This window comes from Phascolarctos cinereus, unplaced genomic scaffold (genome assembly GCF_003287225.1).
Source record: "Phascolarctos cinereus isolate Bilbo 61053 unplaced genomic scaffold, phaCin_HiC Scaffold_4;HRSCAF=312, whole genome shotgun sequence".
Classification (NCBI taxonomy): Eukaryota; Metazoa; Chordata; class Mammalia; order Diprotodontia; family Phascolarctidae; genus Phascolarctos; species Phascolarctos cinereus.
Window position 1 is genome coordinate 536,662,019 of NW_027555847.1, and position 72,089 is coordinate 536,734,107.

General features: G+C 37.6%; 1 pseudogene; it reads left to right on the forward strand.

Annotated features, from left to right (window-relative positions):
* The first annotated feature begins 19,652 nt into the window (after positions 1–19,652).
* LOC110216270 (DDB1- and CUL4-associated factor 4-like) lies at positions 19,653–47,920 on the forward strand (annotated as a pseudogene).
* The last annotated feature ends 24,169 nt before the right edge of the window (positions 47,921–72,089 follow it).

Below are 72,089 nucleotides of genomic sequence, written 5' to 3' on the forward strand. Positions count from 1 at the left end.
GAGTGGAGGACTGTGCAGTTAAATGAATCCAGACTTTGTTGACTGGCAGAACCTAAAAAATGAATGACTAATGAACTCAAGTCAGTTCTATGGAGAGTCTGGTGGGATGACCCTGGGCACTTCTTTGATCCTATTCTGGCCAGCATTGTTATCAAAGATGAAGTTGTTAGTGACACGTGTGTCAAATTTGCAAATGACACAAAGAACTTTGATACTTTCTGCAGCACATCTCAAACTGTTTTTGTTCCAGGACAATTTTATGCTATTAAAATTGTTGAAGATACCCTCAAAAAACAATTTTGTTTATGAGTGGAATATTAATATCCCTGCATTAAAATATCAGTATTATTGTGCAAAGAGTTTTGAGCTCATGGATTCTCTAAAAGGATGCTGGGGACCCTAGATGACACTTAGAGAATGGACTGTTTTAATAGATCCTTGAGCTAATCAATGTGAGTATTCTTTCCAGTGAGGCTTATCACAATCCACCCACATTTTCCCATCCTGTCAAACTCATGCCCATACAATTTCATAAATCTTCTATAGGAGAACCAATATTTGGGGGTCCTGGTAGCATTGAAATACAATCATATTTCAGTGGGTCAAACGGAGGACTGAAGTTCACAAAATTACATTTAATTGGATTAAAGCCTTGTCCTTGAGTTTAAAAAAATCAATTGCACAGGTACTAAAAGGGAGAGACATTGGAATATGTATTAAAAAGACCTCCAGGTTCTAGTAAATAAGCAGTGTAATATATCAACTGAAAGGGATAATTAGGCATCTTTAATGTAAGTATCAAATACAGAGTAAAGGAGGGCAGTTTTGTTGTTCTCTGTCCTTGTCAGACCACATTTAGAGTGTTGTGCCTATTCTGGGGACATCTTAATAAGCACAAGCTGAGGTTAGCATCCAGAAGAGACTAATCAAAATTGTAGGGGCAACATAAATCATGCCATATGAGTTAAATTGAAATGAATTTACCAATTCCATTAAAGGGAGCATTCATTCATTGGCTTTTATGTAAAAGGTACTGGGTAATATGCTGGAGATTTTTTTAAAAAATGAGAATGAAACAATCCCTACTTTCAAGGAGTTTATATTTTACTATGGACCTTATATTTATCCAAAAAGAATGTATGAAAACTTGGTGGTGAGAAAATCTGAGGAAGATACAACAGCTTGAAGTATTGCACTGTGGGAAAAGTAGGTTTATTCCTCTTGGCCAGAAATAACAAGACTTAGGAGCAACCAGGGGAATTTTTAGAGAAACATACTTCAGTTTTACATAAAAAAAATTTTTTGAATAATGGAAGATATCACAAAATAAAATGAGCTGTTTTAAAAATAAATGTCAATTAATCTGCAACAATGTAATAATCATCTACTATGAATGAGGAATTTTGCTATGTGCTAGGAATACAAACACTAAAATGAAACAGTCCCTACACTCAAGGAATTTGTGTTCTACAAGAAAGCTTACAAATACAAATGTGAGACAGTCTATGACTTCAAGGAGCTTACATTCTACTGAGAGTAGTATTTGCTCCTTAATGGACATCTCTAAACAGGGATTAGCTGACCACTTACTGAGAATATTGTAGATGGGATTATGATGTTTGTAGCATAAAGTGTGATTTTTTAAAAAAATTCTATTACTCTGATTCTAATCCAGAATAATCTCTTTTGAAGAATAGATTGTATAGAGGAAGAACACTAGATTTGGACCTAGACTCAAATATCTACTACACCACTCACTATCTTTGTGACTTTGGACAAGTCATTTCACTAAACTCTCTGGGCTTCCAGTTTCCTCATCTGTAAGATGAAGGAGTACAACTAAAAGGCTTCTAAATTCCCTTCCTGTGCTAAATATGTGGCTTTATAGGAGTATGATCCAAACTGGAAATTGAAAATTGCCTAATAAAAGAAAACCTTATTGATCACATGAGTTACTGGAAATTTTTAGCCAAATGCTTTATCTGTGAGGGTTAGCTCTCTAGATAAGATCAAAGGTCTGTTGATGCTATGGTTTGATGCAAATAAGGGACCAGATAGCTCATCATAATGTTTGTGATCTGCTTACTGCCTCTTATGGAGAATAGAAAACTCAAAAGATGAGTTATTTGACTCAAATTTCAAAAATGTCAGTGATAATAAGAACAAAATATCTCTACAAACCTAATCAAAAGGGTTTAAAGTTTTTGAGAGAGAAGTATGTCTATCTCCAAAATCAAATATAATAGAGAAAAGATACAGGAAAAGTTTCTGAGAGACCCCGAAATTCATAGGCACTAAAATTCATAATAAAACCCATGTCTTCAAACACAAATGTCCAAAGTTTAGGCAATAAGCTAGAGGAACTAGATATCTTAATGAAAGGAGATAAATTAGACCTTAAAGGTATCATTACGGATTGGTGAGATGAAATCCATGACTGGAACATGGAACAGGATGTATATACCCTTTGCAAAAGAAACAGGATAAGTAAAACAGAGTGGGATTGTAACATCACATATTGAGAATTTATAGTCATGTGAATAAATCCAGGAGCCAAAGCAATTAAGCATGATGGAAAGCATTTGGGTAAAGGTCAAATGAGAGAGAACAATAAAAGTCACCTGGACTAAAAGAAGAAATAGACAAGGAGTTTGGCAAATATTACAAGCATGATATAATAGGGATGAAAGACTTCAATTATCCAGACACCTGCTGTTACTTTCTCTCCCCCCCCACAAGCCACAGAGTAGCTAATAACTTTCTGATGCATCTTAGTTATAATTTCAGATGGAGAAAAAAACAAATGGAAATTGTAGTTGCAAACATATTCTCACCAATAGGGAGGAGCTAGTTGCTTGGATAGAAATGATAGGAGCCCTGTGAGGGGTGGACAGCTGAACCAGTCGATTCTACACTAATAGTTTGTGATAGAAAAGAACAGCAAATCCAAGCATAGTCTGACAAGCACTGCTAATTTAGAGAAAACAGATTTCATAGGGTTCAGAGGAAAGATTGGTAGGGTCCCATAGACTAAAATCCTTCACATAAAGTCAGCCCAGTAGGGACAAGGGATGCTAAGAATTGGATTCTAACGATACAAAGAAAAACAATTCCAAGAATGGGGATAAAGGGAATCTGACTGAAGAGAACAATGTGAGTACACAGGGAACTCACCAACCAACTTAGTTGTCTTGTTTTGTTTGGAGTTTTTTGATTGCTGTTTCTTTTTTTTTTTCATTATCCACAAAAGAACGAAGCAAGGCTAGGTAAGAAAGAATGAATATGAGAGTTTGGCACAGTCTTATAAAAATAGTATCAGGAATGCTAAAGCTCAGAATGAACTGGAAGAAAGCTAAAGACAATAGATAGATTGAGAACTAGTTGGATGGTCAGACTCACTAATCACTTGTTAATAATCAATGTCAATGATCCAGAAGTAAGAGGTCTCCACTGTTGTACCCCAGAGGTCTATAATAGATCCTGTGTTGTTTAGCACTTTTGTCAGAAACATGACAAAAAACTTGAATTGTACACTCATTAAATCTACAGATGACACAAACTTGGGTGAGATAGCTTATGTAGTAAATGGAAAACATGGCAACCAAAAAGATTTTAGGAGGCTAGAGCACTGGGTTGAATCTAATTAGGTGAAATTCACTAGGGTTGAGTGCACATTGACAGGTATAGTATAGAAGAAACATAGTAGTTATTTTGAAAAAAAAATTGGGAACTTTTAGTAGACTACAAATTCAATATGAATAACCAATGCAATGCAGCAGTAGAAAAAGTTGCCCTGGGTTGTATAGAAAGGCTTAGCTTCTAAGAATAGGTAAGTAATAGAACTACTATACTTGGCCCTCATTAGACCTTATCTGTGGTACTGAGGTAAGTTCTGGCAATGATGATTTAATGACATTGACATGATGGAGACTGTCTTGGGAGGGCAAGCAGTATGGTAAAGCACGTTGTACAAGAATCAGTTGAAGGAATCAAATATGTTTAACCTAGAAAAGAGAATATTAATGGAGCCCACATAGCATGGAGTTCTGTATGGGTCCATGTAGCATGGGATTCTGTATAGGCCCAAAGGGTAGAATCAGGAGCAATGAATGAAGAGATCAACAGGACATATTTAGGTTTGATATAAGGAAAAACTTTTTAACAGTTGAATGGCACAAAAATGAAATAGGTTGCCTGCAGAAGTGGTAGGTCTCCTCTCCCTACACTTCTTCAAGCTGAGATTAGATAGCCACTTGTCAGGGATGTGAAGAGGAGATTTCTTTCTTTTATATATGAGTAGAACCAAGGGGCTGCTGGGGTTTCTACCAGCTCTTAAATTCTGTTGTTCTATGAATAAAAATAGAATACTCCTCACTTTTCAATCTTCTGCTCAAAGACAGCTTTGATTAGAAGTACATCTCTATCTATATTCGAAAAATTGAGTCATTTTTCTGTATGCATATATGTATTTATGTGTGTATATATATATATATATATATATATAATTGTGTATATGTTGTTGTTGTTGTTGTTGTCATTTAGTTGTTCAGTCCTGTAGAACTCTTCATAACACCATGGACCATAGCACACCAGGCCCTTCTATCTTCCACTATCTCTTGAAGTCTGTTCAAGTTCATGTTTATTGTTTCCATCACACTATCTATCCATCTTCTCCTCTACCATCCACTTTTCCTTTTGCCTTTAATCTTTCCCAACATCAGGGTCTTTTCCAAAGAGTCCTGGCTTCTCGTTATGTGGCCAAACCCTTTAAACTTCAGCTTCAGTATTTGACTTTCCAGTGAATAGCCTGAATTAATTTCTTTAAGTATTGACTGATTTGATCGTCTTGGTGTCCAAGGGATTCTCAAAGCTCTTCTCCAGCACTACAATTCGAAAATATTGATTGCGTAGCTCAGTTTTCCTTATAGTACAACTCCCACAGCCATACATTGCTACTAGAAAAACCATGGCTTTGACTATACAGACCTTTTTTGGCAAGGTGATATCTCTGCTTTTTAGTACACTGTTCAGATTTGCCATAGCTTTCCTTCCAAGAAGCAAACTTCCTTTCGATTTCATGGCTGCATTGCCATCTGCAGTGATCTTTGAATACAAGAGTATGAAATCTGACACTTTTTCCATTTCTTCTCCCTCTATTTTCCATGAAGTGATGGAATCAGTTATCAAGATCTTAGGCTTTTGTTTTTGTTTTTTTTAATGTTAAACTTCAAGATAGCTTTTACACTTTCTTCTTTCACCTTCATTAAGAAGCTTCTTAATTCTTCTTCAATTTCTGCCATCAAAGTATGCATATCTGAGATTGTTAATACTTCTCCTGGCAACCTTTATTCCATCTTTTGATTCATCCAGCCTGACATTTTGTATGATGTACTCTGCATAGGAGTTAAACTAATAAATTGAAAATATATAGCCTTGTCATGCTCCTTTTCCAATCTTAAATCAATCCATAGTTCCACATTCTGTTCTAAATTGCTTCTTGGCCTACTTATAGTTTTTTCAGGAGACAAGTAAAATGATCTGGTACTCCCATCTCTTTGAGGACTTATCACATTTTGTTATGATCCACACAATCAAAGGCTTTAGTGTAGTCAATGAAGCAGAAGTAGATTTTTTTTTTCTGGAACTCCCTTGCTTTCTCCACAATCCAGCAAATGTTAGCAATTTGGTTTCTAGTTCCTCTGCCTCTTCAAAAACCAGCCTGCTCTTCTGGTAATTCTTGGTTCACGTACTACTGAAGCCTAACTTGCAGAATCTTATAACCTTGCTTGCATATGAAATGAATGCAATTGTTTGATAATTTGAACATTCCTTGGCATTGTCCTTCTTTAGAATTGGAACTTAAACTGATCTTTTCCAATTCAGTGGCCACTGTTGAATTTTCCAAAATTGCTAGCATACTGAGTACAGCACTTTAACAGCATCATCTTTTAGGATTTTATATAGCTCAGCTAGAATTTCATTTGCTCCACTAGCTTTCTTTTCAGCGATGCTTCCTAAGGTCCACCTGACTTCATTCTGCAGGATGTCTGGCTATGGATCACTAACCACGCCATCGTGTTATCAGCGATGTTAAAATCTTTCTTGTATAGTTCTTTTTTATCTTCTTACCACCTCTTCTTAATCTCCTCTGCTTCTGTAAAGTCCTAACATATGTAACCAAGTAAGACATATTCATTAACAGAGAAATCTTTCCAAGATTAAAAACCTAGGCCTCACTGTTGTGAACAGAGTTACTAAAATGATTGCTTCTTAAATGTCAGTCAGTCAGCAAATACTCACTAAGTTCCTACCACGTACCAAACATGTGTTAAGCACAAGGTATACAAAAGAAAGGCAAAAGATAGCCCCTGCTCTCAAGAAGCTCCCAGTCTAATACAGAAAATGACAATGGAGGCAAACAACTACTTACAAACAAAATGTATACTTTAAATTGAATAAATTGATAGCATAAATTGAAGGCAATCAACATAGGTATGGTACTAATAGGGGAACTGGGAAATGCTTCCTGTAGAATTAGATTTTAGTTAGGTTGTGAAGGAAGCAAGCCAGGGAGGACAAAGAAATAGAGATGAGGAGGGAGAATTGAAAACATGGGGAATAAGCAGTGAAAATGCTCAGAAAAATTAGGTGGATGAGTGTTTTCTTTGAAGAACAGACAAGAGGCTAGGAGTCTCAGAGCACATGTGAGTGAAGAAGACATAAGAAAACTAGAAAGGTGATGAGGTCATAGAGGACTTTGACTGCCAAATGTAATGATATTCAAATGAAAGCATATAAAACCAAAAATCTCACCTTCTTCTAGGCTGTTAGATTCTAAAAATGCAAAGTTCTCTATTTAAAAAGTTGCCAAGTAAGACAGAACAAAGTTTTAACCAAGCTGCAGTCAGAGGGAAGTGGTTAGTGTTTACTCTAGGCAGTGAACGATTATTGATCAAAAAGGAAAGGGAATGGGAAAAGAGCCAGAACAAACCCCTCAAGATTCTCAGCTTAGTCAATAGAAAATAATGGGAGCTTTTGGTCAACTGTATCAGTCAGCTAGTTAATGAAGGAAGATGGATGAAAGGAGTTGATACATTGCCAACTCAGTAGGATACCCTCACTGGATTTGCTTCATGGATGCAGCCAGCCAAGTCAGGAAGGATTGAAACTTCACAGAAAAGAGGGGCTCCAAGTCCCTGCAAAGAGCTTGTTCAGACCTGATGTTTCCTTTACACTTCATGTAGGTATTAAGTTAAATTTATTGAATAGAATATGAACAAAAAGAATCTTATATATTTGCTTTTTATTTTTTTAATTTCATTCAGCATACAAATCATTTTAATGTAGCCACATGTGACATCATGCAGACAAATTCTTTGATACTTGTACCTTATTGTACTTGATTAAATATTGGTATAGTAGAGCAATACACCAGCAATGGCCTAACCTACCAACTGCCTGAGCCCTATATGATGATTTCCAGGAATTCCAGACCCTCAGGATGCACTTAACCTTTTACATACATACATACTACATATATACATACATATATATGCACAATATATATATATATATATATATATATATATATATATGTACATATATACATATATATTCAATCCATACACATTAACTGATTCCCAAACTCTCTCCACTGGGACAGTTCTTTCGTCTGGTCTCCTGTCCTATAGGAGAAGAAGAGAAATGCTATTCCATTCCATACTACTATGGCTATGGAGTAAAGGAAGAAAATGTTATTCCACTAAGAATCTATCTCCTCCTTTCCAGGGAAGAGTAGAAATACCATGTTACAACATCTTCTACTTTGTGTACTGCCTTCAGGGAAGGGGAATAACACCATTCCTTCAGCTCCCTTCACTTGTCTCCTCAGCTGAATTGCCTATAACCCTGAGAATATGCTACTATAAGGCCAAATCCCTCAGGATATTGATAACCTTCCTCCACCTACTCTTACCTGCCATGTCCCAGTAATTCTGGACTCCTGACTGTATCATTCAAACCCTATTCTCCTTCCCTCACTACCTTATTCCCATTCCTTTCAGCCCAAACCCCCAATACTCAATGTCCCACTCTAAAGTTATCTACTCCTACTGTGCTCTCTGCCATGTCTGTTCCAGAGGTAACAAATTTGATTTCATCTTCAATCTTTTCCTTTCCCACTCTTTCCATCTTCTGGCTCTCACTGATTCCTGGCTTCCTCCTGACGACACAGCACATGCACTCTCTCTCCAGAATTGTTTGTTAATCCCAATTTACTGTTTAAGGTGGGAGATTAGGGATGTCCCTTGCCCTTCATTGCCTTTTTCGAGCTCTCTCTCTACCACCATCATTCAGTAACTTCTCTTCCTTTGAGGTTCACTCATTCCATACCTACTACCCAATAAAAATTTGGCTAGTGGTCGTCCGCTGACCTCTAGGACACTCCACTATTCAATGAGTTCAATGCCTGGTTCACAATCTCTAAAGGACTTCATGCTCTCTTGATCATCCTAGGCTCACAGTTCCTCAGCTTACTCATTTCACATGAATTACTCCTCTACTGTACCTCAGTTACACTCAGAGATGGTGCTACCCTTCACTTTGATATCACCCACAAATACAACACCTCAGCTAATATAAATTCTGAAATCCCCCTATCTAATCACAAGGTATTGTAATTCCATCTTTCCCTCTGCCTTGCAGCCCCAAACCTTGCTGCTCCTCCTTACCATCCAGGGACATCCAATTTCTCCAGCACTCAGTTCTTTCCTAGGCTACACACTAACTACACTAACTTCCCTTTCCCATTTTGACTCATTAATGAATAAGGTCAAATCTACCCTATCCTCTTTCTTGAGTCCCTTGCCCCTTTGTTGTATCACTGATCTCACCCTGCCAAGCCTCAGCCTTGGATTACTCACACCATCAATGGCCTTTGCTCCTACTGCTGAATAAAACTGGAGAAAGTTATACAACAGTGCTGACTGAGTCCATTTCAAATTTATGTTATTTAATCCCTAATGGGTCCTCACTATGTAAAGGAAATCCTTTTATACCTTCATAATTAATTTACTATCCCACTCACCACAGGTCTTCCAAACCTTCTCTTCAAATCCTTCATGCTTCCCCCTTCACCACTCTCTCGACTGAAAACCTCATATTTTACTGGAGAAAAATTAATCCATTCTTTAAGAGCTCTTTCTTTTCCCCTCCTCCTCATTTCACTTCACTAAGATGCCTCCTATCACTATCTCTTCCTTCAGATCTTGTCTCACATGAAGTCGTGACCTTTCTCCTTGACAAAGCAAATCTCTCTACTTGCACAAGTGATCCTATTCTACCATCTTTGCCATCTCACTTATCTCTCCTTGTCTCCTGGCTACTTCCCTACTGTGTCCAAATGTGTTCATATCTCAACCACCTTCTAAAATTCCTTCACTTGATCCATCCATCCATCCATCCATCCATCCATCCATCCATCCCTTATAGCCATCCCATATCTCTTCTTCCTTTCATGGCTAAAACAGTCATCTTTAGTCTGTGGCTCTACTTCCTCTCTTCTTACTCTCTTTTTACTCTCTACCCTCTAGCTTCCAACTTTATAATTCAACCGAAACTGCTCTCTCCAAAATGACAATGCTTTCTTACTTGCCAAATCTAATGGTCTTTTTTTTTTCAATCCTTATCCTTCTTGACCTCACTGGATCCTTTGACACTGTCAATCACCCTCTTCTCCTTGATATCATCTTCTCTCTAGGTTTCCATGATACTATTCTATCCTATGTATTCTCCTACCTATCTGACAACTTTCTCAGTCTCCATCCCCCAGCATTTTGCTCTGGGATCCCCTCTTTTATTCCTTTATATATTTCATTTAATGATCCATCAGCTTCCATGGATTCAATTTTCATCTCTATGCTAATGATTCTCAGATCTACCTCTCCATCCCTACCCTCTCTCCTAACTTCCAGACTCTTATCTCCAACTGCCTGTTAGGTAACTTAAACTAGATATCCTGTAGATATATTTAACTATTTCCAAAACTGAACTTTTTATCCTTCCCTCCAAATCATCCATTCTTCATAACTTCCTTATTAATGTCAAGAATACCACCATTCTCCTCATCAAACAGGCTAGCAACCCAGTTGTCATCATCCACTCCTTGCTCTCTCACTCCCCATATCTAATCTGTTGCCAAGTTCTGTCAATTTTACCTTCTATCTCTGCTCCTCTGATAGGACCACCATCCTGGTTCAAGCTCTCATAACCTCATGCCTGGACTATTGCAATAACCTTCCAGTTAGTCTACCAGTCTCAAGCCACTCTCTACTCCAGTCTTTCCTCCACTCAGATATCAAGTTAATCTGCATAAAGTAAAGATCTGACTATGTCACTTGCCCACCACCTCCACTTAAAATGTTCCAATGACTCCTTATCACTTCTAGGATCAAATAGAAAATTATCTGTTTGACACTCAAAACCCTTTTAAACCTGGCCACTCCTACCTTTCCAGGATTCTCATACTTTATACCCCCTCACATACTTTGCAATCCAGTGACACTAGCCTCCTTGCTATTTCTCCAAATAGGTACTCTATTTCTAGTCTCTGGGCATTTTCACTGGCTAGCCTCCATTCCTGGAATACTCTCCCTCCTCATCTCTCCTACCTGACTGCCCTGGCTTCCTTTAAGTACTAGCTAAAATTGTACTTTCTGAAAGGAACTTTTCCCAAACCCCCCTCAATTCCAATGTCTGATTATCTCTAATTAGCTTTCTTGTACACAGTTGTTTTTCATGTTGTCTCACCCAATTAGATTGTGAAATGCTTCAGAGCAGGAACTACTTTTGCCTTTCTTTTTCTCAGCACTTGGCACAATACCTGGCACATAGTAGGCATGTAATCAATGTTCATTGACTGACTGCCTCCTGTTTCTTCTTAAATAAATTTCTGAAGGATATCACAGGCAAACGCATAGGGTCATATAATAATTGAAGGTCATTGACCTTGAGCAACTGTGTCTGAAATAATATTTGTGTAGTGCTTAGCAAAATACTTAGCACATAATAAGAGCTATTAATAACTAAACAAATAAGTAAATGCTTATTAATAAGTTTAATTTGTAATTAATACATGTTTATAATACAGATAAAACAAACTTAATTAATCAATAAAAATAAATATTTGCTCCCTGTCACTCCCATCCTTGATATGACACCCTGTGGAGAACATGAAGTCCTTGAGGTCAGGGACCCCACCCTATTCTCATTGCAGCTAGGCCTTTCCTACTATTGCTTCTGCTCTGATGCAGTCTGCCATATTCAATCTTTTGCTAGTGTTTGCATCGTGCCAGGGCTTTAAATTCTTGATGCTGATGGCCTACCTTCAAGCATGAGCCTCCTCTGTTGCCTGCAGAGAGATGCCTCTGATATTTTATAAGCTTGTCAAAACTTCCTCCTGCCATTCATTAATGACACTTTCCCAGACCCTTTATCTACCTAGCCTGACAGATTGTTTGGTTTCCAGGTCTCAGATCCCCAGAGTTGAATCAATTCTGCCCCGCCCCAGGACTGGCTGGAGCACTGATAACAAACTTTGCCCACTCCACTTTGCTAAAGATCAGTCCTGCCTGTAATTGTCAATAGAGAGATAGGCCAGCTTTTAAAAGTATAAAGGAATAGCATATTGAATCATGACTTGCTGTTATCTAAATATTTATAATAACAACTATCATTTTACATAGCACTTTATGGCTTAGAAAGCATTCAAACCAAAGCCAGATCTCTTTTCACCACTGTATGTATGTATGTATGTATGCATGTATGTATTTTTGCAAAAAACACATTGAAGCTCTGCCTGAAAGGATGCTGCATTTTCAACATCAAATGCCAGAAATGTGGCCTGAATAGCAAGACAATTCCTAAAAAAACTGTTAATTTCTCCAAAATAATTGATAGGACTTCAACTTGTGTACATGCTATAGCACAAGTCTCTGGCCTTCCTTTTTTGGTACTTGCTGGCACAGCAGATGGGGATAGTAAGTGGCAAAGATTATGGCTGACCACACATGGGGGAATCAGCCCAGCCAATGATGACCTTGACCTGCATAAGAGTTGAGGCAAGATATCAAGTTTGCTGTACCATGACCTGATGAGTCATTGCCCTTCCAAGCATCCTGTATAGTGTTAGAGGGAAAGATGTAAAACATACTCTCTCCAGTCTCCTAATAAAGTTGGATTAGCACAGTTTGTGCAATCATATTCTTTATTATTTAAATTTGCCTAAAGTTCCCAGGGCTTAAATGAGCCACCAATTTATTTATAGTACAGCAATAAGAACTTTGGAAATGCTGCTTCCGGCTCAGTGTTTCAAACAAAAACTCACAAAGCTCATGAGCTTCAGGGCTAGGCACAGTCTTGCAAGCACTGGCGTGGGAGTCACAAGGCCTAATTCTAGGCCTGGTTCCACCTGGCTTGTCGTATTGCCTTCAGCAAGCTAGTTAATAAGCTTGGACCTCAGTTTCCTCATCTCTAAAATAAAACAGTTGGAATAATTATTGGATCTCTAAGGTCCCTTTCACCTCTGACATTCCATGATTGCAAGGGTATTGCTACTATGATTCAAAAAAGGCTTTTTTTACCTTTTCAAGTGTGCTATTTCATATGGGATATATTTACTGTTCAATCCTGCTACCAAAAATGAAAAAGTCAGTTCAAGCTTCAATTTCTATGTGAAGCCTTTTCTAATACTCTCAGCTGTTGGTGCTTCCCCCAACACAATTATGTTCTAAATCTTTTGTATGTCCTGTGGTATGTATATATTGTCTCCTCCAACGGAATGTAAGCTCCCTGACTTACGTTCAGTGCTGAGTTCTCTGTCTGGTACATGAGAGGTAGCTAGGCAGTACAGAAAGTAAGAACCCTAGAGCTGAAGTCTGGAAGAGCTGAGTTCAAATCCAGTCCCAGACACTGTGACTGGGCAAATCACTTAATATTCATCTGAGTTTCCTCATCTATAAAATGGGGATAACAATAACACCTGCCTCCCACAGTTGTTTTGAGGATAAAATTTGTGAAGCACTTTGAAAACCTTAAAGGCCAATATAAATACTAATTATATTCTTATTATTGTCATTAGCATTAGCATTATTACTAATTCTCATAGACGAACTCATTAATTTCAAGGACTATTTCTATATTTTTCCTTTGTGACCCTAATACCCAGCACACTGTCTGACATATAGCCTCTTTAATAAACAGTTGTTGATTAATTAACTGATTGGTTCTTTATGAGGAACTACCTGGACTCTTCACTCCTTAATCCCTTGTAGCAATAGGTTGCTTGGGTCTTCACTCAGTGCCAATCGACAAATCTTGAGCCACTTTTTTTTTTCAATTGCTCTGTCCTCTGACCTACATTCAGCCAAAGTCATCACTCAAAATTTCAGGGCATAAGGGCTCATTGATGTGAGTATAGGATTGAAAGTTCATTCTGTTCTGAAGGAGGCTTTTCAACTGATCTTTTTATGTGGCTTTGGGCAGGTCACTTAACCTCTACATATTATTTCCTTCATCCTTGAAAATGGGCATAAACTAAAAGCAAAGAGCCCAGCTTTATCTGAGTATGATGACAAGGTTAAAAAACTCCATTCTTTCTTTTTTTTTTTAAAGTTTAGCTCTGAAGAATTGATTCAACAATCATTTGTGAAATGTTTATTTTGAGTCAGTTGTTGTGCTAGCCATGGGGGATGTAATGATGACTGAAGTTAAATAGTGCATGCTCCCAAGGAGCTTATATTCTATGCTATCTGATAAAACCATAGGTAAGTCAGCAGTGTCTGGGGGTTGGCCTATTTCATATATGATACAATTCCATTTGCCGGATATTACCCTGACTTACTGCTTAGTGCGTAGCACATAGTAGATACTTAATAAATTCTTGTTGACTTGGTAACAAAAATTGGATTTGAGACCCTTAATTTGCCTTGTTGCCTCCTGGCTTCAATATTCAGATCAAATAGCACCTTCTACAAGTAGCTTTTCCTCTCCATCCCTCTGCCATGCCCCAAAGTTGATGCCTTTCTTCTCAAATTACCTCCCATATGTTGTGTGCATACATAGTAGTTTACATATTCTCTCCCCCAGTAGAAGAATGTGTACTTCTGGAGATTAGAGACAGCATTTTTGCTTGTCTTTATGTCACCACTGCTTAGCACAGTTTCTGGTACGTAGTAAGTGCTTAATCAATGCATTTTGACTGACTGACTGACAGACAGACAGATGTGTCATTTGAGAAAAAAAATATTCTCATCATTTTATGCTTACATATGGGCATATTTCTTGGTGTTTTGTATAAATGTGGCTGAAAATTGATACCATTCTTGGACTTGTGAATGCTGATGGAGAGGGCACTGAACTCTGAGTCAAAAAGACCTGGATTCAAATCTTGACATACACGTTCTAGTTGTATGACCCTTGGCAAGTCACTTAATCCCTATGTGCCACATTTTCCTCATCTGCAAAGTACAAGGATGGGCTCCACGGTTTCTTCCAACTCTAAAGCTATAATCCTATAATTCTATAATTGCAAAACACAATTGCAGACATAAAGTCTGAATACTAAGAAAGGCTCCTGGCATAGTAGCTAGAATGGTGGATGTGGGTTCAGGAATACTTGGGTTCAAATCCCACTTCAGATGTTTATTATCTACCTAATATTCAACCTCTCTGAACTTCAGTTTCCTTATCTATAAAAAGGGACAATAATAATAGCAACCTGTTCCTCAAGTTGTTTTAAGGATCAAATGAGATAAATGTGTGTAAGTTGCTTTCCCAATTTTAAAGTCTCTATAAATGTTATCTGTTATTGTGCATACCTCCCTCTCTTTGAAACATGCAAGAGTTTAATGTTAAGTAGTTACTGTTGTGGGATTCAGTATTGGTGTTGAGGTCATACTACATATTGAAATATTCCTGAGACATGTATTATAGTCATTGATAGTGGTCCTCAGAAATTTGGCTATGTTGGTCCACGTAGATATCCAGTAATCATGGGAAGAATTAGAGCCAAGACTGCACAAAGGTGGTCACAAGATTTCTCTGGGGACTATTTCAACCTGCTCTCCCTTAAGAAGAATGACCACTACCTGATGAGTCAATTAATGTAGATGCCTGCTGCATGAGTTGATCTTTCTAAAGCCAAACTTCTCTGGTATCAAAAAAGATTAATAGAATTTGGGCCAAGCAAAATGATGCCATCTTTGTCTGTCATTCATGATGCAAAATCTGAAAGAACATTGTACACAAAGTATCCCCCACAAGGTATCCCTTCTATAGTCAGGTTTCTAGTGTTTCATGAAGATGCATGACTGTTCCATGATGATCTTCTTCTATGCCATTATCAAATTGACTTTTGAAAGGAAAGGAACAAATTTTTATAAAAATAATCTGGAGTTGATATATGATAGAACAAGTACCACATCAAATAAATTTTCAATGAAGGAAAATATATTTTGTGGTTCAATATATTACATATAATGTGTACAGTTACATATAAATATAGCTATATGGAGGATATAAACATAGCACAGCTATAAATATAGGCATATGTAAGGATATAGATAATCTGGAGAATAATGGTATGTATTGACTTTGGGAGTAGAGGGAGAGATCCACCTTTTTTTCTCTAAAAGGAGAAGAAAAGCAAATAGCCCGACACTTATTACACGTAATTAAACTAATTCTCATGATGATAACAAAGTAGTTTCATATTTTCACTGTGTTAAAATTCTTTTAATGTAATTAAACAAGGCATATTTTCATTCTGTGTTCTTAACAATTACTCTTTTCAAAGGAAGACAAAAAAAATGTGAATTTGGGGTTGCAATCTGCCAAGATGTACTATTATCAAACCTAAATGACTCTAAATTTACGGCACTTTTGGAACATTTGTAAAAGAAATACATGTATAAAAAAGTAGGCTAACTGACAATACCATTGGAGAACATGGGCATAGGATTTGCAATATAATAAAAGAGACAATAGTTGTAATTTATAGGTATTCTGTGATACAGTAACTCTAAAGAAAGAAAGTTTTTCTGGCTACAGACAGCCCCCCAAATCTAGCAAATTAAGAAACTTCTTTATGACATGAGAATTCTGTCATAATCAGTCATCTGGCCTGTTAACCCTTGGGCTAGTATTTTGTTCACTTGTCTCTTCTCCTTCCTAGTCAGTTTCATGAACTAGAATTGTTGTGGAAGTCACTAACTCAACCACTGGGAAGAAAAGTCATTTTTTTTAAAATCCCTATTGCTTGTTGGACCTGGAGGGAATTTTTTGTACTCTTGTCAGAGGATGAATGAGTATCATCATATGAAAAGCATGATTTGACTGAGGATGTTGTCAGAGAACCTAGGTCTACGTGATGCCCACAACATCTAAAACTCCAAGCCAACACTTATATTTTTAATAAGCATAACCCATTTGTCAATCTCCGTGTGTGCTGACAGGTAACATGTAGTCAGTACTGTTGGTATCTCCTCACTACTGTAAGTTACATTAATTCGTGAAAAATACTCCCTGGAGTAATACCATCTTAACAAAATCATGTCAGGTAAAAAAGCCCCATGGCCCTGAAGAATACTTTTTATTTTTTAAATTCCAGAAACATTCACTTATATTTCTTTATAAAATATACAAATGCTTGATGAATTTGTTCAAATTAATATTGTCCAATAATTGATGGAATATCATTGATTATAATGTTGAATTGATTATTCTAACAAGGTCCATTAATATGTGGAGTGGTGACTAACTATGAGGCCTTTGGTAAATTGCTTAATCACTGTACAACAGTTTCCTCTCCTGTTAAATGAGGACTTAAGAGTGAAAAAATTCTAAGATTCCTTCTAGCTCTAAATAAATCGTACCATACCCTATGAAAAATAACAAAAGAGTGCTCTTTAAAACACTTTCAAATTAATGTGCTTTCTCACATGGTATAGAATCATATAAATACCTGTTCACCACAGCAGGGATTCAGTGGGGTTTAATTGATTCCCTTTTTTTTTAAGTGATTATAGATAAACACAGATCATAGGTTATTGGTTTCAAGGTATTAGGAGGTGCAGTGGATAGAGCTCTGGGCCTCGAGTGAGAAAGATAAGAGTCTTCTTCAGTTCAAATCTTGCCTCAGATACTTATTAGCTTATCCCTGTTTGCCTCAGTTTCCTCATCTGTAACATAAGCTGAAGAAAGAAATGGAAAGCCACTCTGGTATCTTTTGCCAAGAAAACCCCAAGTAGGGTTACAAAGAGTCAGACATGACTGAAAAACAATAAAACAACAAAACACCATTTTTTGATAGTTACAAATGTTTCTTTAAAGCACTGTTGTATTAAGCATTGTCAAGAAGTTACAACAAAGAATGATTCTGATAAAGCACCATGTTAATGTGATCACATGTGACATTTTTTTTCCAGGGCACATTGATGGAAACAAGTTCTGTTTTCCTTACAGGTAACATGGCTATTTGTTGACATCAGATGATTAGCACATGAGTTGTCTGTCTTTACTTTGTACTCTTCTATCCCGTGCATTCCTTATTATGCACACATAAGGCCTTCCTGAAATAGGAGAATCATAAATGCAACACAAGACATGGGCAATTTGCTTCCTATGCTTTGTCTAAAAGAAAAGGAAACCAATAATGTCTTCCACATTGCTGATTAAAATGTTATAGTAAAAACACTATACTGTAAATGAATAATTCTCTCATCTCTTCCTTTTCCTGCTTGGATAGTACCTCTATAGAACACACACACACACACAGAATATGACATCAGTCAATCAATAAGCATTTATCAAGTCTTCATATATCCTGGTCACAATGCTTATCACAAAAGGCAAAGCAAAATAAAACAACAAAAACCAGTACCTGTCCTCATGGAGCTCACATTCTGATAGAAGTTCATGTTGTCAAGTCAGGAACCTGGTGACATAGAGATATAAACCAGAAACAAAAGTAAGGAAAGGATCACTTTCTCTAAATCAATGCCACATGAGTAAAGGTGGTTTAGGTGACAAAGTTATGAAGAATCTAAGAAATCTCATATTCTGTACAAAGAAATTGGACCTAGTATGCACTCAATAGATATTTGATGAATGACTGTAGTGCACGAACTTTATATCTGTTTAAATACCTAGCTATGTTCCATGTAGTTATGCAGTATCTAAGGATATGAGGTACCTCCCTGCTCACAGCAAAGATATGCGGTGCTTCCAGGGCAGCTGGGTGGTGTAGTGGATGGAACACCATTCCTAGTCAGGAAGACCTGAGTTCAAATGTGACCTCAGACACTTACTAGCTATGTGACCCTGGGCAAGTCATTTAATGCTGTTTCCCTCAGTTTCCTCATCTGTAAAATGATCTAGAGAAGGAAATAGCAAACCACTCCAGTATCTCTGCCAAGAAAACCCCAGTCAGACACGACTGAAAGGATTGAACAATAAAAACAACTGCCAAGACAGACTGTGGTATACACTGTCAGAAGCAGTTACTGTTAATTTAATTGCTTTTTTTTAGAAGCCAGTTTTCAACCCGAGGCAGGGTGAGTAGAAGTTGGGGTGGTATTGATGAAAGGTCATAAGACTCATTTTTATAATGGTATTTCTTAGGGAAAAATGGAATTGTACTTTTAGAGAAAACTAGATGGCTCAGTGAATAAGAGTCCTGGGCCTGGAACCAGGAAAATCTCAGTTCAAATCTGGCCTCAGACATTTACTAGCTGTATGATGCTGGGCATGTCACTTAACCTCTGTTTGCCTTAACCTACTGGAGAAGGAAATGACAAGCCACTCCAGTATCTTTGCCAAGAAAACCCCATGGAAAATATGGTCCATGGGGTCAAAAAGAATCTGACAATACTGAACAACAATTTTGAGAAAGTATAAATTTAGAAAAAAAAAACTCCCATTAAACTACTGATAACAGGAAGTATTTAATACATGAATATAAATATTCAGTCCAAAAGGGATTCTCATAAATTCTATTTTTAAAGAGCAAAGGGCTAATGGTAGTCAGGAATCAAAGCCTTCTCCTGCCTGGGAGAAGAACAGTCTATGGGGAAATCACACTGGCAAATACAGAACTTGGTAACAGTGTGTTTTGTCTTTAAGTTTTTGTCCATGAAAGGAAAATATACAGGAATTCTAAGAGATGCGGAGTATGAAGCCCAAGACCTTTCCTCACTAGAGGAAAGCAATCATAATAGAGTTTCTTTTTACAGAGTTTTGTAGCATAACAGAGTCTGCAGAAGTTCTCAGACTCCTATTATGAGTCACACTTTCTTAATCTACAAAATGAGGATAATGGCTTATAGATTTTAGTGTTATAGGGGACCTAAGAGACCATTTAATGAAAACTCTATGTTATAGATAAAGAAACTGAGATGCAAGGTCACATGGAGTTAAGATTCAATCTTTGATTCTCTGACTCTAATGTTCTGCTCCACCACACTAAATTACCTATCATACAGAATTCTCATGAGGATAAAATTAAGTAATGGATATAAAAGACTCTATAAATTATAAAGCAATATACAAATAGCATTTATTGTTATCACCAACATCATTATTGTTAATACCTGGTAAAGATGCCTAGGGGACTTGGAACTACAGACAAACCTGAAAAATCTCGGGATTTGTCAAGACATATTCAAAGTAAGCCAGACTCTTAAGAATCTGGTGAAAAGTAGAGTTGTTCCAATCAGTAGTAGTACTTGTGCAAGTGAGTAGATTAAACAATTAAATGTTTGTTAATAATATATCAAATTTTGTGCTTTCCAGTATGAAGCCTGTATTCTGTTGTTTCCTTAGTTAGGAAATTTTTGTTGTTGCTTTGTTTTGTTTTTCTCTTCCTGAATGCATCTTTTAACTTTGGCTCTTTTCTTCTTTGAAAATATAACTAGAATGAATCTAATTTATAATAACTGAATACTTGAGTGTTCATATTTCTTTACATCTTGCCTAGATAATTTTTTTTTAAATTTATGTATCATCTAGTGAAAGTTATTCTCAGCCAGTTGTGCAAAAGATTCATTTTTTTTAATCTTTTGACTTTTGGAGCTAACTTTTTAAGGTAATTTTCAACTATGAATTGTTAGTCATTTTATTAGTCATCTAACTTTTTACTAGAGCATTTCAGTCATTAAAGGTTGCCTCCCTTTCTTTTTAGTAAGGAGTTACATAGAACTCAAGTTATACCAAATCAATCCATTAAACTTCTAATACGAAATATTAACAGAATGGATTTTGCATCCCACTAATTATACAGCTTCTAGAGTTTGCATTTGGTGTCTGTATAGATCAAATATTCACAGAGTCATGTAGGTGGTGCAGTGGATACTGGAGTATTGGATTTGGAGTCAAGAAGACTTGATTTCAAATCCCATTTCAGATACTTCCTTACTATGTCACTCAGGGGTAAATTACATATCTTGGCCTCAGTTTCCTCATCTGAAAAATGGGGATAATAATTGTACCTACTGCACAGGATTGCTGTGAAGATCAGACTGGATAATAAATGTGAAAACACTTTGCAAAAATTAAAACACTCTACAAATGCTAGTTATAATAGCTATTTTTATTATAATTATTATCTCCTCTTCCCAATGAAGAAGAAAACAGTGGTTCTGTTCTTCTTACATTAACCTAATTCCCACCGCATAAATAAATTATATTAGTAGGAAGAAAGTCAAGAATGGGACACTTTTACCTATTTGGTGGAATTCCAGGTATTTACTCAGCATATCTGACATAAGCAAGTAACTAATGTAATTAGGGACACATCTGAACAAGGAGGTTTGGCAAGTGCTTCCGTCCACTCCACCAAAACCGAGGTCTGCCAGAGGACAAGTTGCTTATCTGCATGCGTGTCCTCACCCCAGGGAGAACTCAGCATCATTCCACAAAAACACAAGATTTGTTTGGCATGAGGAGAGGGAGTTAAATTCAGCTAGAAGATACGCTTATTGTGGTGAAAATGTCAATTATAACTCCTCTCCCAAAATGATTTGCCAGCACAGAAAGGAATGTAAAGCAGTCTTGCCTCAATGTTAAATATTAAAAAGTTTTATCACCCGTCCTTGCATGTTGCTATTTCAGAATTCCCAGGCAAGGAGGAGGTGGTGGGGAGCATTACATAATATTCCTTTTGTAGACGAGTTAAAAATCCGAAAGATCCTCTGTTGGTTCTAAAGACTTGCAGAGTCAGTTTTATACTCAATCCTTGGAAATAACATTGAATGACTCCCTAAATGGGGGCAAGAACTTCAATGCACACAGAATGAAAATTCTAGGTACGATCTTCCATCTGGTATTCTATATGTTACCACTTTCCCAAGTGACAGTCCATAATTTAGTGGTTTTATGAAACAGTTTCCAACAACTGCTTCAATTATATCCCCAAGGCATTTTTGGTGATTTTTATTTACTATACTACAGTGGCAGCATGGTGTTATGGATATAGGCCTAGCCTTGAAAATAGGAAGTTCTGTGTTCAAATTCTACCTCAGAGAGTCACTACCTTTGTGAGGTCACTTAACCTTTTTATGTTTCAGTTTCTCATCTGCAAACAGAGCATTGGACTCATTAACCTCTAAAATACTTTCTAGATCTACATTTTGATCCTATGGCATGTAGACTGAAAGCTTAACTGGAATTTTTTATGTAAATTTGATACATCTATGCCCTGTGTTTCAGAAATATCAAAAGTCAGCAAAGAAACTTTGAAGAAGGGAAAGCTAAATAAATTCCTTCAAACAAATCAGTTGACATTTGGTTATACTTTCAAGACCTTCTGGCAAGTGTACAAAACTATTGACCTAAAACAGGGCAACATGATTTGGGTAGGATAGAGATAGATGATTCATACCTTTCATTACTTCAGGCCTCCATCATAGTCACCCTATGATTTCTGCTATTTAGGGCTACTAACAAATAGACAAATCAGGTGGGCAACTTTAAATAAAAGATGACTTTAGTACTAAGTAACTTTCTTTTCACCCAAGGCTGAATCCAATTGTGTAAAAGAAAGGGAAGTTCAGGGAGCAATAAAGCCAATGGTAACATTTACCCAGTGCCAGATGTCTCAGTTCAAATGAGAGTTAAGAGTGAATATAGTGCAGATAGGAACATCTGGCACTAGTTTCCATGGACAAGGTGTCTAGAGATCTCTTTTGGGGTTGTATGTCATAGTCAAGCCTTTAAGAGCAGCAGTGGTATCTCTAGTATTCTAAAATGGGAAGTGATGAGGAGAATTACAACACACACACACACACACACACACACACACACACACACACATGCACACAGAGATTACTATGTTTCAACAGTAGCAAGTAAATGAGGTCGCTATCAATGTGACATTACTGTCATTAGAAAAATCTTCTCCCAGAATATTTTTGCTACATTTTATTCTTCATACAATAATAATAGAGCATGGGTCTTCAATAAATATTCCCAATGATTGTGCCATAAGAGCATGTGAAGTAAGGGAAAGGCTACCAAGATATAGTAGTGATAAAAAAAAAAGTGAAAGCAAGTGCTTTCCTAGACATTCTGTCTACAAAATACAAAATTAAATACCTTGCATTTTCTTGTTACTATAAACAGAATCTCATATTATGTAGCTACACAGCATATGGTACTCCACTTTTATGGAATGTAGAAGACATGGAAGGAATTTGGTACATGTGACTTCAAATTCACAAGTGTGGAATTCAAGGTCCATATCACTCCTCCTGTCCATCTGCTGCTTCTACATAAGAAAACAATATTATGGCCATTAATTTAGTGAGTAAATTGGAGACAGAGAAGCTGTGAAATTGTTCAGAGTCACCCCTAAGAATCTATAGCAGAGTGGAGAATAAAAACCAATACTTCCAGGCCTGCCTAGTTTCTCCTTCTTTCTCCCACCCACTTTTTGGGCTAGACTGGAGATTTCAATGATGCAGGGATTTCCTGGTGCAGAAGGAGATTTCCTGATATAGACCAGCAACTGTTATTCAGTTTAGAATCTTAGAATGTTTCCCAGTTCATTGAGTGGTTAAGTGACATACTCAAGATAGATAAAGAGTATGTGGCAGAGGCAGGACTTAACCTGAGTTCTCTTTAACCCCTGGACCATCTATCTAGCCAGTATTCCACCACTGCCTCTCCCCATCCAGTTTCTGTTATTATGCTCCACTCAATGATCAACATGCAGTAGAAAGAACAGTCAATTTAGAGTCAGAGGACTTAGGTTCAAATTGAACTTCTGATACTACCCATGTCACCTTGGGCAAGTTTACTTAAATTATCTGGGCATCAGTTTCCTCATCTATAAAATGAGACCACTTGATTAGATATCCTTTCACATCCTTTGAACACCATGAAATGTCTTAAGGAAAGACAGATCTGAAACTTTCAAGTGTTTTGGCTATTTCTCATTTTACATGACATACATGCAAAAGAGACAGATTATATATGACTTGTAACTTCTTTCTTACTATTATAAAATGATTCCTATTAAATGAGGGACTTGGCAAGACATGGTAACAAAAATCAATTGTCAAGATCTACAAGGGAGCCTGAAATTTCTGAGTAGATTTTGACGCAATCCTTCTCTGTGTGAAGTCTAGTTTCCAGCTGCTAAGGATAGTCTTGTCTTTAAAGTACATTAAGCCCAAGCAAACCACACTGCAGGGGCTATGTCTGAATGGATTTCTTATGCACTAGAAGATGGGTTTCCTTTGGCCTGTCACTTCTTGGCTTCCAGACTCTCCTATATTAACACTAGAGAATAACACACTGGGAAGAGTTACTCAAAGCACAGTGGAAGAACAATCAAAGCAATCAGTACTTAATTTACAGCTCCTAGTGATTCTACTTGAAAAAGTCAACCTAACTCCCATCAAAGCCAGTCTTTCCATCCTCAACCTTAAGCATAATAGAGGATTCAGTCATATCCGGCCACCATCAAGGGAAAAACTAAGCCAGCTGAACTGAGTTCACTTGTTTTTCAATTTCAAAAAGACACTTGAATGATATCTTCAGTGAACTTTTATTTTCGTTGCATCTTCAATTCCTATCCGGTATCCTCTTTGGGTTTTTTGTTTGTTTTTTTGGAGAGGGATAGAATTGTTTGTTTTTAAATCATTCTAGATGAGTTATTCTAGGAATAGTAAGTTGAAGTTGCAAAGAAGTTATACTAGGCCTGATGTAAAGGAAGGAGGGGGTGGAGGGAGGGACTTCCTAAGGATTATAGCTATCCAAAAAATGAATAGACATGCTCCTGGGATAGAAGAAGACTTGGGGCTTCTTAGTCATTCAAAGTACCTACTCAATCTCCCTCTTTTATTTCTAAGCCCACAGTCTTTTCCAGTCTTTCACTTATTGTTGTTCAGTTATTTCAGTCATGTGCAACTCTTCATGACCCCATTTGGGTTTTGTTTTTTTGACAAAGATACTGGAGTGGTTTGCCATTTCCTTCTCTGGTTTATTTTACAGATTAGGAAGCTGAGGCAAACAGGGTTCAGTGACTTGCCCAGAATCTCTTCACTGTGCCACCTAGCTGAACCCAGTCTTTTAGTATCTTCCCTTTTTTTTTTCAAATACTGTGTGACTCAATACCTCAACACTCTAAAAATCATATCTCCTTTAACATGGACTTCATTTGTGCATATTTAATCTAGTCTAGAGGTTCTCATGTTTGTTTTATTTAATACCATTTTTCTTAGGTTTGGATTATAGAGTCCAAATAGGGTAGCTCCAGTATTCTGTAACATTATTGATTTGGAGCTAGAAGGGATCTTGTCATTGTTAGGAAAAACATTTCATCAAAATTTTGACAAATCTACTGCACTGTTTTTTCTATTCATTGATCTCCTTACAATTAAATACTTAAATGTGCTAAGGATAAATTGGCTTTACTGTATCCTCTGAATAACTGAATAAAATAGCATTCACTCATCACTTATGTGCTAAACTCTGAAGATACAAATAAAAAATCAAAGACAACCACTGTCCTCAAAGACTTATATTCTAAGATCATATATATATATATATATATATATATATATATATATATATATATATATATATACATATATATATATTATATATATATATATACATGTACGTATGTATGTATGTATGTATGTATGCACATAATGAGATTAATGGCCAAGGAGGGACACTCTGGTCCAGAAAGTTACTGGAATGGGAGAGAGAAAGAGAGAGAAGAAGGAGGAGGAAAAGGAGGAGGGAAAGGAAAAAGAATAGAAAAAGAAGATGGCCAATTGGTGAGTCTACTGACACATGCCTTCTAGGATCAATGGCAGTTAATTCGATTATGGTTTCAGAACCTGAAGTACATTTAAGGAAGGAGGGGCCTAGGATATGCTCATGCTGATGAGGTTGTTGATAAGATGATCAGTCAGTAAAAAGTGAAAATAAGAATGGCTAGAATTTTTCTAAGACAATAAGGCAGGTGGGGTAGACATCCCAAAGCATGCCTCTGGTCCTAGTATCAAGGCAATTGGTGAGAAGACGGCTGGAAGTTATGGATTAAAATTAAATACTGCTGCATCCTTCTTGAATTAATGGGCCAAGACAGAGAATTCAAGAATCATTGTATTCAGTGAATAAAATAACTAACCCAATACCTGTATGTCATACTTCAAGAAAATACATTTTTAAGAAACTTTGCTGAAATATTGTCTAATGAAGAACTATGAACAATGACTTAGCTATTCTCAGTAATACAATGATCCAAGACAATCCCAAAGGAATAATGATGGAGCATACTATCCACCTCCAGAGAAAGAACTGATATTGATTGAAGACAAACTGAAGCATATTATTTTTCACTTTCTTTCTTTTACTTTTTTATTTTATTTGAGTCTTCTGATACAAATGACTGATATGGTAATGTTTTACATAATTGCAAAAAAAAAAATAACTTTCCTGAGCTTTTAGAGCCAGAAAGTAAAATAACAATGAAAAGAATCCATCTGTCACATCCCAAAAGAAAATCCAAATTGAAAACACCGAGGAATGCCATAGCCAAAATGAAGATTAAAGAAAATATATTGCAAGCAACTAAGAGTTCAAATCCTAAAGAATCACAATTGTTGTTGCTGCTGTTGTTCAATTGTTTCAGTCATATCTGACTCTTCCTAACCGTGTTTGAGGTTTTCTTGGCAAAGATACTGAGATGGTTTGCCATTTCCTTCTCCAACTCATTCTGCAGAAAAGGAAACTGAGGTAAACAAGGTTAAACAACTTGCCCAGGGTCACACAGCTTGTAAGTGTCTGAGGCCAGATTTGAACTTGTCTTCCTGACTCCAGGCCCAGCACTCTATCCTCTGTGCCAACTAGCTGCTCAAAGAATCACAGCAATAATCATCCCCCCAAAAAAGTATGCTGCAATTACCATAAAGGAAGGGAAACCCTGGGATATAATAAATGAAAAGGCAAAAAAAAAAATCTTATAATCAAGAATACATTATCATACAAAATAGGTGAAGTAGCCAGGGGGAGGAGAGCTAGATAGAATCTTTGGTATATAAACACAGGAGTTAAGAGACACCTAGAAAAGTAAATCTATTTAAATAATCATAAAGATATAGATGATGACCAAGTACTTATATTCTAAGATGGGAGAGAAAAAACAATTTGGGTCTCAGAGGTAATAAAGTAAAACAAAATGAGAGGAGGAGAGAAGAAAATAAGGAAAAAAGTGAAGAAGAGGAAGAAGAACAAGAAGGAGGAGGAGCAATAGAAGAGAAGGAGGAAAAGGGAAAATAGAGGAAGAGGAAAAAGAGGAGGAAAAGAATGATGAAGGGAATGAGAAAGATGAGGCAGGGAAGCAGGAGAAAGAGAACATGAATTTATTATTCTTACTACTTTTAAGATTTGGAGCATATCAGAAAAAAAGAATATATGAACATGGAGTTAGGGATGAGAGAATAAGAATCTCATGAACCTAACTCTTATCAGAGCTGGGATTTTGTGAACACACACAAGCAAAGACTTTTTAAAAGATAGACAGTAAATTCAGGAGCAAGTCAGTGAAAGGTCTAAGAAAAAGGTCAAAGAAACTGAAATTATGAAGGAAAGAAAATAAAAGGGAGATTAAATGAAGAGCAAGAAATCTAAGAATTAGTGATCTTTGTGTAGGCTGGGTGAAGAAAGTAAAGGCAAATAATTATAACAAGAACACTCCAATTACCCACTAAAAGTGTTGATCTCATTTTTATATTTTACGCACTTTGTTTTTGTTTGAAAAGAGAGGGGTTGAGAGCAAAGAAAGGAATACTTATAAAAGGATACAATGGAGGTAAAACAAAATTAACGATCATAACCATAAACGTAAGCATGTTGAATTCAGCCATAAATAGAGAAAGGTTATATTAGAAAGCAGAAACATATATGTGAAACCATATATATATATATATATATATATATATATATATATAAACACAAAAATTCACAGAGACTTAAAATGAGAAGCTGAACCCAAACTAACTTCATATACATAGAAAGTGAATTTGGCAATCATGATCTAGAACTAGGCAACCATAAAAATAAATATGGTTAAAAACATAACCAATGAAACTATATTATGTTTAAAAACATCATAGATAATGAAATAATATCAGCACTTGCAGGTAATAACATAGCATCTGAGTTTTTAAAGAAAAAGCTAATTGAATTAAAGGGAGAAATTAAAAGCAAAATTGTAATCTTAAGTGCCTCAATGTATCTCTTTCAGCCTAAGACAAATCTAACAAAAAGAAAAATAAGGAAATTTAAAACCTGAATATAAACCTAGAGAATTACATATCATTGCCATCTGGTAATGACTAAATGAGAATAGAAGGGAATAAACATTTTTCAGCTTTATATGACCCATATACCAAAATTAGCCAAGTTTGAAGGCATAAAAACTTCACAGTCAAAATTTTAGAAGAAAAGTATTAAAGCTATACTATATGGATCAAAATATATTAAAACTCCAATCAATAATGGGCATTTGAAGAAAGAATTCAAACTTAAATGGTGACTGAAAAATGTAATCCCAAAGCAAGGTCAAAAAACAAATGATAGAAACTATTTTTATGGATAATTAGAAAAACATAATAGTATGTCAGAATTTGAGGACTAAAGACAAAGCAGCCTTTAGGGGAAATTTTATGACTCTAAATTCTTTTATCAATAAAAGAAAAAAGAATAGATCAATTAAATGGCATAAAATTGAAAAATGAATAAAGCAATAAATCAGATAATCTCAAATAAAAATAGAAATTCTGAAAATCAATGAGAAATAACCAACACTGAATACAAATAATAGTTTTAATAATGCTTAAATGATAATCTAATGTGATTTTCACTTTAAAATTGTTTGAATGTTTTAACATCAAATGTTTTATTTTTTCTGAATAACATGTAAAATTAATTTTTAACATTTTTTTTAATTTTGAGCTCCAAATTCTCTCCTCCCTCCCTTCCTCTCTAGCCTCCAACTTCCCTCTCAGCACATAGATGGTGGGGGAATCGAGCAGCTGATCAGAGAGGGATTGCAGGGATCTCTTTACTGGCACTGAGGTGGGATTCTCTTGCTTTGCCTGTATTTGTATCTGGGTCACAGTCCTGGGTGGTGGTCCTGGGGTGAGGAGGAGCATTGGTGTTATGGAGCTTGTGGCGGTGATAGAAAGGGAATCTTCCTCACAGTTCCAAGGCAGAAAAGAGTGTTTGAGGTCATTCATACACCAGAGCACAGGCCAGGAAGGGAGTAAACACCTCTCCTTTGATCATACCAACTTGGAAGTACTGAAAATTTACAGGTCCTAGAAGTATCTCTGAAAACAACTGCAGAAAACCCCAAAGCAGAGCCCTACCTTAACAGAGTTTAAAAGTCAAGTAACTGGCTGGGAAATTGATCAAATAGTGTGAAAAAAACATAGACTATAGAATTTTACTTTGGTGACAAAGAAGATCAAAACATATAACCAGAAGAAGACAACAAAGTCAAAGCTCCTACATCCAAAGCCTCCAAGAAAAATATGAATTGGTCTCACACCATGGAAGAACTCAAGAAGGATTTTGAAAATCAAGTAAGAGAAGTAGAAGAAAAATTGGGAAGAGAAATGAGAGTGATGAAAGAAAATCATGAAAATCAAGTCAACAGCTTGCTAAAGGAGGACCCAAAAAAATACTGAAGAAAATAACACCCTAAAAAATAGACTAACCCAAATGGCAAAAGAGGTCCCAAAAAGCCAATGAGGATAAGAATGCCTTCAAAAGCAGAATTGGCCAAAGGAAAAAGATTCAAAAGCCCAATGAAAAAAATAATACTTTAAAATTTAGAATGGAGTAAATGGAAGCTTATGACTCTATGAGAAATCAATTATAAAACAAAACCAAAATAATGAAAAAAAATAGAAGATAACGTGAAATATCTCATTGGAAAAAACAACTGACCTGGAAAATAGATCCAGAGAGATCTTTTAAAAATTATTGGACTACCTGAAAGGCATGATCAAAAAAAGAGCCTAGACATCATCTTTCAAGAAATTATCAAGGAAAACTGCCCTGATATTCTCGATCCAGGGGGTAAAATAGAAATTGAAAGACTCTACCAATCACCCCCTGAAAGAGATCCCCAAAGGAAAACTCCTGGGAATATTATAGCCAAATTCCAGAGTTCTTTGGTCAAGCAGAAAATATTGCAAGCAGCCAGAAAAAGAAAACAACAATTCAAGTATTGTGGAAACACAATCAGGAAACACAAGATTTAGCAGTTTCTACATTAAAGGATTGGAGGGCTTAGAATATGATATTCTGGAGGTCAAAGGAGCTAGGATTAAAACCAAGAATCACCTACCCAGCAAATCACCCACCCACCTATATTCAGCAAAACTGAGTATAATCCTTCAGGGGAAAAATAGACATTCAATGAAATAGAGGACTTTCAAGAATTCTTGATGAAAAGACCAGAACTGAACAGAAAATTTGATTTTCAAATACAAGACTCAAGAGTAGCATGAAAAGGTAAACAGGAAAGAGAAGTCATATGGGACTTATTAAAATTAAACTATTTACATTTCTGCATGGAAAGATATTTTAACTCATGAGAATAGGGTAGTTGGAGGAAATAGATAGATAGATAGATAGATAGATAGATAGATAGATAGATAGATAGACAGATAGATATAGGTAGACAGAGGGCACAAGGTGAGTTGAATATGAGGGGATGATATCTAAAATATAAAATTAAGGAGTGAGAGAGGAATGTAACGGGAGGAGGAAGAGAGAGGTAGAATGGGGTAAATTATCTCACATAAAAGAAGCAAGAAAAAGGTTTTACAATGGAGAGGAAGAGGGGGGAGGTGAGAAAGTGAGTGAATCTTATTCTCATTGGATTTGACTTAAGGACAGTATAACATACACACTTGATTGGGTATAGAAATCTATCTTACCCCACAGGAAAATAGAGGGGAAAGGGATAAAAGAGGTGGGAATGATAGAAAGGAGGGCATATTGAGGGAGGGGTAATCAGAAGCAAACACTTTTTAGGAGGGGCAGAGAATAGAATAAACAGGGGGCAGAATAGAATGGATGGAAATATAGTTAGTCTTTCACAACATGACTATTATGGAAGAGTTTTGCATGACTACACATGTAGAACCTATATCAAGTTGCTTGCTTTCTCAATGACAGTGGGTGGGGAGGGAGGAAGGGAGAGAATTTGGAACTCAAAGTTTCAAAAACAAATGTCAAAAATTGTTTTTACATGCAACTGGGAAATAAGATATACAGGCAATGAGGTATAGAAATTTATCCTGCCCTACAGTAAAATAGAAGGGGAAAGGGATAAAAGGGGGGGTGGTGATCGAAGAGAGGGCAGATTGGGGGAAAGAGCATTCAAAATTCATGCTATCTTGGGGTGGGTACATGGGAGAGATGGGGAGAAAATTTGGAACTGAAAATCTTGTGGAAGTGAATGTTGAAAACTAAAAATTAATTAGTCAATTAATAAAAAGTTAAAATAAAAAGTTCTTTCTTTCCTTTTTTTAAATCTCCTTGGGATGCAGACCTAGTAGTGGCATTATGCATCCCATAAATTTTAGTATGCTGTCTCATTGTTCTCATTCTCTTTAATGAAATTATTTATTGTTTATACAATTTGTTCTTTGACCCATACATTCTTTAAGATTAGATTATTTTGTTTCCAATTAATTTCTAGTCTATCTTTCCATGACCATTTATTGAATGTAATTTTCATTAAATTACAATCTGAAAAGGATCTTTTTCATAATTCTGCTTTTTTATATTTGATTATGAGATTTTTAATGCTTTAATGCATGGTCAATTTTTGTATAGGTTCCATGTACAGCTGAGAAAAAGGTATATTCCTTTCTATTTCCATTCAAATATCTCCAGAGATCTATCATATCTAACTTACCTAAAATTCTATTCATGTCCTTAACTTCTTTCTTGTTTGTTTTATAGTTAGATTTATCTAGTTCTGAGAAGGGAAAGTTGAGGTCCCCTACTAGTGTAATTTTACTCTCTATTTCTCTCTGTAACTCATTTAACTTTTCCTTTAAAAAATTTGGATGCTATACCATTTGGATGCCTATATATTTAGTATTGATAGTACTTCATTGTCTATAGTAAAGTGTAATTTCTTTCCTTATCTCTTTTAATCAGGTCTATTTTGCTTGCTTTGTCTAAGACCATGATTTCTACCCCTGCTGTTTTTACTTCAGCTGAAGCATTAATAGATTCTGCTCCAGCCCCTTACATTTGTTCTGTGTATATCTCTCTGCTTCAAATATGTTTCTTGTAAACAACATATTGGCTCTTAAGGCACTCTGCTATCTGCTTCCATTTTATGGGGGAGTTCATCCCATTCATATTCATAATTAGGATTACTAAGTGTGTGTTTCCCTCCATTCTATTTTCCCTTGTTTATCCTTTTTTCTCTCTCTCCTTTCACTATCTGTCCCTCCTCACCTGTCTTTTGCTTCTGAGCACTGCCTCCCTCAATCTGCCCTCCCTTCTGTTAGTACCCCTCTTCTTTTATCCCCCTCTTCTCCTATTTCCTTACAGAGTAAGATAGAGTTCTATACCCAACTAAATGTTTATGTTACTTTTTGAGCCTATTCTGATGAAAGTAAGGATCAGGCAATGTCCACCTCAACCTCCATTTTTGCCTCCACTGCAATAGGCCTTTCACACCTCTTTATGTAAGATCATTTACCTCATTCTACCTCTCCTTTTTCTCTTTTCCCAGTAAAATCCTCTTTCCCACCCTTTAATTTTGTTATTGGGGAGCATTTGTAGAAATCATCTCATCAAAGTCAACTTACGCTCATGCCCTCTGTGTATGGATACTCCTTCTAACTGCCCTAATACTGATTAAGTTCTTAAGAGTAACAAGTATCATCTTCCCATGTAGGGATATAAACAGCTCCACCTTATTGAATCCCTTATGTTTTCTCTTTCCCGTTTCCCTTTTTATGCTTCTTTCTTTTTTATTTTCAATTTATGGAATACAACAAGCATTTCCATAACATAGTAAAATTTAAAAGATAATTGCACAAGAAACTGTAGATCTATTATGTATAACTTGTTATTTCTTTTAAATATATAATAAAGTTAACATGTAATTTTTTTTCCTTTTTTTCTTCTCTCCCCCCCACTGTGCCCTAGAGAAAACTACCATTAGACATAAATATACACACAACACATATATATATAAAATTATTCTATACATACTTCTATTATCAGTTTTTTCTCTGGATGCAGATAGGCTCTTTATTCATATGTCTTTCATTTTTAATTTGTATATTTATAGTAGTAAGAATGACTTTAATTGCTCAAAATCATTCTTGAAACAATATTGTTGTTACTGCATACAACGTTCTCTTGGTTCTGTTCACTTCCTTCTTCATCATTACATGCAAGTCATTCCATGCCTTTGTAAGATCACTGAGCTCATCATTTCTTATAGCACAGTAGTCTATCACAACCATACACCAAGACATGTCCTGCCATTCCCCAATTGATGGAGATCCCTGTAATTTCCAATTCTTTGTCATCACAAAGATAGCTGCTGTAAACATCCCATTCACATTCAAAGTTACAATTACTATCTGTGAATTTTCCTCCATCCTATTTTTACTATTTTCTTTCTCAACCTTTCTTTTTACCCTATCCCTGCTACATTATCTTTTCCCTCAATCCTCCCACTCATCCCTCCGAGAATCTACCACCCTCTAACCCCCCAAATCTGAACCTACAGAATGCTCCAAAAGTCCCTCTCCTATCCTGTCCCCCAGTTTTCTTACCTCTCTACATATTCAAATAGATTTTACTCAGTTTTTCTAAGTAGGTGATTCTTGGTTGTAATCTTAGCTCCTTTGCCCTCTGGAATATCATATTCTAAGCCCTCTGATCCTGTAATGTAGAAGTTGCTAAATCCTGTGTAATCCTGACTGTGGCTCCATGACATTTGAATTGTTTCTTTCTGGTTGCTTGCAGTATTTTCTTCTTGACCTGGGAGCTCTGGAATTTGCCTATAATATTCCTGGAAGTTTTTATTTTGGGATCTCCTTCAAGTGGTGATTGGTAGATTCTTTCAATTTCTATTTTACCTTCTGGTTGTGGGATATCAAGGCAGTTTTCCTTTGTGATGTCTTGAAATATTATTTCCAGGCTCTTTTTGTTTACAATACAGGTTTTCTGGTAGTCCAATAATTCTTAAATTATCTCTCCTAGATCTATTTTCCAGGTTGGTTATTTTTCCAATGAGATATTTCACATTTACTTTTCTTTTTTTCATTCTTTTGATTTTGTTTGATTCTCGATGTCTCATGAAGTCAATAGCTTCCACTTTCCCAATTCTAATTTTTAAGTTGTTCTCTTCACCACTCCTCATTCTCCCTTCTGTTGTGCAAGTTCTTCATAATTGCCTTTTTTAACCATAATTTCCCCATTCTTCTTCTCCCTTCCACCACTACCCAATCCATCCCTCTTTCTCCTTTTTTTCATTTTTTTTAGATCATCCCACCATGAATGACTGACACCCATGCCCACTGTCTGTGTAGACTAATAACTGCCCATCATTTCTTGGAGCTCAATAGCATCTATCACAATTGTGTACCACAACTTGTTCCTCCATTTCCCAGTGGATGGAAATTTCCTCAATTTCTAATTATCCGCCACCACAAAAAGAGCTGTTATAAGCATTTCGTATATTTCTGTCATTCGACCAGTTGCTCTATCCCCTTACCATCTCTGGCTTGAAAGCTCCTGAAGCTATTGCAGCTTCCCTCACCACCACCACCACCACCACCTAGTCCCCCCACTTTGAGGCTTTGCTTATAGCTGTTTTGGCATCATTGTCTTCTTCTGAGTTTGGGTCTTGGTGCTCCCCACCACTGTAGTTGGTTTTCTATGATGAAGTTCTTTTGCTGTTGTCCTTTTGTCTCCTTTTTTTGGGCATCCACCCCAGTAGGAGCCCAATTCCCTTATACAGCCCTTGAGACGTTTAGGCCACACTTGGTGGCACCCCATGCAGATCCACTCTCCCAGGTATCTCCATCTCATACTCAGACCTCTCTTCCCTCTCAACAGCATCATCATCCCTCCTGAGGACCTGGCAGAAGCACAAAGGATAAACCAGGCAGCTACAAATTCTAGCATTTGTCTTGGCCCTGGAACTGGAACTGAGTCCTTTGCTCTCCTGCAGCTACAAATGCTAGTGCTCCTTTCTAACTCAGAACTGTGACCAAGGCCCCTATTCCCTTGTGACTTACCATAAGCACTCTTCTCCACCCTGGAACTGCAACCCAGAATTGCTTGCTAGATGGGCAACAGAGTTACCAAACAGCACCAGGCCCTGAATTCAATGTAGAATCAGGAAGAAATGAGTTTAAATCCTGCTTTAGATACTTAATAGCTACCTGACACTTGGCAAGACCTTTGAACACTCTGTGCTTCAGTTTTTACACACTTAAAATGAAGAGAGTATACTTGATGTCCTCTAATATCTCATAAAGTTCCATATCTGTGACCCTTTGAACAAGTTGCCAATGACTTTCTATATTTGAGGATGCATGGCTTTGCTCAGCCCCCAAGAGACACTATGGATTTCCCGTGGAAATAGAAGGGAGAAGGAAAGCCAAGAACAACGATAAAATCTAGTAGGTATCATAATGAATTGAACTCTACTTCATTTCTTTGTTCTACATTTCTGGCTTATCATCTATAGATCACTGACAAAAAAACCCTTCAAGACTTTGATATGACCCATACCAATATGTGACATAATACTGAAACATAATACTGAAGATGCGAGCTGACCTCATCTTGTTATAATGGTCTCTCTTTGGCCCTGTACTGATCAATGTTTTTAGCAATGTCTTAAATGAAGGCAAAGATGGAATGTTTATAAAATTTAAAGATGATACAACGCTAGAAAGGATAAGTAACATTTTGATGACAGATTCGATCTCTCAACAAACATGAGCAGGCTACAGTGATGAGTCATTTATTAATTATGTCTGATTCTTTGAGACCTCATTTGGGGCTTTCTTGGCAAAAATACTGGAGTGGTTTACTATTTCCTTCTCTGGCTCATTTTAAAGATGAAAAACTGAATTAAATAGGGTTAAGTGACTTACCCAGGGTCACTCAGCTAGTAAAGTGTCTAAGGCCAGATTTGAACTCAGGAAGATGAGTCCTTTGACTCCAGGCACAACCTCTTTCTACTTCACAACCCAGGTCCCTAGCTAAAATAATAGTAAAGGCTAAATAAGATGAAATTGAATAGAGAAAAGTGTTAACTCCTTCATTTGGGCTCAAAAATCAACTGAACAGCTGCAGGATACGGGAAGCATAGTGAGACAACTGTTCATATGGAAAAGATCTGCAGATTTTAGTGGACTGAAATGTCAATATGAATCAAGAGTAGCCAGAAAAGCTAATGCAACATTATGCAGCATTGAGAGGGCCATAAAGTCCAGAATAAAGGGTGTGAGCATTTGGCTTTCTTCTATGCTAGTTAATTTACATCTAGGCCCTTGTGTTCCATTCTAAATGCCACAGTTTATTAAAAGAATTAACAAAATATAAAGGGTTCTTTTGTTTTTACCATCAACTAATTTGCTTGGTTTCACTCCATCATCATCTTCTTCCTTTCCTGCCCAGGATAAACTTATCAGAAGGAAATTCATCATCTTAGAGATTTGCTTCAGCTTTGCTATTCAGAAATTATCAACACCTTTGGTTTCTTCTGCCTCTCTGACTGCTGGAGTGAAGAGCAAGGAAGGCAAAAACTCCTCCCACAACATCCATTTATAGAGGGCTCAAAATCCCAGCCATCTCTTTGTTTGTCACCAGCTGCTCTCTTGGTTTCAACTCTACCATCACCTGGTACCCTCTGGCACTCTCCCATCCTTTTTCAGCTTCCTTTTGTTTACTGTCTTTCCCTCATTAGACTGCAACTTTGAGAGCATAGACAGTCTTTCTTTTTCTTATTAGTATCCCCAGCCTAGCATAGTGCCTGGCACATAAAAGGTACTTAACAAATGTTCATTTATTTGTAGTTTGGAAGCTTAGAAATCATCTGATCCAGCCCCTTAATTGTATACATGAGGAAACTGAGGCACAGGCAAATGATGATACTTTGCCAAAGTCGTGACTAATTTAGCAACAGAGGCAAAACTCAAACTCAGAACCTCTGACTACAAATCCATTGTTTTTTTCCACTTCTCCATGATGCTCTTTCATTGTTTGAGGGCCTATCACGTGGAATAGGGTTTATTTTTGTTCTGCTTGGCCCTAAAGAACTAGAAGTTACATATTCAAAGTTACAGATAAGCAGATTCTGGTTTAAAGTTTAAAAAAAATCCTAAGGAATACGGGGAGTAAAACCTAATCCAACTATTAGTGGTTAAATGAAACCAAGGTGTACGAGCAGGTTTGAGCAACAAGGTGGTATAGTGGGTAGAATGGCAAGCCCTAAGTCAGGAAGACCTGATTTCTAATCCAGCCTCAGAGACTTAGTAGCTACGTGACCTTAGGCAACTCACTTAACTCCCTTTGCCTCAGTTTTCTCATCTGTAAAATTGTCTGGAAAATGAAATGACAAATCACTCTAGTATCTTTGCCAAGAAAACCCAAATGGAATCATGGAGAGTCAACTGAAATGACTGAACAAAAACAACAAAAAAAGTAGGAAAGCCACTGAGGGAATAATGAAACAACAGAATAATATCCATGGGAGAATGGAGCGCCAACCCACTTTGGGGAAACAGTGTGGGAGGTGGGGGTGGGAGGGGTAACATGTACAATGTAACACTCTTGGCCTTCAGGCAATGGATGCCAGATTAATTGATAAAATATGTACCTTGCTTCTTTATTATAACAAGTCCAGGGATTCTGAGTGGAGGTAAGAAGGGAGAGAAAACAAAGAAAGGCAAATACATACACAAACACAAAAAGAAAGAAACACTGACAAAGAGAAGCTACATTGCAAAGAGATCTACTAAACAACCTCTGTGATACATATATAAAGAAAAGAGATAAACATTTACCCTAGAGATAAATAGACTAAGAGGGTCTCACCAACCAGAGAAAGAAAGGCAAAAGACAGTAAGCTTTTAGGGAAGACTGTCACCAACCATGTTTCGTCCTATAAAAAACTGTCAATAAAGTATTTTAAAGTAATAGTGTATTTTTGAAACAGTAAATAAAAGTGTGTTATATCCTGTTACATCATGGACTTATTAAAAATGCAGTCAAGAGGCAACATTGGCCCACAGGTCAAGTCAAATCAACAAGCGCTTATTAAGCACATACTGTGTTCTAGGCACTGTACTAGGGACTGGGAATACAAATGCTAGCAAAAAGAAAATCTACACTGGAGGAATTTAAATCCTAATAGATGAGGACAACACATAAAAGGAAGCTGAACAACCTAGGGGATTGGGTGAGGAAGAGGTGTTAGAGAAAGCATGGATGTAGGAAGATGGTGGCAACATCTAGAGAGTCATACGTAGAACCAGGAAAGGAATGTAAGAGGTCTGGCCTGTCCCATTCCTCAAAATTGAGGTTCTAGGAGTAACTCACCAATGAGAGGAAAAGACAATGAGGGTGAGAAAGCAGCCAAGGCATGGTAGAGGAGTCTGGAGAGTCAGAAACAAGGCCTAAAGGTCACTTAGAGATTGCCCACCACGTCTTCAATATATCCAGGAGCATCCCAAAAGTCTTAGTGTAGTTGTAAGCTATGAAAGCTTTTGGAACACCTTGTATAATTAGTTACGTGAATATAATATACTGTAATACAATATAGTATAATATAGCATAACCTAATATAATTGTTTACAATATAATTATATTATAATTAGTTGTATAACTTTGAGTTATTTAAATTATATAATAACTTAATAGATGTTAATGGAAGAAGTCTCATTCCATCAAAATAGAGTGTTCAACAAATACTATACATTCCTACTACCTTTACTTTTGTTCCCTAACCAACAGATTGTGCTACCTAAAACAAAAGTAAATCAAAGAACTTCAGGCTCAAATTTAACTCAAGTATACTTTATAAATATTTGATAGCTCTAGAAAATTATTCTTTACTAAAGTCCCTTTTCAATACCTCATCAACATGTGGAACTAATTCTGGGTTCTTGAAGCTTATTCCACCAATTAGAATTTCTGATACGTTTTATCCAATTGGAAATGCTTTAAGTACAGGCCTAATAGCATATTATGTTCATCCAAGGCTTAGTCCTTCCCAAGCTTGTAGAGACTCATTACAAAAAAAAAAAAAATGACCACTAGTTGTACAGTTTTTGCATACAGCCATTCAAGAATTCTGACTATTAAAGTGTATAAAGACATTATTGTTTAGGAAGTCCCTATTTCTTTTGTAAGTACAAGCAATTTATATATCAGAAAGAGAAGTCTGTTGGTTCATTTGTCTAAATCTAAGAAAGTGCTAACCGCCTTTCAGGTATAAGGTTGCATATTTTCATTTTTGATTGGGTGGGAAGGAAGGAAGGAAAACATTGGGGTAGAAGTATATACATTATAATCTGCTTTCCTTAAAACAACCATATAGCCATAAACCCATGGGTTAAATTTGGATTTGAGCAATCATCCTTTCAATTTATTTCTGTGAGGAAAGCACATAGCTCCCTTTATTTTCCCTCAAAGGCTGATCTGTCCTTTCATTGTCCTTTAATTTGCTAGAAAAGGGGGGGGGTAGTCAATTAATATGAAGGATTATAGAAATATTAGGAAAATTCTGTAGCACTTAAAGTTATTTGGCATTACAAGACATCTCAATCTCCTTCAAATTTAATTATTTATCCTGTCCATCTTTATGTAAAAATAAAGAAAGCATTGTCTCGAGTCACACAAGCTTTATAGGATCCAGTTTTAAATTTTCCCATTGGCTACAAACTGGTTTAGACTGTTATTTTCAGTGAAACCTCCTTTGAATCAGTAGACTGTGTAGGGCATAAGTGTCAAACTTGCCTGCCTTCAGCAAAGCTCATGGGTGCTGTCATTAGAAAATATTTAACAAAATAAATAAAAATATAATAAAATATAGGTAATGTCAATTTGTGGTTTTCTAAGTCTATATGCAGCCTTAGGGACATGCTCCTATTTGAGTTTGACACCACTGGCATAGAGCTTGGAACAAAGAAAGATATTTGTGACAGGAGAGAATTATCAGTTTCCTGGTTGTGATTGTTGTAGTCCTTCTCCAACCTGACTTGCACGTGAATCGGATTTAAGTGAGGCAGAGTTGCACAAAGTCATCAAGCTCATTCTCTTTTCCGGAGTCACTGAAGTCCAGTGGCAGGACAAAAGTCAACATGACTGGTGATGGACCAGGATGCAGTAGATGACCTTAGCATCTTCGATGTCTGACCAAGCTCTAAGTGCTCCACAGTGCCTGCTTGCCACCTTCAGCCACCTACGGGTTTGAGGCCTGTTGTTGCTTGGTTTAGCCCTTCTGCCAGGATGCTATTAACAGAGTGTGGCCACTGTGCATACTACAGTTTCTTGGAGCCACAGGTGAGAGATGGGTAAGAGGTGGAAACCAAAGGTGGATGAGAAGCCCTGAAAAGCTTAGCAAGCCCTCACACCAGAAGTGCTAGTCCTGCCTGAACACTCCATACACCCCCAATTTCCTGGTAAATGAGTCATAGCAGTAGGAATGTGTAGTGGCAAATAGAAACTTTCATGGGGCCAGGGGAGGGAGGAAATATTCTATATGGGGAAGGGGATGATTCTGTTCAATAGGCATATTTACATCCTCTCTGTATGTATAACCCAGTCTTCACTGGTATCAATTAGATCATAGATATAGAATTGGAAGAGACCTCCAAGGCCATCTAATCCAATCCACTCACTTTTCAGGTTAGAACATTTAGATCCAAGGAGTTAAGTGACCTATAGTCCCTTATACCTGAAATGCAACCCTTCTTCATCTCTGCCACATATAATCCTTTCTTTCAGGACTCAGCTGAAGTATCACCTTTTACATGAAGCCTTTCTTAATTTCTCCACAGCCAATGTCATCCTTCTATAATTACTTTGCATTTAACTACTTTGTATTAATTCACTATATTTATATATGACAATGTGTTCTCCTTTGAAAGGAAATGAGCTCCTTGAGGGCAGGAATTGCCTAATTCTTTGTATCCCCCAGTGACTAGTACAACATCAGGTTTATGATGGGTACTTAATAAATGGCAGATTGCCTAAAATCACAGAAACAGTAAGTGTAAAAAGCAGGATTTGAACCTCAGTGTTCTGACCCCAGAGCCTGCTCTCTTTCCATTTTCCCATGTTGCCTGCTCAGAATTTGGGATGAAGACTAAAGACATAAAAGGCATAAAAAAATTTCTCACTCTAAATGCATGACCTTCAGTCAACTAATGAACTGCCATGGAGGGATTAATTTGGGAAACTTTCCAAGCTATTACCATTGGTATACCTCTTTGGGGGATGTTATCAATCAATTGACCAATGAACATTTATTAAGTGCCTACTACGTGCCAAGCACTATGCTAAGTACTGGGGAAACAAAAAGAGGCAAAAGACCACCCCTGCCTTCAAGGAGCTCATAATGAAGAAAAGTTCTACAGTCCCCACAGCTCCCTGAGACCAAGGTGAATGTATGATGGGCATCTTTTCAAAAGCACATGAAAGAATAAAGCCACTGCTCTTGTTAATGTTTCCCTCAACTCTTCTGAAAATAGACAAATTGTTACTGAAACTTGTGAAATTTAGACCTGGATCTTTACTTCTTATCATGGTATTCTAGCAAAAAAGTTGACAGTAAGAAATAGCGATAGGTTATAGGCAGTCAGACAAAGATCCTGAACATATACAACTTCTTTCATGGCTTGTAAGAAATAAGGCCGGTACACAAAATGAACATCATCTGATGACAAAAGAGCTGACCTAGTAAATGCAGGGGAAATGGATGTCATCTTGACTGACCATAGTAATTCTTTTCAATTATGTTCTATGTGATGTAAAAGAAACATGTGTTTCTGAAAGAGAATGATTATCAAATTATCGTTCTCCTATTAGGTGGATATGCAACTGTGCAGGGTACAATAGTAAAAGAGTTACCATAAATAACTACATTTGTAAAACTCTTATTCATCCTGCAGGAATTAGGTGAACTGTTGTTCCCTCCATGAAATCTTCCCTGATTTCCTAAATTCAAGTAATATCCCCTTTAAGCTAATACAGAATCTTGTATGCACCTCTCTTATTACACTTCTACATTCTTGCCTTGCATTTTTTGTTCTTTGTGTAGATGTATTTCTTCCCTACTAAAATGTAAGTAACCTGGTGGTAGCTATGACATTTTATTGATCTTTGTCCTTTATAGCACCTAATAGTCTCATGGGCATTGTAAGAAGTCAAAACACCTTTGTTATAAGAAGTAAGCAGGGGCAGCTAGGTGATGCAGTGGATAGAGCACCAGCTCTGGATTCAAGAGGACCTAAGTCCAAATCTGGCCTCAGACATATTAGCTGTGTGACCCTGGGCAAGTCACTTAACCCCAATTGCTTCACAAAGAAAGAAGGGGGGAAAAAAGAAGTAACAAATCAGCCACACCTGGAAAAATACTACAGTGTCATTCTTGAATTTCAATGAATGTAGCTGTCTCCCTTAAAATTCAGTAAATGTTGTTTCCTATTTTCTTCATGAATGAGAATATCAGAATATGATAATAACTGCTTTAATTGATTAAAAAAAAAAAACCTTGAAGATTGGCAAAGCACTTTCTTCACAATCCAAAGGTTAGACTCAAAGCTTAGTCATTAATGGTTCAGTGTCAACTTTGAAAGATGTTTCCAGTGGAATGCCCCCAGGGATCTGTGCTTTGTGCTTTTTAACATTATTGTCAATGACTTCGGTAAGTCAAAGATAGCATAGTTATCAAATTATCAGATAACATAAGATGGGTAGGAATATCTAATACACTTGATGACAGAGTTAGGATCCAAATATTTTGACCAGCTGGAACATTGGACTGAATTTAATAAGATATGATTTCATAGGGATAAACTTTAAGTCTTGTACTTAGTTTTTTTGTTGTTTTGGGGTTTTGGGGGGATTGGGCAATGGGGGTTAAGTGACTTGCCCAGGGTCACACAACTAGTAAGTGTTATGTGTCTGAGACCAAATTTGAACTCAGGTCCTCCTGAATCCAGGGCCAGTGCTCTATCCACTGCACCACTTAGCTGCCCCTTGTACTTAATTTTTAAATGACTTCATATGCACAAATTGGGGGAGGCATGGCTAGACAACAACTTGTCCCTAAAAGAATTGGATATTTTAAAGGATTGTAAACTCAATACAGAGAGGAAGCAAGGCTTGGCTTCAAATCCTGCCTCTACCACATCCTAGCCCTATGATCTTGGCCAAGTCATTTAAACATGTAGTACCCCAGACAATTCTCCAAGATTATAAATGTCAGAGCAGGTATCAATTTGCTTTGGTAGAGGCAGTTTCTTCTCTGAGAGTTATCTGTACTAATGGAATTATAGGTCTAGTTTAAAAAAAAATGACTCTCATGTATGATTTGGTAGCCAAGAAAGTTATTGTGATATTTCTATAAAGGGCTGTGTTAGGAGAGCCATGGTTTCCGGGAAGGACAATATAATAGTCTCATCGAACTCTGCCCTGTTCAGAACACACCTAGTGGACTATGATGAGATTTGGCACCATGAATTAGGGAGAGCAATGATAATACGTCCTGAGTATCCTGGGATGGGTGAACAGGGATATGTAAGAGCCATGTAAATGACTTGTGCAAAAGCTTTAGAAGACTGAGAAGACTCAGATAGGTGGTAGAGAGGGATGATCACAGCTATATTCAAACTCATGACGAGGTGACAGAACAAGGAGAAGTGGGTAAAATTTGAATAAAGGATAATTTTGCTTTGATGTCTAAATGCCAACAATTAGAGGTGAACAAAAATAGAATGGCTTGCCTTGAGAGGTGGTGGATTCCCCTTCTCAAAGGTCTTCAAACAGAATCCAGATGACCACTTTAGAGGATGGTATACTGCAAATTCCTTTAGCGTAGGGGTTGGATCAGATGGCCATTGCAGTGTCTTTCAAATCCCAAATTCTTTGATTCTATGATTCTTTTTCAGTTATGGGTAGGATTAGACAGTCATTGATATCCTTTCCAACTCTGGAATTCTGGGATTCTCTAATCCTGTGAAGTGCATAGTACTCAGATTATCTCCATTTTCTAGATGAAAAAACTAAGGCTCAGAGAAATTAATTGATTTCTCCAAGGTCAGTTGGCTACTCAGGAAGGAGGAAAAAAGGAAATTAAGCATTTACTATGTGGTATGCCAAGCACTCTACAAATATTATCTCACTTGATCCTCAAACAACCCTGTGAGGTAGGTACTATTATGATCCTCCTTTTGCAGTTGAGGAAACTGAGGCAAACAGAGATTAAGTGACTTGCCCAGTGTTACACAGCTTAGAAAGTGACTAAAGCTAGATTTAAACTCATGTCCAGTGTTTACAAAACAAATCTGATCACATTTGGCCAGGCCAGCTTACTTACTAGTTAAATGTCTAAGGCCAGATATAAATTCAAGTTTTCCTGACTCCAGTCTCAGCATACTATCCACTGGTCCATGTAGCCACCAATTCTGCTTTAAGAGTTAGGATACCAAATGTGGTTCTCCTGAGGTAAAGTCCAGTGATCTTTCCAATACACTTTGCAGCTTCTTGCCAAGTTTATTAAATTTTAAAACAGAGTTCAGTTGAATCATGGGGTGATTATAAGTTTCTGGAAAATAGAAAGAGAATCCCAAACGGTTTTTCTGTGTTGGAGAAGTAGCCAAACAGGAGAAAATTCAGAAGTAGGAAGAGTGGTTCACTAAAAGAAGAAAACCAACTGTGGAAGTGAAGGGTGCATGTGCTAGCCAGTCTGGCTGTGTTGGGTTAACACCTAGAGCATGTGTGCTTCAGTGAGCTAGTCCTGATAAGAAAAGAACAAGTCTCATACTGTGATGCACAAACAGGACTGCATTATAAGGTCACCCTCCTGTAGCTCACCTAATGACTAGCCACATTGTTCTGGCATCTACAACAAATCCGACACCTACCCATCCTCCATTGCCAACTGATATCTCACCACCCTATGATACCTAACCTGGAAAACTCCAACTCTCATTGATTGTTTTCATCCTTGAATAGAATCACTTCTACTTTTGACTATACTTGATTATATATTTACTTGCACATTTCTCTACTGATCTTTTTTTAATGTATACGAAGACTTGCACCCTCAGCTTGATGTATATTCCTTAACATAACTAACCATAGTGCCTAATTCTTTTGTGTTCCCCATAACATTTATCCCAATGGCGGTAACTACGGGGTGCTTAATATCTGCTGAGCTGACTTGTTGAACTTAGAAGTCAAGAGGAAAGCTTTAAAGACAATTAAATGCTTTTAGAAATGGATAAGATGCATCAGAATTACTTATTCTGTTATGCCTCTGAAAACAATAAAGGAAAAGTAAATGTTAGAGGAGTAGATGAATTCCCAAAGCATGATAATTGTTAGACATGAGAAAAAGAGTAAGAGTGGTAGTAAGAGTGACTAATGAGCTTTTCATTGAGTAAGCCTCTTCCTATCTTCCTCCAAGTACATTAGCCTAATAATGTTACCCTAACTGGTACCTGTCCAAGATTTGCCCTACAATTCACTCAAAATTACCCATTTTCATTTGGACAGGGAAGTGTTTTTTTCCTCTCCCAAGCATCTTTCATGGATGCATCTCTTTTGGTCATTGACACATTGGATACCAAAAACTGGTATAGTTACCTCAATGATTTAGTCATATAGTCATTTAGTCACTGAGAGGTGCTGCTGGGCAAGTGTCTGACTTTATTCAGTGATGATAATCCAGTGCTGGTTGGTAGTCCCAACGCTCAACTCAGTGTCTGTGTACTCCACTCAACACCAGAGAATGCCTTAGTCTAATCCTAAACTCTTTTGCTCTCAGAGAATTTATTTACCTTTAGTCTAATACGGTAAGGGGTTAGTGTTTTTCACTCAAGCAGAGAGTTCCAGCTCCTAATCTAGTGAACTCTCTCCTGTAGTCTTAATAAACTAGTTCTTGAATCAGAAGCTACTGGCATATTTTATTTTTAATTATTAACTCTCTAAGGTGTTAATTTCTATTAAAAATGATTGCTACAGATTTGGGGGTTTTGCAGGAAGCGCTACGTCTGAAGCCCAGGTGGGTTTGCGGAAGCCATTAAGTCTGGTTCCCCAAACCCATTCTCGTTCTCTTGAGACTGACTCCTATTCCTCCTCAGTCCCCACCCCAGGCCTGGGATGGGAGGAGAAGGGAGGGGACGTTGGAGAAGGGGAAGAAAGACCAGAAAGTCCAGTCTTGGGTAGGAGGGGGTGGGAGCACATGGGAGAGATTCTAGAGTGGGACAGGCAGGAGCCAGCACGTGGAAGGGGAGCCCACATCGGGAATGGAGAAGCAGGCTGCATCATTTGATTCTTGGAACAGCTCTGTGAGATTTCGGCCCATTTTACAGATCAAGAAATTGAGCATCAGATTTAAGTAACTTGGCCAGGAAAACACAACTTAAATGAAGAAGAGAGGCTCGTGCAGCAGGGAGAAATATGGAAGAAGTAGTTACCAGCAGAATAGAAGGCATAGTTCTAATGAAAGATAGAGAACAAAGATATCTCATAGTCCTCAAAGTTCTGACATCAATACTACAGCCTTCTCATCAGCCTCCAGTTCAATCGCAAGTTCTTCAGTGCCAGAACTTCCAGGATTTTATTTTGATCCTTAAAAGAACTGTTATTTCAGCTTGCTTCCTGGACATAACAACTGCAGTTCCCTCACAAGGGAGAGCACCCAGCACAAGAAGAGGAAGAGAAGAAGACTGAAGCTTTTAGAGGAAGAGGATTAAGAGAGAGAGAGAGAGAGAGAGAGAGAGAGAGACAGACAGACAGAGAGAGACAGAGGGAGGGAGGGAGGAAGGAAGGAAGGAAGGAAGGAAGGAAGGAAGGAAGGAAGGAAGGAAGGAAGGAAGGAAGGAAGGAAGGAAGGAAGGAAGGAAGGAAGGAAGGAAGGAAGGAAGGAAGGAAGGAAGGAAAAGAAACAAAACAAAGAAAGAAAGACAAACCAGACAGAATTGGATCGAATTCATCCATCACCCTTGTTGAACAAGAGGCAGTTGGGTTCGCTCTTCTCTACCAATTATTGCCAACTAGTCCATGAGTTATGTGTAAGGCGCACACAGAGAAAGAAGGTGGAAATTCAGAGCCCTGATTCCTCAGTTGTTGGAACTGATCACTTTAAACTCACAGTGGCTGACACTGCCAGGGAAAGGGTATTCACAGTTAATGATGTGGAGCATGGAGGCTGCAAGTATGGCATCATCAACCTTAGTGGTTTAGGAACCAAGGCTCTCACTGTGAAGATGTAGGACAAACTCTGCTTTACCAATCACAAGGTAATTCTGTATGATAGGCTTGTCTGACTCATCCAGATTCCCATGTTTTGTTCTGTCCCATGGGCATTGCAGACCCCAGGCTGTGCCAGTTTACTTCCTGCCTCCTTGTTCAGCAACACCAGGCCAGGAGACCATCCTGGCATGCTTTGCAGTTTTAAGATCTCTACTGCCGGCTTTTGCACATGGTGCCTGAACCTCAGGCTAATAATTACTTCAGTACAGGCTTGTCTAGAAAGATCCTTTTAACCAACACAGTGTCTGGTCATCAGTAGACATTTGAGACCAGCAGTGATGTACTGGCACAACAGTTTACCACCCATCTCCTGTACTGTTCAATGGCTGCCACTCTGGGGAGGTCTTCATTATTGATCTGTGTCATTGAAGTCAGAAAGGCCCAGGCTAGAAAGCTGCCTGCTTCTTCCATAACTCAGCTGTGACATCTGTTCAGGTGTTACAAGATGAGCAGCACCAGATGGCAGCAGATAACGCATAGGAAGATCAAGCTATGGGACCTGAAGGCCAGTAAGTGTGTGAAACAATATGAGCGCCATGATAAAGAATATGACTACCTGCCCCTGCATATACATGAGGAAGAAAGACTTCTTATAGCAGTGTGGCAGGACTGCTATACAAGAATATGGAGCCTTTGTGATACCCATCTGCTCAGAACCATCCTTTCCCCATAGCCAGTCTCCAAGGAAGACATTCTCAGTTTGGTTTTCTCTTCCCATTTTGAGGGCCCCCGTAGAGTGCCAGGATTCATCTTGGCTGTTCAACAGAATCTGTACTGTTTTTTCCTATAGTTGAGTTTGCACTAGACCAGAGGAACAACCAGAGTAGACCCCAGCATAATGTAATGGAGATCTAACCAAGCAGATTAAACACAAACTCATAAGTAGAAGGCTTGATGTTATTGATATTGCTGCCATTCTGGCTAGGATATTTTCAATGAATGCTTTCAACTTATATGTTTCTTCTTAGCTTCTTGGGTTTAGGTTATAAGTCTTGCATCATATGAGAAAGCTGCAGTTGTATTATCTAATTCCTTTTTGGGCTCAAGGAGTGTGCAAATTTTTTTTTTCATAAAAGGTGCCCATTTCTCTTCCCTTGGAAGATCTCATTCTGTTTTCAAATGTAAACAAGTCTTTACAAGAACTTTAAGGATTGATAGAATTGGGGTTTTCCTTCTCATTGACCAGAAATCTTTCCTGAAACCTAATGAGTTAGAAGTTAATCAGTTTTTGTGTCCCAAGGTATGTGCACATGCCTCATCAAGACAACCACTATGATATTTCTACAGCCAGTTTAAGTAAACAAGACTTGAAGAGAGTCAAAGATAGTCCTCTTATAGTCTCTAAAGAATAGGATATGGCATTATGAGGCAGGTAATAGCTTAGCCTTCTTAATTATACAGCATATGCCTCTGGGATATTTGTTCCAGTATCTTTCACAAGCATTGGGAAAAATATTTTTTTTAATTATGACTGGTTTTAAAGTTTTCTTCCTTTCCTAACTGAGCAATAAGTATAGTGACATGTAACTATTTACAGTGGTTAAAATAGATGAAAGTATTTTTAAGTTAGCAAGTTTCGTAAAACTTTTGCTAGATAAATCTCTCTACTGAAAAATAAAAATGTATCTTTGCCATTAAAAAAAGTAATTGCTACTTGATCTCTCTCACAAACTCCGTGTGTTTTAAAAGCATCTTTTGGAACTCTATTAAGTGAGACATCTGTATAATTTTGTGTGTATACTTCGTTCTTTGCCATTTTGCCTATAGGAGGACACAGTCATACCACAGGTTTGTAAGACAGAGATCAGAAGCTTTATTTTTATTTTGCTGGAAGACATTACTGTGTACCATTAACACTCACAGAAAGGAATATTTAAAATACCCTGTAGAGAGAAATATTTCCCTCTACATTGAAATAACTGAGTGTTTTTCATTTAAGGAGTTCAGGGCAGCAACATGCAGGCTAATATAAACATTTTAATCTTTGAAGGGGCTGGGCACAGCAGGTTGCTAGTACTGTTATTCCCTTGAGAACCTGAAAAGTACAATTTCCCATGATGGACAAGGACTCTGAAAGGTACTAAAAATAGAATCCCAGTCATTCCCAATTCTAAAACCCAAGAAAACAACATCCTTCAGGGGTCCTAAAACATCCCATCATTTTTCATTATAACATTGGCTACAAAAAAAAGAAAAGAAAGAAAGAAAGAAAGAAAAAAGAAAAGGACTGAAGCATTATTTTGTTGTCTCAAGCATCCTCCCATTTCAGTGGCATAGGTTCCCCCTCCTGATGCCACTTCCGAATTACCAAGGAGCTATAACATTACTAGGATTCACAGGGTTATACCAAGTTTAAGAATTTATGCTAGAAAAGTCAAAGGAAAGCTAATCTAGGTAACAACTATCCTCAACTTTTCCAAAGCATTTTGTCTGATTTCTCCCTTCTCTCCCTCATTGCCTACACTATATTTTAGTATTTTACTTTTCTATGCACCTATAATTTTCCACTCCTTTCCTCCAGCAACTTTCCAGAGAGTGAAGACTATTTAATTATTTTTTGTCTTTTCAACTCTAACACTAACATAGTCCCTGGCATACAGTAGGCATTTAATAAATATTCATTGTCTTGAATTTCATTTAACTTGTGAATTGAATGAGACTGAAAATAGGAAGTTTTAAGACAAAGTTAACTTCTACTCCAGAAGACCCCAAAGAGTCAGAGTACATCCAGTTGACTCTTCTGTGGTCATAATCCATTCAACACCTTATCAAGGGTCCTCAGTAAAGTCTAAGGAAGGGGTAGGTAACCTGTGGCCTGGAGGCCAACTATGACCTTCTAGATCCTTGGGGACAGCCTTTTGACTGAGTCCAAGTTTTACAGAACAAATCCTTTTACTAAGGGGATTTGTTCTGTGAAGTTTGGATTCAGTAAAAGAGCTGCACTTGAGGACCTAGAGTGCCACATGTGGCCTCGAGGCTGCAGGCTCCCCGTCCCTGATCTGGGGCATTTGTAAGCAAATAAAAATCCTCAAAAAGTTTCCCTTAGGGATGGTCTATGTGGAGTTTTAAGATGAGGTGCTTTCATAAAAGTCTATAGTCTCATCACAGCACAGAGTTATAGCTATAACTAGGGGTTGATTTGTATGGGAAAGCAGAACAGAGATAAGTTGGAAGGTCACCTGGGATATGACCACCTTAGATCATCATGAACTTTCTTTCCTGCAGGAAGATTAAATATTGCTGAGGGAATCTAGTGGGCCTGTGGCCAGAGATTGGCCACCTAGAAATGAAGTATTGCTCAGATGAAGCTTAGTCACCAAAAGTGAGAAGCATGGAGGATATCATGTGCGGTTTAGTTATTTGGGGAACAGCAAGGAAGAAGTATACTCCAGAAGGGTTCCTTCAGTGCCCTAAAAAATTAGCACCTTAGACCGAAGCCCAGATTGCCACTGTTCTATGCATGCAGAGACACTGTCAGAATCACCCCAGATCAGAAACTACCTGATGACCTGTGAGACACTTGACACTTACTAGTTGTGTGACCCTGGGGAAGTCACTTAAGCCCTGATTGCCTCACCAAGATAAAAAGGCAATTGTTTAACAGAAACATACCATATGCCTGACACAGTATCATAGGGGTCCAAAAGAAATAGAAGTCACAAGCCCTGCCTTTGTAGCACTTACCATATACTTGGAGAGACAAGATCCCTTTAAAAATATTAGCAATGTTCCTTTTAAGTCTTTGGAAGTTAACTCTAATAAAGTGATCAAAACTTAGGTTTTTTTCTCTTACATTATTTCCCTTTATGTGTTATTCCAAGTCACATTTATATCCAAACCAACTTATGACATACAGCTAATAAATAGCAAAAAAAAAAAATGACCTACCCAGCTTATGCTAACATTAAGGAGTGTGTATCTTCATGTGGTACAAGTGAACCTCAATGGCAAACTAGATTGTGGCTTAGAGAATCAATAACGTCTTGTCTACTTCCAAACTGCTATTCCTGTTCGATAGCAAAATGCTTTCTGCACCAGTATTCTGTTTTATTAGAAATACGCACTTCTTATTATAAGAAATAAATTTGAGAGAGAGTGAGGAGAAGGGATAAGGCAAAGTATCATAGTAGAAAGAACCCAGGATCTGAAGTTAGGATGCTTGGATGCTAGACCTAAGTTGTGTTATTTACAGATATTGTGGCCTTGGAAAAATCACTCTACCATTCCAAGCCTCAATTTCCTCCACTGTATGCTGCACTAATCAAACCTTATCTGAAGTAATACATTCAGTTCTAGGCATTTTTTTTTTAGGAAGAGCATTGATCCTGGACCACGACTAAAGGAGAAAAAGGTTAGTAAAAAGACTGGAGACCATGCATGCCATATAAGTTTAAAATGAAATAGAATCAAAGGTATATGATATTTATCTTCAATTATCTGAAGTATTTCCATATAGAATGGGGTAAAGATTTGGTCACTGAGAACAAAGTTAGGATCAGAGGGAAGCTGTCAAAAAATAGAATTCAGCTCAATACAAAAGAAACATTTCCTAAACATTTGTCTGTCCAAAAGTAGAATGAATTATTTTGGGAATTAGTCACTAGAGATCTTCAAGTAGAAAGGATGGATGACCATTTCAGAAGAATTTCTTATAGGAATATAGGAACAAAAAGTGTTAAGCACCTACTACGTGCCCTGTGCTGTTTTAGACATTGCAGATACAAAGTCAAACAGTCTCTTCCTTTAAGCAGCTTACATTTTATCAGGAGAGATAAATATATATGTGTGCATATATATGTGTGTGTGTGTGTGTGTGTGTGTGTGTGTGTATACACACACATATACATATATACATATATATACATATATATACACACACACATATACATATATACGTATATACATACACACACACACACACACACACATACATATATACACACACATGTTTTTTGTTTTTGTTTTGGGTTTTTTTTTGGCAATTGGGGTTAAGTGACTTGCCCAGGGTCACACAGCTAGTAAGTGTCAAGTGTTTGATCTGAGGCTGGATTTGAACTCAGGTACTCCTGACTTCAGGGTCGGGGTTCTATCCACTGCACCACCTAGCTGCCCCTTATATACACACATGTAACAGAGAACTGGTCAATGAGAGCACAGTCCCATGAACACATGCAATATACTCATCCTGATACAATCTACTATATGGGTTTTGGAGCGTGTGTGTGTGTGTGTGTGTGTGTGTGTGTGTGTGTGTGTGTGTCTATTCTGCAGCTATTTTTTCAATTTGCTTACCATATAGTAACACTTTCTGGATACATTCAGATCCAGAAGTGAGCATGTATACACAAGATCTCAATGACTCAAATACATTCTTTTTTCCTACCTGGCTGTATTCTGGTGAGGAGGCATAGACTTCTGTAAACCTCTAGGTGGGGAGACAGAGTTAATGCCAATGGCATACTTTCCTATTTGGTTCACAGTGAAGCCATGACCACACGGCCTTGCTGTTTCTGCTCCTGTTGTTTTTGTTCTTAATTGTATTAGGTGAATGAGTATTGGAGATAGAATGAATTAGGCTGCAACTATGTGAATTCCAAAAGGTCAAAAGGGTACCAGGAACCTGGAATCCTTACCAGAGTTTGCAGGCAGGCCAACGTGGTAAAGAGCAAAACCCCAAATGACCCGCTTGACCCAACAACACAGAAATAGATCCACACTGAAAAACTGTTTTTTGCAAACAAGGAAGAAACTTCATCCAGAGACTTGGTTGTACTCACAAGTAAAGTGGGTGAGGATGCGTGCTTTGTAGCAACCATTTTAAGTCAGAGGCTACTCTCCGAATGGACCAAAATGGCAAAGGGAAAGTTATACCTTCAGTTTTGGGGGGGAAATATATTTGCATTTCTCTCTTTGCTTAATTTTGTATATATCCCTATTGTAAAAGCTAATTGTTGTTAATTGGTTAAATGATGCTTATTTATCTAATATTAGAATTATCTATTAGGAATCTGGGATTCTAATCAGTGGTATTGATGCTACCATTCTCCCAGTCCCTCAGGAGTTAGGAAAAGGATTTACAAAATCTACATGGTACATATACGTGTGTGTGTGTGTGTGTGTGTGTGTGTCTGTGTATACACCCACACCCACACATGCATATATGTATATATATATATGTGTATATATATGTACATATATATACATACATACATATATATGCATATGTGTGTGTGTGTGTGTGTTCATACACACATACACATAATAGATGTGAAGTAATGGGGGAGCTAACATTTCAGAGAATCAGGAAAGATCTAATGTATAATATGGTGCTTGAGCTGAACATTGAAGTAATGCATTCCAGGCATAAGGGACAGTGAGTACAAAGGCACAGGCATATGAAGTGGAGTGTTATATAGGAGAAATATTATCAGTTTGACTAGAGCCAATGGTGTCAAATTGAAATATAAATAGATCCCTGTGGGCCTCATGTTGACTTACAAAACTACAGATTAACATTATTTATGTTACATTGTATTTTTGTTTATTTTGTCAAACATTTCTCAATTGCATTTTAATCTGGTTAGGCTACAACCTCTGGACTAGACCATACAGTGAGTGAAGAGTATTAACGTGTAATAATGTTGGTGAATAAGATGTACAAAGTTTTGAATGTGAAACTGAGGAGCTTACATTCTGTCCTAGAGGAGATAAGGACCTATTTGAGTTGACTGTGCAGGAAAGTAGCAAAGATTTTTCTTTACTTTAGAAAAGTCACATTGACAGCTATGTAAAGTATGATTTGGTGTGGGGAGAGACTTGAAGCAGGGAGACCAGTTAGAATATGGCTTCACTGTGAATAAATAGGGGAGTATGCCATTGGCATTAACTGTCTCTCACCACCTGGAGGTTTACAGAAGTCTATGCCTCCTCACTAGAATACAGCCAGGTAGCAAAAAAGAATGTATTTAAGTCATTGAGATTTTGTGTATGCATGCTTACTTCTGGATCTGGACCAAGGTAAGAGGTGATGAGGCCCTGAATTAGGAAGGTGTCTATATAAGCGTAATATATAACAAAGGGGACAGACGTGGCAGACAGCGTGGAGGCAGAAATGTCAAGATTTGACAATGAAATGGAGTATAATTCTGGGATTGCAAAACCAGGAAACTGGAAAGATGATGATATCTTCCATAATAATAGAGAAGTTTGGAAAAGGGTTGAGTTGAGGAGTGGGTGGGGAGATACTGAGTTGTGTTTTAGACATGTTAAGTTTTAGATTGCTGTAGATCACCAATGTGAAATGTTCTGCTGGCAAATTAAGATAATTCTGAGGTACTACCTCATACCTATTAGATTGGCTAATAGGACAGAAAAGGTAGACAGATGTTGGAGGGGATGTGGGAAAAGTGAGACCTTAATACACTGTTGGTGGAATTGTGAACTGATTCAACCATTCTGTAGAGCAATTTGGAACTATGCCCAAATGGTTACAAGACCATGCATACCCTTTGACCTATCAATACCACTACCAGGTCTTTACCCAAAAGAGATAAAAAAAAAAAAGGAAAAGGACCTTTATGTACAAAAATATTTATAGTAGCTATTTTCTAGGGACAAAGAATTAGAAACTGAGGGGATGACCATCAATTGGGAAATGGCTTAACAAAGTATAGTATGTGATTATGATGCAATATTATTATACTATAAGAAATGAGCAGGATGCTGTCAGAAAAACCTAGAAAGACTTGCATGAGCTGATGCAAAGTGAAATGAACTGTGTACAAAGTAACAGCATTATTTTAAGATGATTAGCTGTGAAATGACTTGGCTATTCTCAGCGATACAGTGATCCAAGACAACTCAGAAGACTTATGATGAAAAATGCTACCCATCACCAAAAAACTGATAGTGTTTGAATACAGATTGAAGCACACTTTTTTTTTTACTTTCTTTATCTTTTTTGAATTGTTTGCCTATGTTTTCTTTCACAACATTACTATTATGGAAATGTTTTATATGGCCACACATGTATAACCTATATAGAATTTCTTGCCTTCTCAGTGGGGGAGAGGAAGGAAGGCAGAAAACAAATATAATTTTTTTTTACATATAAGTCTGGGAAATAAAACACTAAATAAATAAGAAAATAAAGAAATGTCCTGCTGGCAGTTGGTGATGCGTACCTGGCATTCAGGAGAGGCTGAGGCAGGATATCTAGATCTGGGAATCATCTTCATTGAGATAATTAAATCCACGGGAACTGATAAGGTCGCCAAATGAGAGTAGATAGAGAAGAGGAGGCAGCCCCAGAAAAATGTTGTAGGATATACCTTCAATCAGGGGCTGTGGCATGGATGATGATTCAGCAAAGGAAATAGAGGGATGAGAGAGTAAAGTCATCAGAACCCTGAGAGGAGAGTTTTTGAGAGGAGAAGGTAACAATGTCAAAAGATGAAAGGGTCAAGAAGGATGAGGATAGAGTAAAGAAGCTATCAGAGATTACTGTCACCTCAGAGAGCCCTTCCATTTATGAGCCTCTGCAATTCTACACACACTGAAGTTATTTACCTCACAGCATTGTTGTAAGTGTAAAGTATGTAGAGCTTTATAGAAATGTCAGCTATTTTATGGCCAATTGAAATAATGTATGTAGAGCACTCTTTAACCTGAAAGTGTTATTTAAATGGAGCTATTATTATTATTTTTAAATTACCACTTTCTAATTATGGGCAGAGCAACTAAGCTTCATAGATTTCATGTCAAATTATTTCTATAAACTTTCTTCTATGGCCAGAAATGGCACAGGGCACCAATTTCTCTGCTTCTGCTTATCTGCTTCATCTGATATATAAGACACCAGAGTCACAGCAGCTGGGAGATTAATGGAGCACTGAGCCAAGCAGCTGGCAGATGAACAGAGCAGCAGATTGCAGAACCAAAAACCAAAAGTGAGGGGGAAAAAAAATATATATATATATATGTGTGTGTGTGTGTGTGTGTGTGTGTGTGTGTGTGTGTGTGTGTGCGCGTGTGTGTGTGTATATGTATATATATACACATATATATATGGGGGTGCACCCACACACGTGTGGTGTATGTATACATATAGATATATAGATACAGATAATCATGGTATTACTTCACTGCTTCCACCAGCAAGTTAACACTGAATAACCTGACAAAGCCCCTAAGGTTCTAGCTCTTATTCCAAGGCAAGGTTCAGTGTGCTGTGAAGAACACCTGTTATAACCTCCTCTAATCCTCCTCAATACAAATAGAATCTGGTAGCATTGTGAGTTGGGTTCCTAGGGTGGCCTTAACAGCATAATTATAGATTAATGAAGCAGACCTGGTGAGGTGCTGGTTAACGGCCACCATGGTTCTACCATTCACGTTCATGTCTTTTAGGAACCATTATGGCTTGAGCAGTCCAAAGATAGGAGAAAAAAGACAAATACATAAGCAGCTATGGCATTCTGCTTCACAGCACAGAAGAAATTATACCTTGTCTTTGCTCATATGCCTATCCAAAAAAAATGCTGGTCCCCAAACAATTCCCCCTCTAGGAAAGCAAGTAAGAAGTGCATTGCAGATCCTGACTCTCATTTATTACCAGTGTTATAATAAGAAAGTTACAACCTCTCTGGGTCTTGGTATCCTAGTATCCTCATCTGGAAAGTAAGGTGAATGAACTAGAGGACTGCTTCTCCTATCTTCTTACTATATCTCTACTATACCCTTACTATACCTATGAGTTCTACTTTTGTATCCCAACAGTAGCAGTACATTTTGAATACAATGAGGATGTTTGATAAATAATTAGAGTTTGACTGGTTGAATCCCTTCTATAAAGTTAAAGATAGGGTAAATCTAGCAAGAGCAGTGGTACATTTGAGATAAAGAAATTAGCATTTTTGATGTACAGAAAGGTTGGAGGAAGAAGAGAGAAAAAATAAAAAGATGAAAATGAATAATCTAAGAAGCATATGGGGACAGGAAAAATGATATTAAGAAGAATAATAGCTAGCATTTATATAGCACTTTAAGGTTTGCAAAGCCTTTCACATGTTATATCATTTGAGAAACCTTTTGCAGAAGAAACACCAAAGGAAGCAAATATCTGAAGAATAGAAATGAAACAGTCACTGAACATAGTAACAACTTAAATGTGGAAAAGAAAAAAAGATTGAGCTGAGCTCTCAAAGGGTGGCTAAGTGACCAGTCCCAAATATGGATGAAAAGGAACAGAAACGAAAGAATTATGTGGATTTCCAACTCAACCACAATTTTTAATTGATATTTTTAAAATGTAGAACCCAAAGCAATAATTAGCAATGGAAGGTGCTAAAAAAGGGTAGAATGAGGGAGAACTAAGTTTTGCCAGAGAGTTTCAAAAATCTATTGGAATCAACAACTAAACAGTTTATTTCAATGAAACATCATTCCTATGATCCCTCTCTGTTACCGTCACCTCTAGAAGCAGAGTGGGGACTTTATGTCATCCTCTTAGTTCAGGTTCCTTTTCTATTGCTCCTAGCCATCATGATATTCTTAAGGAAAAGATGAGGTCTGCTGCATTTAGGACACCATGTGTGCTTGAGAAGGTAATATTTTAGTAGTTACACTTGGATAAACATTTTTCTCTTTAGCGATATTAAAACTGGAGTATCAAAACCACACTGTTGTAAATAAATTTCTTCTTTATTCAAACAGAATCATACAGCAAAGAGACGAGCGCACTTGCATTGTATTCTTCATCAAAATAACCATTCAAAAGTCCAATTAACACTGCTTCATCCTTCTAAAATAGCATTGAATTGGTCTCTTTTGGTCTCCATTATTTTTCACTTCTCGAATGTGACTGCATGTCCAATTATTAAAAGTGTAATTTTCCACGAAAGTGAGTTCTCTTTTGAAGTTTATCTTTTTTAATGTTTCTAGACAAAAGAACTTGTATCATACTGACTTCCTTTCTTTGAAGTTGTTTCACTCTCAGGCTGCTGACTTCCAGCAGTAAATTAATAAAGGTCTACTGAGATCTGATCAGAGCTTCACCTAACAATTGTTTTGACCTGGCAAATAAACGAGTAGTTAGAGGTCTAGGTGTCACTATTTGAACGCCAGGATTCTCCAGAAAGCTGCACAGGACACTGGTACATAACAATGGAAACTCCCTGCTGCCTTCAGAAGACAGAGACAGAAAGGTCAAGCCTTTCACTGGACTACAAAGTGGAATCTAGCCTACTTTGTATGATGTCTCTGGTTCTTTATTAAATAAACATACTCCCAGCATAGGGATCGGGGACAGGGGCAGAAAAATATGAGATCCCCAAAAATGTCATCCAAAATGAATTTAATTTCTGATTGATTGTGAGGTGCACATATTACATGGGCAATGATCAGACGAGTCTGTTATGGTTAAAAATTCATCTTTCTTAAATTATAGAGTCCTTTAGTAGAAGAGACAATGTCAGAATAGGTGAGTCCATAGACTGCACAGGATGTTTTTATAGGGTGATATAGAGAAAAGTTTATCAGAAACATGTTATGGGCAAAGGAGAGGAGTCTGAATTTTCAAATAATCATGTTGATTTTATTGGCCAAAAATACAGATCTAAGTAGGGGTTTACTGTTGTTGTTTTGTCTTATATTTTTTGTTGTTTTTTTTTAATACCCATACATTAAGATTTTCCTAGCATCTGTGTGATAGATAAATTAAAATATGAAGAGTATGAAGTCAAAGGGCAAAGTTCAGCTTATTACACTAGTTTAGACAAAAAGAAATGAGGACCTGAATCAGAGTTATTACATTAAAAGCAAAAAACAATAAACTGATAGCAGAGGAAGAATCAAGAACACTTGAAAATTGATGAAACGGATAAGTACAAGATCCTTCTGGATGGGTAGATTAGATCCAGGATGTAGACATTCTTGAATGTGAGACTCAGAATTTTACATTATTCATTAAGCAATGGAGATACAATGAATGTGTTTCAGTAGAAAAATAACACGATCATGGGAGGAAATAGTTAAATCATGTTTATTAATTATTGTTATTGCTGCTTTTCAATTTCTTTGAGTATAGTTAATCTTGGTCTGGTGATTTGAACTCTGTGTGTTCTCATATGATAATGCCTGTTGTAGACATCTTTTTTGAAGAGTTTAAAGACAAAGAAAAGAAAAGACACAAGATGATAAGATGATAGCAGAGATGTAAGGATCAAGTGAGAGTGTTTGATTTTTTGTTTTTTGGTTTTTTTTGCTGGATGGGGGCACATGAGCAAGTTTATAGGTAGTAGAGAATGAGCCAGTAGACAAAGACAGTTTGAAAATGAGTGATATAGTGAGGATGACAGAAAGGATAATCTTTTGGAACAAATAGGATGAAATGAGATTGTTTTTTATAGGTAGAGTGGTTAACCTTGAAAAGGAGGAAGGCTACCTCATCATACAGACAGAGGTGAAGGGAGAAATAGTGGCAAAAGGCATTTGAGTGATATGAGATATGAAAGAAGGGAAAAGAGAGTGCTCTCAGAAAATAGTGTTTTGGGTTTTTTTTCTGCAAAATATGAGGCAAGGCTCTCAGCTGAGAAGGTAGGGGAAGGGGGAACAATGGAAGATGTAAGGAGGGCTGAAAAAGTTGGAAAGAGCTGGAATGAGTTAATTAGGGAGGTATGGTTGGATTGCCTAACAGCACTGAGATCTGGTTAAGATTGTGTCACATAAATCTGTAGTGGATCTCCAGTCAGAATGGTTGTGTGATTTTGTCCATCTTCATTCAGTTGTACATGTATAGGAGCGAAGGCAGGGAGTTGTGGGAGTGATATAAGGCTGAGGCTTAGCAGAGATCAATCAGTGAAATGATAAAGGGGCTGAAGGTTCAGGAGAGAAAGATAGGATAGAGTTGAATTTGTTCACGGAAGGATCAAGATGGGTAGAAGAGGAAACAGTGGTTAGTACAGGAGAGATAGCCTGGGAAAGAATTGAGAGATCAAGAGACTAAGCATAATGGTGTGGACAAAGAGTAAGATCTGGTATTGGAAGGCAGAAAAAGAGGTGAAAAGCCAATAGGTTATGTTTAGATAAGGGGATTTAAGAATTCTTGAACATGGAGGTAGTGTATTTGTGGGGGATGGAAAGATCAAGGTTATGACCATCTTTGAGGGTGGTGAGGTAGGATGGAGGAGTAAGTAGGTCATGGGAAAGGAGTAGGTTGAGAATTTGAGTAGTCAGGGTGCTTAAGAGAGTATATATATATATATATATATATATATATATATATATATATATATATGTGTGTGTGTGTGTGTGTGTGTGTGTGTGTATGTATATATATATATATATATATATATACTTACACATATGTGTGTATGTATGTGTGTGTCTATAAATATACATGTGTATGTATGCATGCATGTATGCATGTACGTCCCCTAGTATGAGACTAGGAGCTAGAGGGGAAAGAAAAATTGTGAGCCATGTACCAAATTCCTTGAGGAAGGAAGGAAAGTAACCTGGAGGTCCATAGATAATAGCTACCCAGATTTCTATTGGGTGGAGGAGATGATTTGCATGAACCTCAAAGGATGAGAGATTATTGAGTGTCAGATAAAGGGAGAACCTGCAAGGGGCAATGGAAAGCAAAAAGAATTCCAACTCTCCTGCCTTGACTAGAGAGGCAAGGGGAATGTGTGAAGGTACAGCCAGTACTAGAAAGGGTGACCAGGGAGGCCAAGTCACTGGGGGAGCTAAATGTCAGTGATATCTAGAAGATGGAGGGAGCAGAAAAGGAACAAATCTAGAATGAAAAGAAGTCTATTGTCTATGAAACAGGTATTCCAGAGAGCACAGTGGAAGGTGTGAGTAGATTTTGGTTGGGAATGTTGGGGTGGGAAGGTTGAGGGAGATAGAAATAAGAAATCAAGTGGTGGGGAATGGAAAATGGTATTTAAATGACAACATACAGGGGGTTGGGATTCCTGGAATATTCAGGATATAACCAGATATGAGAGTATTCATCATCGAGTAGAAGGTGCCACTCCTCCTCCCAAAGGAGTCTGGAGATCATGTTGGAGACAAAATCAGGCATGTAGTCAGATGGAACAGTCAGATGGAAGGCCCTGCTTCACTACTTTTCTTTTCAAAGGCTGGAGATTAGGCAGAAAAGGGGGCATCTGGAGATGAAAGTAGTATTCCACACTAATTTTCCTTTTCCTCTTCCCTGAAGGGACAGGTGCCACAGAAGATGGAAGACCTAAGATTGACTTTGCACTCAAGGTTCTCCACATCCCACTTAGACTGGCTAGCAGGAGGAGGTGGACGTTGCCTTGCGATGGCAGAGCTGGAAGACATTGCTTTGGGACAGATCAAAGCCACTGGCATCTCCTTGCTACCTTCCTTCAGAGGACAAGAAGAGTAATAGCAGAGAGAGGGCATGTGGTCAGAGGTAAGTCTGCCTCCTTTTTACACAATAAGGAAGCCTCCCACCCCTGTGGAAAACTTAGAGGAGAACGTGGATAAGAATTGCATAGAATGGGCGAGCTGAGTGAATTTCAATCCGCGTTTTCAGAGAAAATTCCTAATTGATAAAATCATAGATTTATCTTTATATTTAAGTACTGAGTAAAAGTAAAGTCTTTTTTTGTCCAAAACAAAAATCAACTTCATAATACAAGAGGAGGAATGTATAGTTAAGTAGCAATTTAGCTGAAAAGATTCTAGAGATTTTGGCATATTTCACCCTAAATATGATTTAGCAATGGGATGTGATAGCCAAAGAAAGGTGATTTGATCTCAGCCTGCGTTGAGAGGCAGAGCTCTGAGGAATGAGGAGGCCACGGTCAGATCAGACGTGGAGGAACAGGTTCAGCCCAAGAATCACAGTTTAGGATGTACACTGGCAACATGGAAACTCATTAGAGAAGGGCAACCAGGATGGTGCCATCTTGAATCTGTGTTGAATTTAAGCTGAAAATAAGTTGAAGAAACCGAGGATCCTCAGCCTAAAGGAGAGGACATTCATAGTTACATGATTACCATCTTCAAGGGCTGTTGTGTGGGAGAAGGGTTAGAATTATTATTTGGCTCCAGACTTCAAAACCAGGAATAATGGGTGGTAATTGCCAAGAGACAAATCCAGTCTTGATGCTGATGTGGAGCTGGAGAGGAGGCGACCCTGTATTTTCCTTCTCTTGGCACAAGTGACTCCCTCTTTAAACTAGGATCCGTTTCAGTGTGAATTGAGCAAGTTATGTTGACATTCCAATGTTTGAGTTCATCAGTTTCTCAGGCTGCTTGCAAAACTACATTTTACCATTATGTTCCTTTATGTTAACCTTCAATTGCAAAATTAAATATAAGCATTAAAATCTTATCGTGGTAACCTTAAACCTTTCAAGCAGACTAGGCTGTGAGTAAACCTAAATACATGGGAAGTGAATGCTGGTTTAAAAATGGAATCCCGCAAGTCATGACAGGGAAAAGACAGGGTCCATTTATCTCTGCCCCCACATCAGGAAAAACTTCCTAGTAATTAGAGCTGTTCTAAATTGGAATGGGCTGCTCAAGAAGTAAAGGGGTCCCTCACTGGAGAACTACTTATCAGGAACGTTATAACAGGGACTACTTTGCAGTATGGGTGGAATTAAATAGCCTAAGTTCCTTTTCAGTTCTCACATTCTACAATCCTGCTGTGAAATTGGCTTCCGACTTCTCAAAATTTACCTTCCAGTACCTCTGTCTATATAATTAAATTGCTTATAATATCAACAATTTTTTAAAAATCAACAAAATTCTGAAAATATTCCCCTAAAGTAATCCGAAAAGGATTTTTAATAGAAACATCTTTTGGTGGCTTTAAATATTTATTCTGATTTGGACTGATAAAAAATGCTAGGAAAAGTGGTAATTTCCAGATTTCTTACTGTTGTTGTTACTGGGATGTAGGGGTGTTCAAAGAGGACTAGTATCTCTAATGGGCTTGCTGAGTTCTTTTCAGGGCTGCTCATCCACCTTTGGTGTCCACCTATCAGCCAACTCTCCCCTGTGGCTCCAAGAAATTGTAGCAAGCACAGTGGCCACTCCCTAATCCTCTCAGCAGACAGGCTAAACCAGGTTGAGAGTAACCAACAGGCCTCAAACCCACAGGAGAGTTAGGCCGTTGTCTGCCTCCAGCATGTGAAGGCTTCTCCTAGAGGACTGGGCAGATGAGAAAAATTTGTTCCCAGGGCCACAACAATAGCTGAAGCAGTCACTATGGAGTGCTTAGAGCTTGGTCAGACATTAAAGGTGCCAAGGTCATCCTTTGCATCAGGGGTCATCCCAGGTATCTTGATCTTTATCTTTCCACCGGACCTCGGTAGCTCTGGAAGAGAGAGGCTATGACTTTGTGCAGTCCTGCCACACGTAAATACAATTCACGCTAAAGTCAAGACATCACTCTGTGATGTCACTGGTCTTTTTTGAAAATAAAGGTTAAGTAACAACAATTGTTGTTGTCCTTGTTGTTGTTGTTAGGTTGACAGATGTGACCAATATTTGAGCTTGCTTTAGCTCCAAGCTTGCTTTAGTTCTAAGGCTCTAACAAGGGCATTCATCCAATTTGCTAAGCAAAGGTCACTCTAAGGCAGGGATTTTGAACTATTAAAGAGCTTAAAGGGAAGGAAAGATAATCACCAAAAATCTGCTGTGTTTGTTCAAATCCCAGATATCCTAATAATGAACTCTCCATGTTATAAAGTTGTTGTTATTGTTTTTATCTAAGTAGGTCCTCGAGCTTTGCTGAAAAATAAATGATCCCTTCTATGTCTTTGTATTGTTAACCAATTCAGTGCTTTTTATTATCAACTGCAAGTAGCCAGGAGTGATTTTTGTTGTTGCTATAAGAATTCTTTATATTCAACCTGATCCACAAATGCCTGAAAAATCTCTGTCTAAAAAATTAGGTCAAGATGGAGTTGTCTGGTGTCTTTACCATACACACATGTGCGTGCATACACACACACGGAGATATGTACACACATACATGTACACATGCACACACATACACACCAACCCCCTTACTGTCCTAAAACCTGTAGTGTATCCAATTTAGAAGTTTATCCCAAGAAGGATCATGTCCCTGGACTTCACTGTATCAAATGGCATATTGTGTAAATTACCCAAATAAATTATATCACATAAATATGGAAAGTAGAATGCAGAACTTTAATTAGTCAAACTGCTATAGTGCCTTAGTTTACTGGATGGCTGCCAACAATTAGCTTGACTTACTTGTATGTTGAGCCAGCTTCTGTTAGTCTATCAGCTGAATTTTAAAAGGTACCATATTAAAGGCGAAGGTCTCAAAAACTCTTTTAATGCCTGACCTCAGTTGGAGAGCTTAAGCGTTTACCTATATTTAGTGGGGGTCCTATTTCTCACATATACGGAAAGATATATTACCCCCCAAAAAAAACACATGTGCCCAAAGGTAAATCATGTTAGAAAGAGAAATCTACCCCCGAATACCAATCTAATAGGCTGTTCATGGCACATTCTTGAGAACCAGAATGTGTGGAACTAAACTGGATTTTCATACATGATTGAGAACTGAAACATGTGCAGAGTGCTGATGATGCAAGTCCCCACATGGAAGAGGCTGGGGAGTCTGCTTCCAGGACAGCCATGATGTGTAACACGAGTGCCTTGGACAGACTTTGGAGCACCTGTAGGTATTCTGTAACTAGTTGAGGTCTACCAACCAACCACATAGTTAGAAGAAGCCATTTCGATTAGCTTTGTAGCTGGGATATGCCTTCAAAAGGCACTAGCTGACCAGAGCCTTGGCCATTCTCCTTAGTAGTTCTCTCTTGATGAATCTCTGTTCTTTGTTTGACTATGCCCCTAGTGGAATCTAGTGAGAAATAATGCTATAAAGGATCAAGGCCTTGGGCCATCTCTTATGAGGCTAGGTGACACTAGGAAAATAGACCTCAGTTCTTTGTCTCAGTGTTTGTCCTTTGATTTCAGGTGAAGGAGACAAATCTGGAGGCTTAGCCAATGTGAGCTTCAAAAAGTCAGGAGAGTGAGCCTCCAGGAGATCAAGATTCCAGGAGTCCTTGCCAGGTTTTGTAGCCAGCCCAGCATCAATGCCCCTGAGGAGCAAGGAGAGCAATTTTTGGGACCCAGCCTAACAGTAGCTGAGAACTGGACTCATCTAGACACGACCTTGGTGGGACCAATACTAAAATAAATTAAATCTGAGCTCTCTTTGTCCAGAAACTAAGGTAGCATAGGGCAGGCTATATCCCCAACGTGTTTGGGGAAAATGTTTATGTTTTTATTCTTGCTGTATCTTCAAAGTAAGTATCATTTTCCAAAAAGCTAATCTGTGTTAATTGATTAAATAGAACTAGGACACTGGTCAGTGGAGGTTAACATACCTGGAATAGGGGATTAAGCTGATGGCATTAAAGAAGATATACTCAAACCTCTCAGTGTACCCATAGAAACTTCAGAAGTGACATATAACAGGCTTAAATCTGAGAGAGTGAGCCCAGAAACTACTTGCTATACATAAGAAAATTCTATATTTTCTAAGCTGCGTTTTGGTTGACTCACACACCTGTTATTTTAACTTTCCCATCTATCCTGTGATCCTTTAGCATATTATGTTATGTACCTATAAAGTACTGTGACTTCCTCTTTAAAAATTATATCATATATTCATTTAACAAATACTGGTTAGCTACTCTGTTCCTAAATTAGAAATGAAGGGGATACAGGAGAGTATGACAAGCTACCTATCTAAAAGGAATTTATAAGCTAGTGGGAAAGTATGAGCTGTATTTATAACTATAATGCACAAATGACTGTAATACACAGAGTCAAAGAATTTCGGAGTTGTAAGGGAACCTTTTCCTGAAGAAGAATCCCCATTAACCCTTACCTGGAAAGTGATCATCCAGTCTTTGCTCAAAGACCTTTAGTGGAGAGGAACATACTATCAATCAAGGTATTCCATTTTATAATTCTCATTGTTAAGAAGTTATTCTTGGTATCGTCTAATTTTTTCTCTTTGTAACTTCTACCCATTAAGCCTAGTCATTTCCTCTAGAAAAAAAAACAAAACATGGTTAATATATGTTCCCCATGACAGCTTTTCTAGAACGTGAGGGCAGCTGTCATGTCACCCCAAGCCTTCTTTTCTCCAAGCTAAACATTCCCAGCTTCTTCAACTTATATGTCAGGTACTCAAAGCCCTTCAGCCAGTCAATTGACTAGTCACTCAAAAGCTTTCATTAATCAATCAATAAACATTTATTAAGCATCTACTATGTGCCAGCCACTATACTAAGTGCTTATTAAATATATTTCATATTCCTGTCATGGTACCAAACACTAGAAATACAGAGAAAGGCAAAAACCTATCCCTGCCTGCCTTCAAGGGGCATACTTTGTAATGGGAGAGGCAATGTGTAAATAACTGTGCATAGAAGATATATACAGAGTAGGTGGGATGTAATATGAAAGGGGAAAGCACTGAAAACTAGGGAGATCAGGAAAGGTTTTCTGCAGAAGGACCATTTTTGTTACCTCTTCTGGATGCTCTGAAGCTGGGCAATATCTTTCCCAAGGTTCCCAGAACTGAACAAAATGCTACAGATGTAGTCTAACTGAAGCAAATTATAGTAGGACTATTATCACCCTGATCCTAGAATTTCTAAGCACTGGTAAGAATGATAGAAGCTAAGTACCACTTAGATTGTGTGAGAGACAGATTGGTCTAACTGGAGAATCAGTGAATCAATCAATATGTATTTATTAAGCACCTACTCTTTTCTAGGCTCTGGGGTTACAACAAAAGTAAAGAAAAACCAAAAAAAGCTCTCCAAGGAGCTTAGACTCTTATAGGAAGACAACATTATTTATACAGATATAGATAGATAGATAGATAGATAGATAGATAGATAGATAGATAGATAGATAGATATATGAAACACATATAGAACATTTAAAAGATAACTTGTTGGGGAAGGAGGAAGTACCAGCTTGACATGTTGGTGGTACCTTAGCTGAGTCTTGTAGGAAACCATGGCATCCAGCAGCCAAAGGTAAGGAAAGAGAATATTCTAGGCATGGAGGACAGTGAGTACAAAGGCCCAGAGATCAGTGTTGGAGCCCAAGATTTAAAAAGGAAATAAGCAAGAAGTCATATGCAGAGAAGGCTTTGCATTTTAATCTCTCTACCTACTTTAAGATGTAAAGACAAGAAGTAAAAAAAGTAGTGCTAAATATCTCTATGTCATTTAGGGGGAGGCAAAATGAGTAATAGGTAACCAACCTTTCATAGTGGTAAAATCACTAGACTTAGAAGTCAAGAGACCTGGATATAATTCTGCCTTTGTTACTATGCAACCTAGGCAAATCATGAAATTTCTCTTGTCCTTGGTATACTCTTCTGTGAAATGGGGATAACATATATAGTGTTTTCCTCACAGTGTTATTTTGTAGATCAAGGTAGAAAATGTATACTGCACATTTTTCAAATCTAACAAACATTATATAAATGTCACTAATTATTAAGTTGGGGAATTAGCATGAAATAATGGATAGAGAGCAGGCCTGGAAGTCAGGAAGACCTGGGTTTAATTCCTACCTCAGATTTATACTGTGTAATAACCCTCAGCAAGTCACTTAACCTCTCAATGCTCCAGACAACATCCTATGATTGTAGAAAGATTGAAGGAGTTCCTTCATTAAGAGTTCTTTATACCAACAAAATCTTGGGTCAACACCCCAATCCTACCCCTGAGAAAAAAAATCACTTAAATCCATTTAACACATGCCTCTCTTTAGAACAGACATTCTGAAATTGCTGCATCTTCCAATAAAGCAGAACTTTAATAATTAGAACTCCTCCAATCCCATCCCTTATCATGAGAGCCAAAGAGAAGCAAAAAGAGATTATTCCCAACAGGGAGTTTAGCATACCATAATCATGTTGGGTTATCCCATTATCCAACCGGCAGAGTCCACTGTACCAACTGTGACAACCAAGACCTGTCACAGAAATAATTTTACCTTTGACTGATCTCATTATCATCTACAAATACTCTCTCACTATAGTCCACAATGTTGAAATTCCTCTATCATACCGTAACCTCCTTTCCTTCTGTCCCTCCCTGGGTCTCACCCTTTCTGAAACTATCCTTTGCCCTCACTGCAAACCTCTTGTCATTCAACTCCCTACTTTCTCAGTCTACTTTTCCTGATCTAGCCTCACCTTTCTCTCTTCAAAATCCCACAGACAGAAAACCATTGAGGTATTTTTCTTCTAATGGAGGAAAATAAAAAACAGAAGGAAACCCAAAGAAGCAGCATAGTTTTGAAAGTTGTAGTTGATCTTATTGTATCTTATAAAAGAAAATCAAGCTTGGCGTAGTAGAAGCCTGCAGTTTCGTGAAAAATTCTCTCCTTTTGTTCCACTGTTTATGAAAATACTTATTCTATTTGATGTTTTTCAGTTCAGAATAAAAACTTTTTTTTTAAATGACTTAGGAAAAATAAAACCTATAGAGTAATGGGAAGTCAGAAGACCTGTTTCTAAATTCTGGCTTTGATGCTTACTAGCTATTTGATATCGGGCCAAGCACTTAACCTACATAAGTCTGTTTCCACATCTATAAATTTGTTGTTGTTCAGTCATTTAAGTCGTCCAGATCTTTATGACCCCATCTGATGTTTTCTTGGCAAGATACTGGAGCAGTTTATCTCTTCCTTCTCCAGCTCATTTTATAAATGAGGAAACTGAGGGAAACAGGATTAAGTGATTTTCCCAGGATCACACAGCTAGTCTGAGGCCAAATTTGAACCCAAGTCTTCCTGACTCCAGGACCTAATGCTCTATCCACTGAGCCACCTAGCTGCTCCATATCTATATAAGGGGAATAATAAGAATACTCAGGGTATTTTGCAGAGTTTGTCTGAGGATCAAATGAGATAATATATATAAAGTTCTTTTTAAATTTTAGAGTACTATATAACTGTGAGTGGCTTCTAATTCCATTTTTAAAAAATCTTAAGTCTTTAGTTACCCAGGTTAACTTTGTCCTCTTCCCTTTAATCATTTGTCTACTTGTCCTATCAGATCTCATCTGTTTCTAAACCATCATTGGATTATTTCCACGGTCAACCTTCTCCATTCCTGGCTCAAGTGTTACAGCACACCAGTGGAAGAAATTACATAAGCATGCTAACTATGTCCTCTAAAAAATCATGTTATCCAATCTCAACAGGGCCCTAACAGCTGTGTGCCAGTTATTTTATTCTTTCCTGATTGACTCTTACTCCCAACAAGGGCTCTGTTGAATCTCTTCTCTTCTAAAGAAATCTCCTTTTCTGCTCTCAGTGAAGGACCTCTTCTCACTTCACTGAAAAAAAAATTTAAATCACCTATCAAGAGCTACTTATCTTCCCTGTTTACACTCTTCAAATCACCTCCGTGTCTCCCTGTTTCTTTTACCCTTCTCTCCCATCTCAAGGAAGAGTTGGCCCTTCTATTTGACAAGGCCAACCCCATAATTGTGCCTTTGATCTCTTCTTCCTGCCCCTCAACCAATGCTTTATTGGATCATTCCTTTGATCATTCTATCTCTAATTTTTTTTTTATATTGAGTCTCTCTATCTCATGCAGGCTGAAAGTACAAGGGCCACTCATGAGCCAGTCTCACTACCAATTTTCACAGACCTATGACCTGAGCCAGTGTGTGTCTCCTTAGGCAACTCAATAGTCTTCTGGCTCATAGGGCTCATCATATTGATGCCAGACTTAATGAGGATACCGAATAGGCTTTGTGTACTGCAGTTCAGAAATCCTGAGCTCAAGAAATCTTCTGGGCTCAACCTCCAGGCTCTCTCCCCCATGTCTAAACTCTCCTTATGTGCTAGCTCCTTTACTACTGCTTACAAATATGCCTAGAGATTCCCCACCCCTTAAAAAAATTCACTTAATGTGACCATCTCTTTAAGCTACCATCATTTATCTGTCTTCACTTTCACAAACTCCAGAAAAAAGAAACTGTCTAGTTTAATTGCTTTACCTTTCTTACCTCCTACTCACTTCTAAACCAATTTCTATCTGCTTTCTGTCCCAAACACTCAAGTAAAACTGTTCTCTTCAATGTCTACTAGTCAGTCAAACATCAGTCGGTCAATCAGAAAGCATTTGTTAAGCACTTACAATATGCCAGGCACCATGTTAAACACCAAGTAGACAAAGAACTCACATTCTAAATGGGAAGACAACCTTGTAAATAACTAGGTAAATACAAGATCTATAGAGACTAATGGTTACCAATAATCTCATACCTCAACTCTGCCTCTTGGAAGCTCCCTTCACACAGCTCAAGCATTACCTCTTTCAAAGGGCATGTGTGGGCCCCTTACTTCACCCACCGTTAGTGCTGTTCTGCATGAAATCACCATTAACAATACTAACAATTACTATCATTACTATGTACTCACTTATGAATGTATTTTGCCCCCTAGGAGAATGTTAACTCCTCAATGGCAGGGACTGTGTCATTTTTGTATTTGCATTCCTAGTGCATATCTCATAGTAATCACTTAATAATTGCTTCTTGATTGATTGGTCAATAATTAGCATTCCACAACTGCTGGGAGAGGTCTAACTAAACAGGAAACCTTTCACGCAACTTGATCACACTAATCTACATCATGCTATGTAGGGCCTCTTAAACACTGTGAACACATTAGGGGGAATCTCCAGTTTGTTAATAATGATTACATTGCCTAAATTACCTAAAATGTCATAGGGTACTAGATGGGAAATTACAACTCTGAGATAAATGTACAATTAGTTTGATTCATATTAAAAAATGATGATCAAAAGATCAAGAAGTCAGTAGACAGTCAAATTTCATATGGGAAGGTAGTTCTACCAGGTCAAAATATTTCCTGTTTTGTGAGGGAAATGGGAATTCAGGTGGAGTCCAAGAAATTACCCTCATGATTCTTCAAAAACACATTATCTGGGCACTTTTACCTTTGTGCCTAGATTTCAAGTTTTTCTCATACCAATGCATATAATCTTTTTGAATAGAGGGATAGGTCACGGAGACAAGGAGAGAAGTACTTTGCTTCCAGAGAAAGACGATAGGAAGGTCGGGAATAAGGAACATTTTAAGTGTTGAAAAACTTGAAAAAGTTGCTCCATCCAGCTGTTGTTATGATCTTCCTAAAGCACAAGTCTGGCCAGATCACCTCTCTCCACTCAGTAAACTCTTGTGACTTCCTACTGTTTCCAGTTCCAAATTTCAAATTCTCCATTAGACCTTTAAAGCCTCTTAACAACTTAACTCCTTTTTACCCTTCCAGTCTTCTTATACCTTACTCCCTTCTTTGATCTGTCAACACTGGCCTTCTCAATCTTCTCTGGATACAACAACCCATCTTCTGACCATGTGCCTTTTCACTGGCTTTTCACTATGCCTTTCCATGCCTAGAATGCTCCACCTCCTAGTTTCTGCCTTCTGACTACCTGGGCTTCCTTCAAGTCTCAGTTCTAATCCTACCTTCTGCAGGAAGGCTCTCCTGGTCTGTTCCCATCCTCCCCTCCAATCTCCACCCCCCAAGGCCTTCTTTCATTTAAACTACATAGATTTTGTACATGCCTAGGTATTTACATATTGTCTCCCCCATTAGAATGTTAATTCCTCCAACACAGAGACTATTTTTTTTGTTCCCAACATTTAGCACAATTCCTGGTACATAGAGGATACTTAATAAATGCTTATTAACTAAGTTCAAAAGAGTTGCTGTTAAAAGAATGAGGAAGGAAAAGACTATACTATTTCTTTGCTCATTCCTCTTTAGTTCTGCTGCATTTGTGCTATTTCCTTCTGAGTCATCAATTTCCTCTGTTTGATTCTTGGCAATGAGATAGACCCAGCAGTGCT